This window comes from Nuphar pumila, chromosome 15 (genome assembly GCF_984573655.1).
Source record: "Nuphar pumila chromosome 15, dmNupPumi1.hap1.1, whole genome shotgun sequence".
NCBI classification, from domain to species: domain Eukaryota; kingdom Viridiplantae; phylum Streptophyta; class Magnoliopsida; order Nymphaeales; family Nymphaeaceae; genus Nuphar; species Nuphar pumila.
In genome coordinates this window covers 78,826,292-78,898,380 of record NC_143263.1, presented here as the reverse complement: position 1 = coordinate 78,898,380, position 72,089 = coordinate 78,826,292, and the positions used below count along the sequence as shown (strand labels likewise).

The 72,089-nt window shown below is 37.9% G+C and overlaps 2 protein-coding genes and 1 long non-coding RNA gene across 3 annotated transcripts in view; 2 read left to right on the top strand and 1 right to left on the bottom strand.

Annotated features, from left to right (window-relative positions):
* Positions 1-1,612, top strand: part of LOC149815702 (allene oxide cyclase, chloroplastic-like) — a 2,285-nt gene extending 673 nt beyond the window's left edge. The window contains exons 2-4 of the mRNA XM_089989045.1: positions 19-143; positions 229-372; positions 1,086-1,612. Coding sequence (XP_089845171.1) covers positions 19-143; positions 229-372; positions 1,086-1,343 — 527 coding nt within the window. The 3' untranslated portion in view covers positions 1,344-1,612. The remainder of the gene's footprint in view (positions 1-18; positions 144-228; positions 373-1,085) is intronic.
* A 10,592-nt stretch (positions 1,613-12,204) lies between these two features.
* LOC149815701 (zinc finger protein WIP6-like) lies at positions 12,205-13,673 on the bottom strand. The gene is made up of 2 exons (XM_089990615.1): positions 13,419-13,673; positions 12,205-12,684 (listed from the first exon to the last, which is right to left on the bottom strand). The coding sequence occupies exons 1-2, from the start codon at positions 13,671-13,673 to the stop codon at positions 12,205-12,207; spliced, it is 735 nt and encodes a 244-aa protein (XP_089846741.1).
* Positions 13,674-39,072: 25,399 nt separating this feature from the next.
* LOC149815700 (uncharacterized) lies at positions 39,073-62,870 on the top strand. Its single transcript, XR_016428108.1, has 3 exons — positions 39,073-39,501; positions 39,629-39,767; positions 62,793-62,870. It is a non-coding gene; the product is annotated as an uncharacterized LOC149815700 (long non-coding RNA).
* Positions 62,871-72,089: the final 9,219 nt, after the last annotated feature.

The following is a 72,089-nucleotide window of genomic DNA, read 5'->3' as shown; positions in this document are numbered from 1 at the left end:
GTGTTGGTGGTGTTTCAGCAACTGGTGTTCAAGAGCTGCATGTGTACGAGATAAACGAGAGAGACAAGAGCAGCCCTGCCTACCTTCGCCTTAGTCAAAAAGATGTCAACTCTCTTGGTGATTTGGTGCCCTTCACCAACAAGGCATGCCTCTCTCTCTCTCTCTCTCGAATAGTATTCTGTCCCTCTTGAGTTGGGTAATTGAAGTTTGATGAATTACTGTGTGCAGCTTTACCATGGCAACCTAGAGAAGAGACTCGGAATCACAGCAGGCATCTGCATTCTCATACAGCACGTACCGGAAAGGAAGGGTGACCGATACGAGGCTATCTTCAGCTTCTATTTCGGAGACTATGGCCACATCTCAGTACAAGTAAGCTCCTGAATTTAAATGCATTCTATCTGACTCTGGAATGGGATGCCTTTCAACCCGGGACAGTTCCCTGCTCGACTGAAATTTCAGGTCTTTCTGAATCGAACGGATTCTTAGCGAGTGCAAGGACTCAGATGATTCTTGTTGACATGTTCGTGGTAAATTGGTCACAATAGTGACGGATTAAAATTTGTCGCCAAACCAAATCTCCGTAGATTAACGATGACCTTGCGACGAATCATAGCATTCGTTAATTCATCGCAAATTAGCAATGGAACTAGCGACAGATAGTTTCCGTCGCTAATTAGCGACTAGAAATTTGCGATGAAAGTTAGCCATCGTTAATCCGTCGCTAAACTCTATAGCGACGGATTGAGGTCATCGCTAATCCACAGATTTCTTGTAGTGTGAGAATCTCTGAGTTTGATAATTCACGTCATTTGATCTAGTGGAGCAGGGACAATTCAACTTGCATGAGCCTACTTCATGGCCATTCTATTCCACGTTTCTTTTTTAGAATTTTGTAATTTATTTTTTATGACAATAAGTAAAACATGACTAAGTTCATGAAGTACAGTGTTTCTAATCCTAGTGGAAAGTAGATATTTTGGAGTTCATGAAATAAAGTTTCGGGTGATGAGAGAAACACCCCAGTTTAAGAATTTGGTTGGACTTCTGAAATAGGCATTAATATATCATGTGATTTGATGCAGGGTCCCTATCTCACTTATCAGGACACATACCTAGCAGTAACAGGAGGTTCAGGAATATTTAATGGAGCTCATGGACAAGTGAAGCTTCATCAGCTACTTTTCCCATTCAAGATCTTCTACACATTCTATCTTGAAGGGATTCCACCGCTTCCTGCAGAGCTCTTGGGGGAACCAGTGCCTCCATCACCTTCAGTGGAACCTACACCTGCAGCCAAGGCCGCAGAGCCCCATGCCACCATCCACAACCATACCAACTGATTGGCCTTACACCATCTACCATGGTTTTTGGCTGATGTCTTAGTCTTGTTGAAGGAAGGATTTGGTATTTAGTCATTTGGAAGAGTCGATTATTGGGTTATAGTTGATGTCGGAGTTGTATTATGGAAGGTGGTAATAATAATTCGGCTGATCATTCACTATGTACTTGTTTGTGGCTATGAGGAAAAACTTTCAATCATTGTGGGTCCCAGTCCGGAATACTGTACACCATGTATCTCCACCACGAGAAAAGGTTACCTTTTACTAAAGCCAACTTGTACATTCGATCAGTATGCATGAGAGAGAGAGAGAGAGAGACTTGAAAACCAATAAGTTATAAAGAATATGAAATCATATGAAGAAATCGAATGTGAACACCATAGTTCCCAGATAATGACATTATGAGATAAAAAATATCATTGTTCGTGATAGTATACTAAGATCATGTAGACCAACTATTGTTTGAGAACCCCTAATCGGTTGGTTTTGTGGGAATTCCCGAATTCCCCAACACCTACCACTGTTTGGGAGCATAGATATGGTGACTCCCCAGACATGAGATCAGAATTAGCAGCCAAAAATCTGCCTTAACTCTAACTTTGAACACCTTCATTATCTCTCTTCTCAACTCCCTTTTGGTTCTATCGACTGGGAGCTTGAAGTTGGTAATGAAATACCAAACTCAGCGTACTGCCAAGTACCAACTCTCAAATAGCTATAGGATTTGTCAGATCCTGAGATTTTTCTCAGTCCAACTGTAGTTGATCATCATGGTAGACAAGCTACTGGTCATTTCTTTGATAAGTTATTGCCTCACCAACTAGCTAATCATGGTTGGGGGGACAAGGGTCTGGTCTGAAAATGGACTCTTCCCTAAGATCCCTTATCGTTGCTAATGAACTTAACCAGTTTGGTGAGAAGTGGAAGTATGTTTGGAAGTGTTGGATCATCATATCTTGGAGGTGTGTTTGGCTTGAAAGAAATAGTAGAATCTTCAGAGAATCCTATTCTTGCTTTGGAGTTCTGATGCAAAAAAATCAAGATGAAACTACAGGAACCATTGGAGATGAAATGGCCATGCCTAGATATCAACTGGATTGGGGTCAGTATATTGGGCATCGTTAGCAACCATATAGTTGGATCCATTCTGCTCATCTTTCCCATGCATCGGTGGTCTGTTTCTCACTTTTTTCTGTCTACACCTCTAAATGATACCTCATTTCAGAAAAAAAAAACTGCTAGCTATAAGTGTCATTACGTGGCTTGAATGGGTTCCATCATGGGAGATCTTTGACGGCCGCCATCCTTGCACAGGGGTTGTTCCGAACTCATATTGGTGACTTTTCTATTTCAACAAGTATGAGAGAGAGGGCGAGACCTCACGTTTTGTGTGATGGTGGTATTGCAAGAGCTGATGATTGTGAGAAAAGAAAAGAAAAACAAGAGAGGTGAGAGGGTGTGCATGTGAAAGCTGTCCTCCATTGAAGACTAAAGGTGTTTTTGGGTTGATCATCATTGTTAGAGAGAGAAAACGATTTGACTGCACGCATCCAACCTATCGGTGGGTTGAATGATAGGTGATTGTGTTTTCTTTATGGTTTTGCATATTTTTCTTGTACAGCAATTGATTCTCATTAATAAGATCATCTTGAACTCTCACATTGAGGTAGACAAGTCACTGAACCACCTAAAATTCTCGTGTCATATGGTTGTTTGCTTTTTTACTTGGGTTTGTGTTTCCTCTTTAAGACTGGATCGGATCCTAACCTCATACCAATCTTGTTTTTGGGCCCGATAATAACCACACCAATAAGCACCACAATTTAGCAGTAAGGAATAATATCTCATTACCCGTATTGTCAAGTAAATCTGACTGTCTTCTTGTTTTTCGGAGGAAAGATGAAAAGTTAATTCATACATGAAAATTAGGTGTTGGTAACAATGGACAGAGTAATAAGAGAACACTCTAAACAAACGATGAAATAAGACAGCAGAAAGAAGGAAAAAAATACAACCAAAAACAAAGACGAGAAAAACCAAAAAGCAGAGCCAGCGGGTCCCCTGCTTCCTGCTGAATCACATGCATGAACAATCTCAACATTAGAAGAGTTATATTTCATTAACCATTAGTTATTGAAATTCGAACATGGCTTAAACCAAGATAAAATGTAACTAACAAAAAGGTTGTTTGATGACCAATTTGTTAGATTAAAACCATATTTTTTACTAAATGAATCATGCTAAACACATCGGTATGGTTCGATCTACTTTCAAAATGCATGTGTAGGTGAGAGTGAATTCATTGTTACAATAAGCATATCTACACTCGAGTGAATTGGTTCAAAGTATAAAGTAAATAATACATGATGAACCCAAATCTAATGCGAAGTGTGTGGAGAGAGAGAGAGATTCAACAATTTTAAAATTCTTTTTTTTTGGCAAAAAAACATGGGAATGGCGATCACACCTATAGGGTAAGATTTGCAAGAAAATACTTGAAGAAATGATACTTGAAGGCTTTTAGATGGCTTAGACTTCCTTTGCTGAGACAGTGCCACTTTTAAAAATGAGTATATATAGATAGAATAGAGCATATGTGCTTAATGATATTAGGTTTTTTTGTTTTATTTTTAAATTCTGACAGTACAAATGCAATCTATGTATTTGATTTTATAGGGATCAGCTCTTGACATGTTCAATTCTGACACGTGGGGGGGTTTCTATAATGTTCAAAAAAATTAATGGACAATCTTAATTTTCAACTTTTTTTATAAAGTTAAATATGAAGTCTTATAAATAATTGCTCACATGTCATAATATGATGATCAAAAAGCCTATTTTTACAAAACTAAGCATATATATATATATATATATATATATATATATATATATCACATCAATAAGGCAATAGATTCTAAAAAAAGAGTAAAAAAAGTTGAAAATTAAGATTGTCCATTATTTTTTTTGAACATTATAAAAACCCACCTACCTGTCAGAATCAAACATGTCAAGAGCTAATCCCTATAAAATCAAATACATCCTCGGTCTCTCCTTCTCTTTCAGCTACGACAGAACTAAGCAGTCCCATCTCTTCCTATATGGGTCTGTCTATGGGCGAAGCTGCTCAATGTCTAGACTTATCGCTTCCTCAACCACAGCTACTAAGCGTCGAATCCGTTATGCGTGAAACCTTCGCTGCTATCGCAAATGTCTTACCGTCCTTGGTCGCGACTGAGTGACGTAGCCCTGACGTCAGCCAAGCTCCTATTTTGATCAAGGGGCACTCTCCTTCTAGGCAGGGTGGTCTTCCAATCAGGAGACGTCGTCAGCCTCTACATTCTCCATCCAGCGAGTTGGGGGTTTTTCTGAGGCAGTCTGGGAGGATCCGCACTTCGGGGAGATTTTCGAATTATCAATTATGAAGCTCTTGTGTTGGAATATTCGAGGCCTGAATTGCCCCTCTAAGCGTCTTTTTCTGGCAAGTTGGATCCGTCAAGAAAAGCCCAATCTCATTGCCCTTTGTGAAACAAAGATGGAGGTTATCTCACACTCTATCGTCTTCGAAATCTGACATGGTGCCATTTTTTTCTTCAAGCCTGCGATTAACTATGCGGGAGGTCTACTCATCCTTGGGAAGCACTCTAGACTTACACCAGGTTGACATAGGAACCTTTTCCATATCCATCACTCTTCCCCTTACGCCAAAGCCGGCGCCAGCTATGGTCATAATGGTTTACGGTTTTCACCGTAATTCTCGACAGGAGGAGTTTTGGTCGGACCTGAATAGGTAATTGCTTCTTTCAGGGACTAACATATTGTCATGGGTGATTACAATTGCCTTCTGTCGCCAATCAACTTAAAATTTCCGGTTTCCTTCTCGGCTTCTATGAGGGGCTTTCAAAATTTTATTCAGATGAACCGGCTGTACCTAGTCTCCCATGTAGGTGAAACGTTCTCTTGGACCAATCGACGATCTCGATCGTGCTTTCGTCTGCTAGATCGGGTGCTCGTATCGTCAGATCTTTTGAACTCTATTAATGACATTTCTTGGTGCCTACTTCCACCTTCTGTCTCGGACCATAGTCGGATTGTTATCCGATGGGGTAAAGGCTTCTCCGGCAACAAAACCTTAAGATTTAAGCAATGGTGGCTTAAGGAGGCATGTTTCGAGTCGTTAGTCCAACAATCTTGAAGTAGACCTTGCTATGCAGACCAGGCGGCTTCACGGTGCATGGTTAAACTGTTTCAGTTATCTTACGACATCAAATCTTAGTTGGTCTCCAATAACATAATCAAATTTCAAAATATAAGGGAGTGAGAGCGCGAGCTGTCTAACATCAATCATTCGCTCCTGGTTATGCCCTGAATGTCTGCATCCGATATTGAAAGACTCAATGTTAAATCGGTCGAGTTGTCTCCGCTATTGCAATCTTGGCATCTAAAAGATGAGATTCGCTGGAAGCAATGATCAAGGGTGATTTGGCTTAAAGCAGGTGATGGGAACACAAGGTTCTTTCATTTTTTCACCTTCCATAGGCATAAAAGACATGCAATTAGTTCTATGTCTATCGACGGTGTCTCCTACTCGGGCGATCAGGTACTCACTATTGTCACCAACTATTTCACTAACCTGTATTCTTGCAGCCGAGCGGTAGGTGACGCTATTGGTACTGCATTATTCTTGACCATGGATCGAGCTCTCTCCAAATCGATTCAGGTGTCGTTCACCGAAGATGAAATTTTTTTGGCTGTGCAGGATTCGTCTGGGTAAAAAGCTCCGGGCTTTGATGGGTATCTAGTAGATTTCTTTCATATTTTCTGGCAATGCGTTAAAAGTGACATCCTTAGTGTCTTCGCTGAGTTTCATCGTAACGGCCGACTGCTTATTCATTCCCACCTATCCATTGTGTCTCTTATTTCTAAGGAAGTTGCAGCATCTGACATCTTGCAGTTTCGGCCTATTTCTTTGTTAGAAAGTTTATAACGCATTATCGCAAAAGTTTTGGCAAATAGGATGCGGTTAGTTGCTCTGAGGATTTTATCGGAGGCTCAGTTCGCCTTTATCTCTAATAGAAGGCTTCAACATTCTTTCATTTTGTCCATAGAAGTGTTGCATTCTCTCAAGATCAACGGGGGGGGGGGGGGGGGCTTTCTTCACTCTTAAGCTTGACTTTCATAAAGCCTACGACTCAGTTCATTGGTTGTTCATTTTCAACATGTTGGCAAATTTGGGCTTCGGCAGACACTTCTCTAGTTGGGTTCATGAGATGGTTACCAATGCCCAGTCACAAATTCATATCAATGGGGTAAGGAGCAAGCAATTCAAACATGGTCATGGTCTTCGACAAGGTTGTCCCCTGTCTCCTTTACTCTTCAACATCGTCTCTGAGGGCCTTGTGGTTTTGGTCAAGAGGGTAGTAAAGTGTGGTCTAATTGAGCCACTCGGTATACAGGAGTTCCCGTGTCATATCCTGACCTACGCCGATGATATGATTATCTTTGAAAGGGCTTCAATCCAACAAATGTTAAGATTCAAGCTTGTCCTACTTTTTTCCTGTCGATGTTAGGTTTATCTATGAACTACGATAAGTGTTGTCTGTCTTTGGTTAATGCACTGCCGTCGATGTTGGCCATGGGCCAACGAATATTTGGATACACGATAACGAAAAACTCCTTTTCTTATCTGGGTCTTCTGCTTCAGATCAGCAGGGTCACAACAACAGCTTGGAGCTCGACTCTGCAAAAGGTTCAAAATAAAATTTTAGCATGGCAAGCTTCCTACCTTTTCATCGCGGGTCGACTGACTCTCATCAAGTACATCCTAAATGCTATGCCAGAATTTGTTATGTCAATGTTCCTGATGCCTGTGGGGGTTAGTAAGAAGCTATTTCGGGTTTTGGCAAACTTTCTGTGGTCTGGACGTAGTTCCAACAACAAGCGCCACTTGATAGGGTGGGATACCCTAAGTCTTCTTCTTTATAGAGGGGGTTTGGGAATCAAGAACCTCAGATTGAGGAGTATGATTCTCGTCATGAAGCAGAGCTGGCTTGCACACCAACATGGGTCCTCGTGTGCCAGCATTCTTCTTGCTAAATACGGGGGTGTGGAATCATTGGTTAAGGCCACTCCCGTGGGTCAGCAAGCAATGTCAAAGCTTTATCGATCATGGATCCAAGCTTGGTCTACGGTTTTTTCTATTAATGGTCTTGTTGACTCGCAGTCCCAGTTCTTTGGACGCGCCTTTGTTTCGAACGACTCTTTTTATGCTAAAGGATGCTAACCTCTCTCTCCTTTCTTCGAGGGTGGACCGATTCCCGACAAGCCTTATCTGGGGCAAGGGACTGACTCCTCGATCTCGTTTCCTGGCATGGCTTATTCTACACGATCGTAGGTTTATTCAACATTCTTTCATTTTGTCCATAGAAGTGTTGCATTCTCTCAAGATCAACGGGGGGGGAGGGGGGGGGCTTTCTTCACTCTTAAGCTTGACTTTCATAAAGCCTACGACTCGGTTCATTGGTTGTTCATTTTCAACATGTTGGCAAATTTGGGCTTCGGCAGACACTTCTCTAGTTGGGTTCATGAGATGGTTACCAATGCACAGTCACAAATTCATATCAATGGGGTAAGGAGCAAGCAATTCAAACATGGTCATGGTCTTCGACAAGGTTGTCCCCTGTCTGCTTTACTCTTCAACATCATCTCTGAGGGCCTTATGGTTTTGGTCAAGAGGGCAGTAAAGTGTGGTCTAATTGAGCCACTCGGTATACAGGAGTTCCCGTGTCATATCCTGACCTACGCCGATGATATGATTATCTTTGAAAGGGCTTCAATCCAACAAATGTTAAGATTCAAGCTTGTCCTACTTTTTTCCTGTCGATGTTAGGTTTATCTATGAACTACGATAAGTGTTGTCTGTCTTTGGTTAATGCACTGCCGTCGATGCTGGCCATGGGCCAACGAATATTTGGATACACGATAACGAAAAACTCCTTTTCTTATCTGGGTCTTCTGCTTCAGATCAGCAGGGTCACAACAACAGCTTGGAGCTCGACTCTGCAAAAGGTTCAAAATAACATTTTAGCATGGCAAGCTTCCTACCTTTTCATCGCGGGTCGACTGACTCTCATCAAGCACATCCTAAATGCTATGCCAGAATTTGTTATGTCAATGTTCCTGATGCCTGTGGGGGTTAGTAAGAAGCTATTTCGGGTTTTGGCAAACTTTCTGTGGTCTGGACGTAGTTCCAACAACAAGCACCACTTGATAGGGTGGGATACCCTAAGTCTTCCTCTTTATAGAGGGGGTTTGGGAATCAAGAACCTCAGATTGAGGAGTATGATTCTCATCATAAAGCAGAGCTGGCTTGCACACCAACATGGGTCCTCGTGTGCCAGCATTCTTCTTGCTAAATACGGGGGTGTGGAATCATTGGTTGGGGTACTCCCGTGGGTCAGCAAGCAATGTCAAAGCTTTATCGATCATGGATCCAAGCTTGGTCTACGATTTTTTCTATTAATGGTCTTGTTGACTCGTAGTCCCAGTTCTTTGGACGTGCCTTTGCTTCGAACGACTCTTTTCATGCTAAAGGTTGGTAACCTCTCTCTCCTTTCTTCGAGGGTGGACCGATTCCTGACAAGCCTTATCTGGGGCAAGGGACTGACTCCTCGATCTCGTTTCCTGGCATGGCTTATTCTACACGATCGGGTGTAGACTGACAACTTCCTCAAATCCATGGATTCCATCTTTCGAGTAAATGTGTATTGTGTGAGATGGTCGAAGAATCTGCATTTCACCTATTTTGGGAGTGCACTGTATTTCAAAGCATCTTTAAGGTCACCTGAAATAAGCCTGCGGTCAGCGCACACCAGGAATCGTTTGCAAATTACTTGCTGTGGGGTCCTCAACCTGTATGTTAGTGTAACAAATGATGGGTTATTTGGCAAACTTGGCTTCTCTCGTCCTGGTGGGCCATTTGGATGACCCGCAACAATGTCATCTTTCAGCATATTTCGATGGTTTTTAATAAAATAGTGAACCTTATCTTGGCAGACGTGTATGCCATTCTACGCATCAACCTTCATGAGCTTCAGCGCAATCAACCTCCATCGCCACCTCCTGAACCTGGGTGACGATTGTCGATAAACTGTATTTGTATCTTGCTTTCTTTTCTGGGCTTCTTGGCTTGTATTTTCCGGCAGGTTCAATGTTGGTTGAACCTGTTTTTCGCAATGTTGATGGCTATAGTTCGTCTCTCTCTCTCTCTCTCTCTCTCTCTCTCTCTCTCTCTCTCTATATATATATATATATATATATATATATATATATATATATATATATATATTTGGTGCTACCGAAGGCATTGAACTATTGAGTATAAATCACTTTCTTTTTATATTTATATATTTTTTAAAATTTGATCATGGATGTGATCTACATGGTTTATTTCGTAAAAATGGGCTATTGTGTCATATAACCATGTTGTTTAAGGACTTCAAAAATCAATGATCCACAATGCGCTAAAATTTCATGACTGAAAAAATCATTATTAGATCCAAATAATGCAATCTAACATTTGAAATTTGAAGCTTAGCTAACAAACTATACTGAATGCATATATGGTGTCAGATTGAATCAGTAAAGCTTGAGCCTATGATTTCCACCATAATAGGTTCATGCCTTCAATAACACATAACAATATATATATATATATATATATATATATATATATAGGGAAATTGAAATATATAGCAAAATATGTAAACAGACATGAACTAAGATTTTCATAGGGGTTTTTGCAAATCTAACCTTGCATACACATTCAACATAGATCATTTGCTTGGAATTGCTTATTGAATCATCGCAAGCTGATCAAGAAATGTGATTTTTTATGCTTGCATAATTATATGAAAATTTCGAGCCATTGATTTTCAAGCCTTAAAAGATTCTTTTGTACATAATAAACGGATGACCCAAGAATATGTTTCCATAAAACCATGCATGTAGATAACATCCATATAGTGAAATTTTAGAAAGAAAATAAAAAAAATTATGAAAATCTCGGTTCACACCAGTTTACATATTTTAGTTATCCATATATATATATATGTGTGTGTGTGTGTGTGTGAGAGAGAGAGAGAGAGAGAGAGAGAGAGAGAGAGAGAGAGAGAGAGAGAGAGAGAGAGAGAGAGCATTTGCTACCCTCATGGGTAAAAAAAACTTTTAATTAGAACTCATAGGGGAAGTCGTGTTTACCGAATCTAACTTAATGAATGTGTTGAGCATGGTCAAAATAGTAGGAATTGACCCTTTGATTATAGTTTTTTGACATAAAAATATGTTTTTTTAATGTTTGAATATTTGATACATTGTAGGCCGTTGATTTTATAATCCTGATAAATCTATGTCAAAAAAACATGATCCAATAAATCACATCAGGGGAGTCATATGTGCAAAAAAAGAAAAAACAGTAAAAAATAAAAATATTACATTTTTTTTAATGGGGGGGTCCTTTACGTATGAGGGTAGCAAATATTACTTATGATTATATTAAAATGTTTTATCGTGTTTAATACATTGAAAATCAACAACTTACAATTCATAAAAATGATGGTTTAAAATAATATAAAAAAACATATTTGAGTCAACTTTAATACATGAAAACAATAAACAAAATATGATAAACATATATTCAATGGTTAGATTCTGCTTTTGAAGCTAGATCAAAGTAAATCAAGTGTGTATCACCCTAAGCTGTGATGGTACACCACCATAGAAGCAGTGTATATATATATATATATATATATATATAGAGAGAGAGAGAGAGAGAGAGAGAGAGAGAGAGAGTAAAGCGTAGGTGCTTGCAATGGGGACTTGATGGTTTTTTTGCTCTTTCGGTGTTTTTATCATAGTTCTGACCCCATAAATGTGTTGGGTATGGTTGATTTAAGAGGAATCCACACCTGGATCGTGCATTTTTTTTATAAAAAATGATATTTGGAGCCTAAAAAATTTACAAAATTTTTGGACCATTGTTTTTTCAAACCTTATAAAAACCCAACCATGTGTTGCAATCGAGCTTCAAGAGCTGATCCCTATAAAATCAAGTACATAAATCACAAACTAAAAAACTTGAAAAATCCATCTAGCACATGAGACAAGCACCTAAGCTCTCTCTCTCTCTCTCTCTATATATATATATATATATATATATATATATGTATATATATATATATAACAGAGAGACCTTAGCCAAAAGCCAACAGGCTTTATCCCGTACACCGTGCTGAAGTTCTTACCATGCAATCATCAATGTTTGCCAGTTTGTGTCCAAACGGAAGCAAGTTGCCTGCCTGCCCTTTAATTTGTCACAGTCCCAATTTTTGTGTTTATCAACGGCCAACCTGCTTCAGCTTATCACCTTGTCAGGTTGCATTTGCCTATGGGCCGGCAAGGCAACAGCGGTCCCATTAACACTTGCATCACAAAGCTGCAACTCAGCGCCAGGTCCTGTGCTGAAAGTTTCAGAGAGAGAGAGAGAGAGAGAGAGAGAGAGAGAGAGAGAGAGAGAGAGAGAGTTTTCTTGATGAAGGGACCCACATCATCCAATTGTTTACATGTAAAGAAGATTTAACTGGGGCTCTTGATGCATGGTATCAAGGGCTTTCTCAAGGAAGGGACCCACACCATCCACTTGTTTACATAAACAAAGGGATCCAAGGTAGGAGAATGACGAGTATTTTTGAGAAAGGAACCTTGCCATGCCCAACTTGTCTAAGCATGCTTAACTTGGTAGTCCTTGGGAGATCATGTTAATTTACCAATACCAATCAAACTCAATTGCAATACTAAATGTTTACAACTATGAAGTGCATGAGTAGTAATAAGAAGAGTCAGTCCCACCCCCACAACCAGCATCAGCATCATCGTCATCTTCATCATGATCATCATTGGCATTGCTATCGGTTCCGGTTCCTTGGGGTCCATGACCCGCTCCAAAGGCCCGAACATGGTCCTTGAGAGATCTCTTGTGCTTGAAGTCTGATCCACATATGCAGTACCAGAGCTTCCCACAGTTCTTCTCATGTGTCCTCCAATCCCCACGAACTGCAAGCTCCTTCCCACACTTGCAGCATGCGTAGGACTTGACCCCATGCTTGCGTTTGTAGTGGGTCTGCAGGGTCCTAAAGTCTTTTAGGGGCTTGGACCTTGGGTGGTCAATGTTGTTCTTGCAGCCCTGTGCACAACAATAGCAAGGCAGCTTGAGGGCCTCCATTGGCTTTATCGAACGCAGTGACTCTGGCCCAGTACGATATTGAGATCCATGGCCCCACATGTGCATCTGAAAACCAATAAAAGAAATGATTTTGGTGATACTTAGTTATCCCCATTGGTTGAATTGGTTTTGGACTATCTACACATTGTATATCTATAGTCCAGCAGCAGGAATGAAAAATGAAATGCAGAAGCAAATGAGAGCCACCTTCTAGGAGGTCCACTCTAGTACAACTCTCACATGGTAACACTCAACACTGGACCTGTTGAGGGTCCAAATTTAGCGGTTGATGTTCTTGTCTAATCAAAATTACTAGTTCATTGATTCATGACAATTTTTGGGTTGCAGGGTAGGTGTAGATCTACCAAGTTATCATGAACTACGATGTTTTGATCACCAACGATTCTGTATACAAAATTTCACGTGCATAGAAAAATGGAGTGGAATTGAAAACCTATTCCACTAAATTCTTCATTCTGGCTGAAAATAGCCAAAAGAATTAGCAAAATTGGATTGCTTGTCTCGTTTCTTGGCCCCTACCACTCAACCCCCAAATAAAAGAATTTTTTTTTTTCAATCAAAATGAATGGTTCAGGCCATTGTTTGGTGGAAAGCTCTTGAGTTGTCAGCATGAAAATGCAGGTTCGAATTCTGAGGGCGGTCATTTATTGCATAGAAGAAATCTGTATGACCGACCCTAGTATACCCCCTCCAGCATCTCGGAGTACAGGAGAAAAAGGAGAAGACTAGGTATATGGCCTTTTTCTTTTTAGGCTTTTTTAGTGGTTGTGCCGTTTCACCTGCATGTTGTTGTAGCGAGTGAATGTCTTGCCGCAGACGGTACAAGAGAACTGAGTTTGGCCAATGAGAATTTCAGCTGGGGAAGGGATCCAATACTGCCCATTGGCAAGCTTGTTGCTGCTCTTGCTCCCGCTGGTGCTGCTGCTGATGGCCTCACTCGTCGGACCAACATGAAGAGCAATGGTCACTCCACTATCACCAGAGTAGTCTTGTAGGCTGGTGAGATGATGATGATGATGGTGGTTAAATGGCATGAGCTGATGGTGAGGTGGGGAAGGTTGGCCAGGGGGGCTGAGTGTGAGAAGTACCCCTATGTCTTCATCTTCGAGTGAGAGATTGGATTTGGAGTGAGCCCAGGTTGAGTTAGGCATTTGGAGAGATGAACCGAGTGCTGCAATATCCAAACTTTGATTTATGCGTAGTATATTCTTTTGAGAGAGAGAGAGAGAGAGAGAGAGAGAGAGAGAGAGAGAGAGAGAGAGAGAGATTGGGGATGCAGGGAGATCGGTTGAAGTGGGGTTTTCTCAGGTGGTTCAATTGGGGGAATGCCCTCGGGAAGGGTTTAAGGGAGGTTTTAGATTGAAGGCAATGTTATTTGTTATCCAAGAGTATATATTTAGTTGGTACAATGAGAGAGAGAAACTGCACGTGCTGTGGATGGGGGTAGATTTTGGTGGGGTTTTGGGCCTTGGCGTGTTTGGGCTGTGAGCCGACAACGCACCGGCAATGCAGGGAAAGGCTCGTGCATGGGAATGTATACCATAACAATGTCATTCTCTTTACTCCCTAAGTCCCTCTTGTTCTCTCTCTCTCTCCATGAGTGATGAGTGCATCTCCCCAACAATCATAATGAAGACCGGTAGAAATGCTCATCTAATTCAATAATAAGTTAATCACCAAAGGAGCAATGTTGTCAGTATCGGCTGAATCGTTTGGCCAACGATTACCGATACTCAAGTGAAATCGTTGTGTTTGCCAAAAAATAATAAAAAAACATTAAGCTTCAATCACAATGTGATATGTGTTAAAACTATTAAAATAATATTTTGAAAATATAAAAAAATAATATTGTTTTACATTTATTAAAAATAGCCAATTCAAGGGTGATGCATATCGCTTTTCTACCAATACATTAGGTATAGGCCTACATGTCAATATGCACCACAGACAACATTGCAAAGGACAAAACAAAACTAAGTTTAGTGTAGTAAATGATTTGTTGTTGCATTCTTCCTCAAACCATGTAAGACCCGGTCGGCCGAGCAAGGTGGGCTCGAACCCCAGCCAAGCTCGATTAGTTGGGTCGATCTGGCACCACAAGAAAATCATGGATTAGCGACAGACTATATTCATCGCTAATCTGTCGCTAAGCCATCGCTAAACTGTTTAGCGATGAATTAGCGATGGATAGCATCTATCACAAAATTTTGCTCGCTAATTAGTGAAAAAACTTATCTATCGTTACTTTCGTCGCTAATTTGTGATAGATTAGCGACGAACATTATCTGTCGCTAAATTTTAAAAACAAAATAAAAAAAGTGATTCCTGTCGGGTGGTATTCCGACAACAATAAGTCGGACTTGTACTGCACTCGACAGGCATTGCACAAAACAACAACTCTGCTTCATCGTCGAACTTGTACCGTCCTTCATGAACCGATGCTCTCTGGCATCGCCTTCCTCCGTGAACCAACGTGCTCTCCGACGTCGGCATCCTCCAACGATCGTTATGCCTCATCATCGTCCTCTGTGAACCGGCGTCGCCGTCCTCCGTGAACCGACGTCGTCGTCCTCCGTGAACCGGCATCGCCGTCCTCCGTGAACCGACATGCTCTCCGGCGTCGCCGTCCTTCGTGAACTGGCATGCATGCTCTCCGGCTCGCCGTCCTCCGTGAACCGGCATGCTCTCTGGCGTCGCCGTCCTCCGTAAACCCACATGCATGCTCTCTAGCGTCGCCATCCTCCATGAACCAGCGCACTCTCCGACGTCGCCATACTCCGAAGAAGTCGGTTTAAATCGAGCGAGGTCGGTTTAAATTTCGAACGGAGAGAGGGAAAATTTCATGCTCGGTTTAAATCGAAAATTAGTGACAAATTTAGTGAGAGAATTTTTTCGTCGCTAATCTATCGCTAATTAGCGACAAAAAATTTCTCTCGCTAAATCCGTCACTAAAATGTTTTCTTTTATTGAGAATTAGCGACAAAAAAGTGGTGTCGTTAATCCGTCACTACTTAGCGACAGATTCATGAAGAAAGTTTTCTCTAGCTAATCTGTCGCAAATTTGCGACGGAAAAAATCTCTCACAAATTTCCATCGCTAATTAACATTTTTCTTGTATTGTGGGTGACTCAGTTTGAAACAATTCGAAGAAAAAAAATATTAGAGGCCATCTGAGTCGTAGTTTGACCGACTTGGACTGGGTTGAATCAGATTGAGTCAGCCTGATCGACCCGATCTAAACCCAGATTGGGTCAGGACCTCCTAAGGTCCAACTCGGTTTGGATCAGCCTGACCAAGTTTGGTCAGATTATATATATGTGACAAGAATCGAGCGAGGCCTTGTAATGGGCCTGAATTGAACTGGATTTGGGTTTAGTTTGATTCAGTTGGTCTGAATTGGTTTAGGTTGGACCAAACCTAGTTCAAACCCAAATTAAACATGGTCTGGATTTATTTTGTAACTAAGCAGATTAGTTCTAGATTCAGATCAAAACTGAACGGGATCCAGTCAAGTCTATCTTTGATTAGAACTAAATTGAATCCAGTTTAGTTTGTCCTTGACTAGAACTAAATTGGATCCAGTTCAGTCTGTCCCTGACTGAAACTAAATTGGATCCAATTCAATTTATTCCTGACTGAAACTAAACTAAACCAAACCAATTCAGTCTGTCATTAACAAAGACAGAACTGAACCAACACAATTTGTTCACAATTATAATAGATTGGGATTAGTCCAGTTACACCAAACTGAATATGAATCCACATTATTGAGTGAGTGGATCTGATATGAGAGTTCTGTAGGGTCTAAACCCAAACCCAATTGGGTCTAGACTAGGTTCAGTAAACCTAGTGTACTAAACTCAAACTGAGCCCAATCTGACCTGAGTTGAGTCAAATCATATTGTAGTAAGTTGAAATGATCAAATTACCTTTATATGTGTGTCCTGATATCAAATTAGTGAAATGGTTGTAACTTCACACCCGAACTCAGAATTAAGTGTGATTTGGTGTGTTAGATTCTTGTCGTAGAGAGGAATCAACATGTCCTATGGTTCTAACTAAACAATAGGCACATAAATTGATGTCTATCAGACCACCTCGGGAGAGGTATTTTGGTTATTTTGATAAATATAAAGAATGTATGTTTATTAACATGGATATAATTATGTGATGATCATATCCTACTATTATAACTATAAGATACTAGTTTGCAAACTAGAGTACAATGTTTTTATTCGAGATAAGAAAAATTATAAGCATTTTAGTTAATAATACACTGTATGGTGACTTATATATGAATTAGACCACATTAAATCATGTTTATTTGATATCATAACAATATTCTAATGAGTTTGCAATTATGTATTAGGCATTCATCTTTTTTTATGATTATAGAATGAATGCATGTAAATTAGCCTTAATGTCATAAATGATTTCATGTATTTGTGATTCTTCAGCATGAGTTGCATATATTGATTTATTGTATTTTAGATAAATTATATACTTGAGATTGTAAAGGACATAAAAATACACGCATAAGAATAAAGTCTCTGGGACAAGATATTGAGTCACATACTAGTTACAATCATGTTATTGTGACTTTGAAATACCTTAACATGCTAAAACTACACAAATTACTGAATGGTGATGAGTGAAAATTGTTACATGATGGCCATCAGCGTGAGAGCCGTTACTGTCGAAGCCCTTAGAATTTATTAACGTAGAGAGACTACAAATTCGCATGCTTAAAAAAATGGTGAATAACATAACCCTGAGATTGTCCCTTGAGAATGCTTAATTGAGAACATCTCTTGAGTCGAAAGACAGTGAATATAAACTGGAGAAAAAGTTCATGTGAAAATGCACGATATATATATATATATATATATATATATATATTATGTTTTCACCTAGAGATTTAAGACTTTAAAGTAAAATTAAGATGTAGCATGAATCACAAACCTTAGAGTAGGTATAGCTCTACTTACTGACTAGATGAATTGCTATCAGAGGTTCTACACTGCAGTAGACTGAGATAGAGAGTGTGGTTTTAGTCTTGCCAACACTGTAGAACTGAGTTATTCTACACGGGTTGCTACACCTCATAATAGGCTATTATCAGTATAGCCAATGTAGATAATGTTTAGTATTGATAAAATGCTAACTCGTGACAAGTAAGTAGGAAACTGGATGATTTAAAAGACACACAGATGTGTATGTTGTGTGATCGAAAACTAAAATAAGACGAGGAGCTTAGAGCCCACTATAATTGTAAATCTGAGTTTATTTTGCTTATAATTTATTTTTTACTGAGTTTTAGACTCACTCTTTTTAATTATTACAATTGTAGGTTCTAGGTGACTTCGTGAGAGATGATTTGGTGTTAGGACATTGCTAGCTTTCTTTCGAACATAGGTGGTTTCGTCCTCTAGCATAGCAATTATCTTTTTTTTTATTGAACTTGAGAAGTGATGATTCATTTGGATGATGTAGCTTTTGTGACTTGATTATGTGGGATTTAATTACTTGATAGTACGTTATTTAAAACGTAGACGTTATATTAGTATTTATAAAAAAATGGTATTATATTAGTATTTTTCTCTAAAAAATAATACTTAAAACTCAGACTCCAAAGGCCCCAAATTGAGGTGTTAGAAGTCTTCTATAACATATCTTTATGATCACCTAACTTTTCCCAATGTACATTGAAAGTGGGAACCCTACAGGTAGCTCAATGAAACTTCTTGTGGACAATAGAGGTTTCAAAATGAAAGTTGCCTTGGTGGTGTTTGAGTTTGACCATTGATCCAAAAGTGGGATAAGCTGGAACACGTTTAATTGTACTGGTAAAATAATACCCCCTTTTATCTCATTTCTGTGTATTGGTGAATGCATCCAAAGCTGATTATCTGTCCACCTTGGAATATGCGATCAATTGTAGACCTGTTGCAAATTGAAGACACATTCAAAAGTATGCTCATCATTAGGCATTGCCTAGTAGTCAATGTAAAACATAACTTGAAGTTAATGGCTTAGGCTGTGAGAGAGAGAGAGAGAGAGAGAGAGAGAGAGAGAGAGAGAGAGAGAGAGAGAGAGAGAGAGAGTGAGTTGTATTAACAGGGATCAGGCCACGCACCAGTCTAATACAAGTACATAACGCTGCCTGTAGCCCATGAAGTAACCTTCCACCTTATATAAGAGAGGAACAAATATGATCTAAATTATGTCACAAGATATAAAATATGTAGTGTTAAATATGCCACCTATTACAGGGGGCACAATTTTCTATCATATCCTCTTTCTTTTCTGTCTTCAAAAATATTGATGTCAATCAATCAAAAGAAAGAATGCGTTGGTTTTTATATTAATAAGGTAAACTCCAATGAGTAAAAGTGAATTAAGTTTTAATACAGGTTAGTTGAAAGGCACAGTAAGATGACACTGTGATATAACTATACATGGCTTGTTTCTACTCCGTTAATGATATAAAAAGGCTCAAAAGCTTAAAATCTCTTTAATTTTCTAAAATAAGTAATTTATATCAAAATTTCCCTCAAATCGTTGCTCTGTTTGCCACTTCACCTATGTCTTAGTTATATATATATATATATATATTTGTATGGCAAGGAACTCTCGCCAAGGAGGTGAGGTCCAGGTCACTTAATGGGCCTGCCTCCTTGTGAGGTAAACCCTGGTAGGGTCATTGAAAACTAAACCCCAGTGGTATCTCTCAGCTAAAGTCGTCTTCTTAGGAGCAGACTCAACTAGTTATTCATGTTATTGAAAATACATAGAATAACAGACGCCCGAACTAGTCTCAATTGTTTCCATATTTTGTTTGCGCGTACCCGTAGACCAATAATATCGAAACATAAAGTCTGTTCACACTGGTTGATGGGTCATATGACTTTCGTGTGTTTTGAGTACATATTTTTGTCAAGTAAAAGCTTATCGATGAAATTACGTAAGACTTTGGTGCCTCCGAGATTCTAATGATTAGTTTAGACTATTTAGGTGAATAATGCATCACGCCTACATAGTTTTATTGCAGAGAATTGCGTTATGATTTCCTAAGTGAATATAACATACCTGTATAACATGATTGATAAGTATATTGAATTTGATTGAAATGTCTTGAAGATATGTGTGTGAGTTATACGCTAGAAAGGTCGAATGCGGTGCACTTTTTGATAAGAATTATGAATACATATGATGATACAATGATCTGAATATTTGCACATATAACTTGAATCATGTAAATTTATTGAACTACGTAGGAGTCACATATGTTGATATTTAGTCGATTCATATTATGTACTCTACGTGTTCTCATGTGCATAGAACCCATGATTTGTTTATGCATGCTTTGAGGTCTTATTTGAAGAATGCAATGTTCTTGGTGGCATACTACAAGAAAAATGTTAATTAGCGAAAAAAAATTGCGACAAATTTTTTTTATCGCAAATTTGTGACAGATTAGCTAGAGAAAACTTTCTTCATGAATCCGTCGCTAAGTAGCGACGGATTAACGATGAAAAACTTTCATCGCTAAACCATCGCTACTTAGCGACGGATTAGCGACACTATTTTTTTTGTCGCTAATTCTCATTACAAGAATGCATTTTAGCGACAGATTTAGCAAGAGAATTTTTTCATCGCTAATCCGTCGCTAATTAGCGATGGAAAAATTCTCTTGCTAAATCCATCGCTAATTTTTTATTTAAATCGAGCACAAAATTTTCCCTCTCCCCGTTCAAAATTTTAACCGACCTCGCTCGATTTAAACTGACTTCTTCGGAGGATGGCGACGTCGAAGAGCACGCTGGTTCACGGAGGACGGCGATGCCAGAGAGCATGCATGTGGGTTCACGGAGGACGGCGACATCGAAGAGCATGCTGGTTCACGGAGGACGGCGACGCCTGAGAGCATGCATGCCAGTTCATGGAGGATAGCGACGCCGGAAAGCATATATGCTGGTTCACGGAGGACGGCGATGCCGGAGAGCATGCCGGTTCACGGAGGACGGCGATGCCGGTTCACAAAGGACGACGATGAGGCATAGCGATCATTGGAGGACACCGACGCTGGAGAGCACGCTGATTCACGAAGGACGGCGATGCCGGAGAGCACCGGTTCACAGAGGACGGTACAAGTCCGACGATGAGGAAGAGTTGTTGTTCTGTGCAATGCCTGTCGGGTGTGGTACAAGTCTGGCTTATTGCTGCCGGAATACCGCCCGACAGGGATCACTTTTTTTTATTTTGTTTTTAAAATTTAGCGACGGATAATGTCCGTCGCTAATCTATCACAAATTAGCGACGGAAGTAATGACAAATAAGTTGTTTCGCTAATTAGCGAGCAAAAATTTATGATGAACGCTATCCATCGCTAATTCGTTGCTAAATAGTTTAGCGATGGCTTAGCGACGAATTAACAATGGATATAGTCCATCGCTAATCCACGATTTTCTTGTGGTGGCAGTGATACGATGCGTAGTATTTTATGCTTCTGTATGATGTTATTAAGATGCCACATGATAAGAAATGTTGAAAGCATGCGATAAATGTTCATAGTTCATGGAACTTTGTTGGAAGAACATGTGATCTTGTATTTTGTTTTACCATGTGAAGTGATACGATGCATATTGCTACTATTCATGCTTGTGCCCATATTGGTGGCTACTGACCCCAAGAGCGGTCAATTGTTCAAAGCAGTCGATTGTATTGATGCATGTATCACTGAGTATGGTATCTATTGGGATGTCACGGCCTCGCGGAATGCCACGATGAATAATACAGACGCACCACATCCTTAATTCTTAGTATTTTTTTCTAGCTCTGTTACAATTAGAACAGGAATGCAGGAAACACTATTTTAAAAAATGTAAGGAGAGGGGTCCCCCGACTCATTCATTCTACTCTCTCTCTCAGTCCGGCAACGCCGGGGTCACTGGTACTGGTGATAAGGCTGGTGGTGAGTCTTCTTCCCCTTTTTCATTCTTACCCCTTTTATTATTTCCTCTCTTCTTCGTTAGTTCCTCTCTCTCTATCTCTCGATTTCTCTCTCCTTCCTTCAATTTTCGTTATTGGTTTTTTGTTCTTCTTCTTAGGGCATTTTTAAGTATTTTTTTCATTAATAGGGTTTTTCTTTGGTTTTCATTGATAATGGATTTGAATCAAATTTTTTATTGATTAAGGTTTTTGTATTTGATTGCTTTGATTAAAGCTTTAAATTAAAATTTTAAAATTAGGACTTTTTATGGTTAATTTGGTTATGGTTTTCTTTCATTTAATTAGGGTTTTTTCTATGATTAGGACTTTGAATCAATTTTTTTTTAATTAAGGCCTTTTATAATTAATTTGATTAGTATCTTTCTTGTATTTGATTAGGGTTGCTTTTTTTATTAGTGTTTGAATTAGTTTTTTTTTATTTTATCTTATGGTTTATTTTTCTTATAGTTTGTATTTTTTTGTTTATTTATGATTTATTTTCTTGTATTCGAAGGTTTTATGATTTAGTAGGGTTTGATAATTTGATTGTTATAGTTAATTTGATTTTATGATTTGATATTTTTATGATAAACTTTTCATAATTAGATGTAATATGACATTGACAATTCTTATTTTTTTCAAATTACTCAAATTTTATTTTTTTTTAAATTTTTATCCAATTCAATATCCATATCGTGAGCTAAAATCCATAACATGCATTTTAAAATACTCATATGCTTGGGCGGATCGAATCATACAATCCAAAATAAAGTTATCTCACTCATTATCCGTGTGTTCATGTTGTCCACACACAATGTACAAGGAGCACAACTTGTTATAGAGTCAAAACAAACTTTGACCTTATTACAATTGTTACTTTTTTTTGTAGACAAAACATGAGTTCTGTTGGTTACGATTTTTTTGTTCTGTCCGATCTTGAACGAGGCATCAAACAAAACCCTTAACGACCTCAACCTTAAAGGCACCATTTAACTGCTGTTATGTTAATATCGAATAAAGAATTCTTTTAAGAATAATTAACATCGATGGTCACAAGTCATTCATAGTTTCTTTGTTGTGGTAAATAATACCAAATGTTTGGACAAGTATCTATAGCCTCACTTTTTAGGTTATGAGGTCACCCATTAATAGCCGACTTGTAAAAAGTCACAATTCATAAAGTTCGGGGGATGTTCCGACCAATTTTTTTATTGTTTAAGTGAAAATAATAGCATAAGTACAAAACATTTCTATGTATGCAAGGCATGAGGTGACACTATGGAGGAAAGAATCATCCTTAGATCAAGGGGATGGTGCCAGGTGAAGAAAGGGCATCTCTCTCTCTCTGGGTTTGGTTGGTTAGATCACCAACCGAGTCAAGTAAATTTGAGGAGGGCCACACTCAACAAGAACCTAATATCTTTGCCAAAATTCCAATGCAGCACATTAGGATGGCCAGACAAAAGGATCTCATGGTCATGACTTGGGCAAGATCCAAATGCATTAGGTTTGATAGTAAGAGACAAAGTTCAATGGGAAAGCCTATGCAGGGTTGCTCAGTTGGTTAGGGTGAGTGTCAATGTGTTCTCAAGTCTCCAAGGTCACAAGTTTGAATCTACCTGGGATCAAACCCGTGACAGGTATGGAGCAGCACCAAAGAGCCAGCCTTCTTTCTCAGGGTTTACCACTATATAGTAGGGCTCGATCTTGTGAGTTTCTTAGCATTAAGAAAAAAAGTTTAATCCCCTCTTTAACACAAATCTTACCAACTAACCAGTACATTGCATCTCTCTCTCTCTCTCTCTCAGAGACACATTTTTCATCTTTTTTGGGTTGTGGACAGAATAGCCATGACCCTTTCCCCTCCTTGTGGGTCCCACCTTCTTCATCAGAATGCATGCAGTCCATGCTGAAGCGTGTTACATAAACCAGGCCGTTGTTTGTCCTGACCTTGTAAAGCCTCCTGGCTTTTACTTGGAAAGGCAGATGCTCTCCTTGCGCATGAAAATTTTCTTGTCCTCCTTTTGTCTTGTCCTGCTTTTCTTTTTATCTTTTCTATCCTGCCTGAACTTTTTGACCCCCAAGGAGCTACTCGGTTTTAAAAATTTGAGGAGCCCAACATGTTCCTTGGATCTCACTGTGTAGGAAAAGCAGTGTGCTAGGTGACAAAAGGTGGTACTACAGTCCACTTTCTCATTCAACACAAACACAACTTTTGTTACCATTTTGATGACATGAAGGAACACCCTTGGGTCATGTTGTTTTCCTCTCGTATGATACAAAAAACATGTATGGAAAATTAGTGCAATTTTATCACACAAACTAGTAAAGAACATAGATTACGTGACGAACAGATCTTGTGATGCACTTATATGTAGCTTCTCCTTCATGGAAGAAAAAAAAAAGAGAGAAAAAGGATGATGAAAAGGTGGTTCCTTGTGAAGTTGGAATCACTTGGTAAAGAAAAAAATAGTTTTAATGACAAAAAAGGAATCCATCCTATGGTTTGATCTTTTGAGAGAATGAACTTAATGAAGCTTTGAACTCATAGCTATTTAAGGTTAACTTTTTGTCAAACCATCTCTAACCAGTCTATTACTGTGGGTTTCCTCCATTTTTTTTCCCTCCTTTGATAGACAAGCTGGGGGATAAACCCCTGTGGCATTTGAGCCGAGTCCTTTTGGTTATAATAGTGTGATCCAACCATCAACTATCTTATTGGACCCTCTAAAGTGAACATTGTCCAACCGGGAGGGCAAAATGGATCCTTAACTTTTGGATTTCTCCAAAATTATGCTAAAACTTCTCTTCGTCATTTAGAGGACAAAGTTAGGTTAACGAATGACCTGGGACAAATTTAGTATGGGATAGTGGACAACATCATGATCTGCTGATAACCCACATAATGAACTACCTGATTGAGCCATATTTTATTCTCAAATTGTACTGCTGTGTACAACACTCTCCCATGGATAAATTCGGATTCAATGGTGAATCTTATCATTAGGATCTAGATTTTCATCCCAGTTTTTTTTTATTTATAACCCAAAGAAACCGCACCGGGCATGAAGACTTGATCGTCTTGGTTCAGCCTGTCATACCTATGGTCGTCGTGCCAGCATAGTAAAACTCCAAGGCTAGGACCCCTGCCGAGGGCCTACCTTGGGTGTTGGCTTGCGCATAGGGGTGATGCCCATAAAAATCGAACATTCACTACCCGTCTATAAGCCAAGACCCCAATTGAGGATGCACGCGAGCTGGGTTTGAGCCGAGCTTGGGCTGCTTGGATCGGCTTGACTAGAAAATCTGGCTGTTCAAGCTCAGCTTGAGGCGATCTTGAATAACCATTCCTTGGGATCTGCTCGAGCTGAAGACCTTTATTTTAAAAAGGCTTTAAAAGTTTTTGAAATTTATGTCAAAAGCTTTTTAAAAGGAAGATGGTGGGATTTGAACTCAGGCTACTTCCAAGGTAAGACTTCTCTTTATAAAAATGTTATGAACAAAATACATATATAAAATCTATTTTTTTTTATATAACTATGTGAGTCAAGCTTAATTCGGCTTATCGAGCTTATCCAAGCTGAATTAGCCGTTCAAACTTGAGTCATTTACCTATACTGAGTTTGAACCCTTGTTCAAGCTCAACTCATTTACTTTTTGAACGAGTTTGAGCCAAGCTTAAACAGGTCTAAATTGAGCTAGCTCTGCTTATTTATTTTTTGAAAGAGTTCGAGCCGAGCTTAAACGGGTTGAGCCTGATCTAGCTCAGCTCATTGTGCATCCCTAGCCCCGCCCCACTATGCCAACCCCCCATTGGGGCTGATTTTCATCCCAGCTTAATTACCAAGAAAACAAGAGAAGGATCCAAAGGGACAAAGGTACTCAAATAGTTGAAATGAAGAGGGAACTTTCATGACCATGATATGGGATAAGCATCTATAGGTTAGGCTTAGCTTTGTCAATCTTAAAATAATTTGCACAATAAATTCTTTTCTAAGTGCATTCACGCACGTTTGGCCAATTGCCATCAAGCTGTAAAGGTTGAAATATTCAGCTTAACTCTGCACATATGTAGGACGCGCTAGGACACCTACTAACACGTACATGCATTTTTTTATTATTTTTAGTAATATATCAAAATATCAAAAAATATTTTTGATTGATTAAAAATTTAAAAATCTGTGCCCGCTTTTCCTATTTTAACTTTACATCTTTATTGATGGAACACCTGGTCGTTCAAGAGAGTCCCAACCCAAGTTGCAGTTCAATAAAAAGTCCAAATTGCAGTTGTTGGACTCTAAGGTGAAAAGGCTCAAAAGACGTTCTTGAATTAAAGAGTCCTATTAAGACTAAGAAGAGGTCAAGTTTTTTTTTTTTTTAAAGGCAAGCTGAGGTTAGGCAGAACCCCACCAATTATTATTCAACCTACCACTGGGTTTTGAACCTGCAACGTCCGAGAGAGGTCAAGCTGAACAAGAGGAACACCTTCTCATACAAAACATTATATATATATATATATATATATATATATATATATATATATATATATATATATATATATATATATATAAGAGAGAGAGAGAGAATAATGGGTTGGTGCTAAACTGCATGCTAAATAGGTTTTCAGCTTCTCCTGTGCTTTTTATGCGGTTCTGGCCCTATAAATGTGTTGGGCATGGTATATTTACTAAGAATCCATACATGGATCATGTCTTTTCGATGAAAAAAATTGATGTTTGGAGCCTTAAAAATTTACAAAGAATTAGGACCGTTGATTTTTTTGAACTTTATAAAAACCCATCCATGTATTGGAATCAAACACTTCAAAAGCTTATCTCTATAAAATTAAGTATATAGATCACATTTGTGCGGTCAGAATTTAAAAATAAAATAAAAAAAGCTCAAAAAATCTATTTAACATGCAGTTTAGCACCAAATGGGTTTAACACCTACCCATTACCATATATATATATAAGTCACTAGAGTATGAGAATTGAAAATATGAGAACTAATGTGTGAACTGTAATTTTTATGATTTTTTTATTCTTTTCTCTTGAATCTAAGCTACCAATGTGATCTACATGCATGGTTTCATAAAAACACACCCTTAGAATCATCAGATTTTGATGCATAAATGAGTTTTTTTAAGGCTTTAAAATCAATGGCTCATATTCTTCATAAATATTCAAGCATTCAAAAATTATATTTTTTCATCAAAGATACACGATCCAATGATTGATTCCTAGCAAATTCATCATGCCAAGCATATTCACATGGTTGGATTTGCAAAAAATGTTTTGGAAATGCCCATATTTTCAGTTCTCATATTTTAGTTGCTTTTACATCTCCTGACATTTGAGTGGGTTGTCCAATATGATCTTATTTTCATATAAAATATATTAAATTAAATATCTAAAAAATACGTGTAACGAGGACACTGTTCAGAGTTCATACAAGTCACTTATCTATGGTTGTCTTGTATGCATGCACAGGTTCTTGTTCATGTAACATAGGCACTGTACGGTAGATGCTTAGGTGGAACCCCAAAATAAGGGAGTTTCAACCAAATCAAAGAGAACCATGCTTAATCAAAGAAATGGACGGGCTGGATCGTCTGGAGGGTTCAGTGGGACCCACTTATAGCCTTTTAGGTCACCTGACCTAACCGGCTAGGTTCAAGCCCGAAGCCAACACCGAACCAAAGCGGGGGGAGCCTCGTTTTGTCAGGAGCTGGGTAAAGATTTCAGTCAGATGGGCCCCACGTACACACAGAGGAAACAAGAGGGCCCCGACTGCTGGCTGAAGAGGGGACATAATAAGGTGAAAACGTGGGGCCCACTGTAAATCGGGGCCACCCAATGGTCAGGTTTTTGTCCTTAGCCAAAAAAAACCCACATAGTCAGTCAGGTTTGCTCAAGGTCAGTACCACTCCGGTCCAGTCAAACTTCCGGTCAAGACTGAAGTATGTCCATTAAAGAAAATGACCGCACATAACACAGCAGTTCATTAGACCAAGAAATGGGTAAGAGTTTTGAACCGGATCCACTATCAGATTAGCATTCAAATCGGAATCTCAGTCCGCACCAAATCTGAACCCATTGGTTTATCCGACCAGATTAGATATAAAATATACCCGATTAGCTAATCGGACTCAGATTCAGTTTACCTTTTTTCATTCTAAGTCCAAATCTGAATACGAATAGGCTTAGATCCCATAAGGTCTAAATGCAATACAATCATATCCCTTGATTTTTTTTTTTTATGATTAAAAACCCTTGTTGAGAATCAAGTCACTTAACGGGCCCGCTTCCTTGCAAAGTAAACCCCGGGTTGGGGAAGCAGATCAGGTCATGCTGAACATGAGCGTTTTTTCTCATGCCGACATCGTGGCCGTCTGTTTGCATTTTGGATGAATGCCACCTGGTTTTGTTGACTTTTGAGCTTTTTAAAATGCAAATCAGTTGGCCACGATGTCAGCACGAGAAAAAACGCTCATGTTCAGCATGACCTGATCTGCTTCCCGGGGTTGGGTGGGGTCACGTACACCCAAGCCCTTACTAAACTCAGGCACCCACACACACACCTTGGTGTTATTGGGCTCAGAGCAAATATGCTTGTCAGGAGAGGATAAGAATCAGACAAACACACGTACATACAAATCTGTGAAAGAACTGAGACACATGATTTACCCTTTTCAAAATAAGGCTCCGTTTCCTGGTGTCAAGGGGTAAGCCTAGGGATGGCAGTGGACCGGGGGAAAGCGGGGCCCCGCCCCGCCTCGCCCCGTTTGGACCGGGGATGAAGGGTATGAAACGGGGATGGAGGCGGGGGTGGAGGATAAATTCCATCCCCGCCGCGGAGGCGGGGCGGGGGTGGACGTGCACTTTTCCCCGCCCCGCCCCGTCCCCGCCACGATCCCCGCCTAATCCCCGCCTTATCCCCGCCCCAACCCCGCCCCGACCACTTTTCCCCGCAATATCCCCGCCCCGCCCCGCCTCCGCCCCGTTTGGACCGGGGATGAAGGGTATGAAACGGGGATGGAGGCGGGGGTGGAGGATAAAATCCATCCCCGCCGCGGAGGCGGGGCGGGGGTGGAGGATAAAATTTTGAGGCGGGGCGGGGGTGGAAACCTTGTCCCCCGCCCCGCCCCGCCCCACTGCCATCCCTAGGTAAGCCCTCGGAGTTTTACGCCGACATGGGCAGCGACCATAAGTACAGTAGGCTGAGCCAGCTTGACTAGGTCTCTGCGCTTAAGGTGGTTTCTTCAATTAAAAATAAAAAAAAAACATAAAAAATAAAGCTTTGATTGGAGCCTTTCATTGGGATGGAAACACAATTCCCATGAGTTGCCAAAATGTGGTTTGTTGGGGATGGAATTGCCATAAACATCCTCTTGCGAATACTGTTCAAACGTAGCGGTGAGGTTGCCAACTTAGCCTCCAGTAGGGGGTGTTAAGGGGACCACAACACACTGCTTCCAAACAGCAGAGAGTATTGAGGAAACTGCAATGCACCTCCGATTCGAAGCTCCTAAAACAAAGCCCCAAAACCAACAGGGCTCCGCTTGTCTGGTAGGAACAGCTAGTGCACCTTCCCTTGTGTTGGGACGTTGCAGGCTCAAAACCCAATGGTATAGTTGTGTAACTGGTAGGGGTCTGCCTAAAGCTTGCTTTTAAAAAAAAAGAACAGAGCCTAAAACCCAACAGTTTTCACCCATTTTCGGCGGATCCAGTACCCCAAAAACTTACGATCTGCCATGGCATTATAATCCAAGTCAGATGCAGATCCAAAACCAGACTCATTTTGCAAGAGCGGGATGCAGTATTGATTCAAGGATCACTCTCGCCTAGCTGCATCTTTAGGTGCCGACCACCATCAAATCTTACAAAAGAAGAAGAGGCGATTTGAACCTACGACTTCGCGAAACAAATTGGACCCGGCCAGGAGTGGACATTGGACAAGGAACCGAGAGTCAAATGTGTTTGTTGCATTTGAGCTGCTTGTGGAACCAAGACTCAAGAAGGCACAAACTCTTCACAGACCATAGTCGAATAATTTTTCAAGGGTGATTAGTGATGGGTTGCGGAGCTTGATTCAATGTTTTTTGCCCTTGTAGGAAGGGGGGTCCGGAGGCTCCCCCCGGCGCGGGTTCATTTTTTTTTGAGCTTATGTTTGAGACCCGGTTTCTTATGGATCAGACCCGATTTGTTTAGCTTTAGGGTTGTCACCTTTGCCTTGTATAAATACTTTGTTTTCTTTCTATCTTGTAACAGTCGTAAAAGAGCAATAAAGGTTTTTTCTCTGGACGCCCGTGGTTTTTTACACTCTCTCGGATTTGAGGAGAGGTTTATTCAAGTAAATCTTTGTGTCTTTGCTGTGTTTAGATTGATCGTTTTTGTTTATTGTTTCCTTCGATTGTTTCTTGCTTGCACTTTTCCTAACAATTAGTCTAATCCAAGATGGTTATCTTTTATATCTTGGCACAGCTGCAGAGGTCCTGCACTTGGCCCCAATAAGACCTGCTCCCAGACCAAACTTGGAAAGGCTCTCGATCGGTTAGATCATAGATGGGTTAGGTATCCTCGGGCCTCAGGCTATAACGAGCACAACCTTACCCAGTATCCGCACCCATTTGAGTCGGATATGTATAGGTAAAGTATATAAACTGAGCCTAAACAGGTAGTGAAGCCATTAATTGGTGCAATGGTAAGTGTTCAATCAGTCAACGATGGAGATGTAAGTTTGGGTGTTAAGTACGAGACAGCACTGGCTATGGCCCTTATTAAGTGAACCATAACTGCAATTTTCAAAATTGACCCATTAGTGTTGTGCCTTGGGTCAAAAAATAAGATGAGTTGCTCATGGTTTGGCTCATAAAGAGCTTGTTCGAACTTGTAAATAAGCTCAAGTTGAACACAAACAACAGGCATTTTATTTGGCTTGGCTCATATGGGCTCGTTAAGTCTGGCATGCAAACATTAGGTTTGAAGTTCAAATCCAATTACTTTCAGCACTGAAATAATGTATTCTTCTGTATCCCCCCTCTCTCTGTCTTTTAATTACGAGGAACTCTCGCCAAGAACCGGGTCACTTGATGAGCATGACCCCTTGCGAGGTAAACCCTGGGTGGGTCTACAACAACCCTGCCTTATATGCTCCAACCATGTAAAAGCTGCGGACATGCCTTCAAGCTAGCGGGGTTCGATCCAACATCTTCATCTTAAAGCTCTCATGCAACCCCCACTGACCATGCGGGCAACCCGCACAGTGGTAGAGCTCAAATCCTATTACTTCCAGTTTTGAGATAATGCATCTTTCTGTAAACGAGCCAGCTCGAATTGTCATGAGCTAAATCTCTGCTTGACTCACCAAGAAAACAAGCCAAACTTGAGCACCTCATGTCTGCTGGTTCAGATCATTTACCAGCCCTACTTGAAACATCCTGATTAAATCTACTGTGGTTGAACTCAAATTCTCACGAGAATATAACAGCTGTTATTTTGTGGTTTTAAATTGTGTCGCTATGTGAAGGATATGCAAATAGGTCAAAGATCTGACATAGGTCCAAACCAAAATGATCACCTCAAATTATGGGATTTGGATAGTACATTCTCGAAGCTAGGCTTGTTCTCTCCAATTTTCTATGGTTGCATGCTCTGCTTCTTATCCTCTTCATATTGGGCAAGAATACATCATAAATTGTAGTTAAAACATCTTTTTGTGTTTGAATGAAAGACCAAAATTAGAACAAATTTTTTTGCAATGAATTTTATTTTTAATAAATATTTTTCACATAAAAAATATGTTTATGCATATTTTTTAATACTTGAAATTTTTTTGAAGTAAGCTTGAACCCCATCAAATTTGAGTCAAATCTAAATGAGATTCGAGATCAAGAAGCTCGATCAAAGTGAGATAAGGATTTGAATCCTTTGTTTGTTCTGGATACTGATTCAAAGCCATAGTAACTGAATCCTTCAAATAGATATGGATAATATCCAAATAGATATTTTTAACAGATGTGAATATTAGTTTAGATCCAAAATTTAGGGATATATGTTGAAAAATATTTAAATTATTCAAGGATAAAACAATAATTTCATAAGTCAATGGTATAATCTAGAAAATAATAAAATTGCCTAAGGGTAAAATGATAATTTACGACTTAAAAGTATTTTCAAGAAAATAGTTAAATTATACACATGTAAAATGATAATTACCTCCTCATAAGCATATTCAGGTAAATGCCCAAACCATAAAAAAGTAAAAAGATAATTTTCATAACTTAAGTGGCAATTTGGTTATCTAGAATCAGACCAATGTCATTTTCTTAAAAATAAATGAAATTATAGCAATTATAAAATAAATAAATAAAATAATCAAAATTCCTGCCTTTTTTGTCAACCTATCGAAGGCCAATGGTTTTCGCAAGTGCTTTTGCAAAACCATGTTCCAGAAACCATGGGCCCAGAACATAGTTTTACAAAATCATGTTTTTGAAACCATGAGCCCAGAACATGGCTTTGAGGAAGGCCAATTAGAATAGAACACCTAGTAGAGGGCTCTCTCTACTTGTGCTATAAATACGCCCTGGGGCTTTCTCTCTCTCTCCTCAATAAAAAAATTGTTACCCCTTCTCTCTCTAGCTCTCTCTTCCAATTTCCCTCTTTCTCTCTCTAAAACCTATGTTGTTTCTAGAAAACTCTACACAAACCCTACTATTTTTTCGATCTATTTGGATAAAAATACTCGTAACCCCAACCTCTATATTCATACAATTTCAATTTGTTTGGGTGAACTCTGCCCAAACAAATCCAACTTTTATAGCGTCGCTAGCAAGAGTGTTGTTCGATTCAAAACATGGTAAGCAAATCTAAGCTCTCTTGCAACTTGCCAGTGGACACACACGTCCCTTGCATACGTTAATCCTTAAGGCATATTTGAGATGCTTCACACGATGCAACCATGACACTGGAGGCCTTAAATGGCCACCCACTATGACGTGAAGAGCCCACTACCTTGCACCCCTTAGAGTGCACATCTATGCGTACACACCTTTGTTAATGCGTATTTACACGGACACCCGCAACACTGGATGCCTTAACAGACCACCCTCTTTTGTTTATGGAATCCCTCACCATTGTGCACCTTTCTTAACACCCCCGCATTTGTTAAGGCACTTTTCACGGTCTGTCCAAGGCACCAGAGGCCTTTTCGACCACCCTCCTTTGCCGAAAAACCTACTAATTCATAGGCGTTGCCTAGGCACCTATCACAATTTACTTACAACACTGGTGTCCTTCTCGACTTTCCTCCTTTGCTAGTGAACCTCTCTACACGCCCACACTACTGCATCTGTGCACAAATCCGCATGCAGTAGACCAAAACAACCCGCACCTAGTTGTGTGTCTATTCATTTAAATGGAGCAATATGCTTATGTTACGTCGTTAGGCTGCCAAAATCTTCGCTCATCATCAGAAAAATTGATAATGTGTAGCGGAAACACTACCTAGATTTCTAGAGGCTTTGAAAGCACGTTGTAGAAGCGTTGCCCAAACTCACACAAATAAGGTATGTGCCCATAGGACTCATTTGGTCCCTTGTATGGATTTATAGGACTTCCTAAAGCTTCCTCCTAAACCATTAGGATTTCATTTATGAGTTAAAATGCAGTCATTATGTCAAAATCTCAGTCCATTTATTCTCATATATTGATGAGGTTTTTAAATAAATTTTAGAATTTTTTATACTAAATTAGGACAGGTTCTGCTAAAATTTTCAAAATAATTTTTAGATTTTTTGTACTAAAATAATGCATATATTGTCCAAAATTTTTATACCATAAATAATGTCGAATGAGCAATGTTGTTTAATTTGAACTTGAAATACTCAAAAGGGAATTATTGCTATTTAAAAATAAATAAATTATTATCATAAGGCCCTAAGGTGGCATTATTTTTTCTAAATTAATCGAAAATACTCAACACTTTTATTTGCAGGAATTATGAGTTCAAAACCCTAATTAATCTAATTGAATTATTTACGAGACTTGTACGTGATGCGTATGCTAAGAAATATATACAATATTGTGGTTGAGCCATGAGTGTTAACCATGAATTCTGGAATTGTCTAGAGATCCATTTATGATTGAATACATGTTTCATGATGATGAATTATGTTATTTGTGTTTGATTACAATTATGATAAATTTTGTAACTAGATGATGCGTTTTGACTGCATAAAATATTTTATGAGTATTGACTCAAAAGTGCAACTAATGAGAATTTTGAGTATGTTGCATTTACTTTTAATGACATGTATTGAAAAGTTGATCTCAAAAAGATAAAAGAAATTGTACTATTATTTGTGAAGCTAGTTTGATGGTGAAAACTTGATAACTAGCGAGTTGGTCAAGTAGTATTGACTCTTTGCACTCATCCCTATGGAATATCTATGAAAGGCTATGAGGGTGAAAACTCAAGAGCAGATAATTTATCCCTAGGAATGGTTGTGAGGGTAAAAACCTAACATTAAGAAATCTAAAGGATGAGTGATCCTGTCCATGAACCACGGCTGATGTAAAGAAGGATGAACTCAATTGAAAGATGCCGATAGTCCAACTATGTACATGTGTAGCAGTTGACTGTGATCAAAGTCAGACGCGAGAAGCCTTTTCAAAGGTTTCTTTACTCTAATGTCAGCCTTTTTATTGCTAGGGGTAAAATATGAAATAATTTTTTTTGAATGAACACCTCTTGAAAGTATTTATGCTCGTAGTAGATCGAGCAAGTGGTGCCTCGAGATATTGTATCAGGATAGTTGCTTAAATTTTGTAAATTGTTTGCTAGCATGACATTTAATACAAAAGCAATTTAATTTGAAAGATAATAATATGGTTCATGCATATATGATAGATATGTAAATATGTAACTATTTATTTTATTATTTTTATAAATAATTTTTATATTTATATACAAAATATGAGATACAAAGTGTTCTTTATGATTATTTAGATTAAATTACTTTGATTATTATAAAGGATTGTGAGATGCAAACAATTCTTTATGATTATTTAATTGCAAATTGATTTGACTCAGTTAAAGAAATTGCCTTATGAATATGTATTATGATTATGAAAAAATACTTAAAACAAATGTCCTTTAGATATATTTTAAAATATCACATATGAGTACTGTGATATATTATATATATATATAATTTCATACACATTAGTGACCCAAGAGAAGCCTACTAGTACACGCAAAATCAATCTATTGACTTAAACAAGACTCTCGCTAGTTGTATAAAAAGTTCAATTTGGTGATTTTGAACTTCGGATTTACTAAAAACATTGTTGATTAGTGCATATACCTTAAGGCTAATGGGAGTAAGTTCATAATTTTGGTTTTATATGTTGATGATATTCTTCTTACTACTAATCATTTGAGTATGCTACATGAAACAAAAAAAATCATCTTATTTTGATATGAAGGACATAGGTGATGCTGCTTATATCCTTGGAATTGAGATCCGTCGTGATAGAACTAAGGGTGTCCTTAGCCTCTCTAAAAAATCATATATCATTAAGGCTCTTAAAAGATATGAGATATAAAATTATTCGCCTAGATCGGTACTCATAGTAAAAAGAAATAAATTTGGCTTAAAAGCCTATCATCAGGATGATATCAAAATGGTACAGATGATAAATATCTTGTATACTTCAATGATTGAGAGTTTTCAATATGGGCAGACCACAACAAAGCAAAATATTGTATTTGCTATTGGGATGCTGGGTAGATATCAGTCTAATCCAGGCATTGCGTATTGAAAGGCGACGAAGAAGGTCATATTCTATTTGTAATGAACAAATGACTATATATTGACCTACAAAAAGGTTAATCACCTAGAAGTTGTTGGATACTTTGATACGAACTTATGAGGATGTCTCAACAATAGAAAGTCTACTATTGGATACGTCTTTCCATTAACAGGTGGTGTTGTCTCATGAAAAAGTGAAAAACAGTCTACAATTGTAAATCACATCATGGTAATAAAATTTTTTGCTCTATACGAGACTTGGTCTCAAACCATATAGATTAAAAACTTTATTATGGATCTTGGTATAGTAGACTCTATTAAGAGGCTAGTAAAGATCTTGTGTGATAATGAAGTTATCGTGTCCTTCTCGAATAACAACATGAACTCTATCTCATGTCAAGGAGTTAAAGTACTTTATTGTTAAAGAAAAGATTGAGAATCATTTAGTGTATATTGATACAATCAATACGAAGAAAATGACTACAAATCCTCTTACAAAAGAGCTAGCACTAAGATTATATTCTCAACATGTAATGATGATAGGTTTATTTGATTCCTTCTAATGTATGATAATACATCATGGTTATATGTGATCACATTTATGAAACTAAATTGATCCTATATGGTTTTGTGCATTATTAATTTTGTATAAAGTGTCTCTCATTTTGAAAAAAGAATAGCAAAATAACAATATTAAAAGAATTAATAAAATGAGTTAGAGACCAACCTATTTATAAAAGTATTCTTAACATGCTAAATACTTAAAGTGAATAATACTGTAGTACATGAAAATATGACATCTCATATAGAGATGCTCATCTCTATGACTCGTTCATTCTTGTGATTTAGTATAGCATGCGAACCCACATAAAACTTAAATCAAGATAACAGTAAAGAACCTCAATATTAGGTTTTTTTTTGTGTCAATTGTCAAATGAGAGAATGTTGGACTTATAGAGCGGGTTCAACTAGAAGTGACCTGTATTGACACAGATCCATCAAGGAAAGATGTAAGGTCTTCTCTAGAGGCCTGAGTTACAAGACATTTATGAAAAATGAATTATTCTCATAATTGTTCATGAATACCTCTTAATAACCCATGGAATGAAAAAACCCCTCCCGCTATAAATAGATCACCACATAGTGTGATATGAATTATGTGATAAGGTGATCTCTCTCTCTCTGGGTTCAAGGGTCCTACTTATTATTCGACTTGACGGCTTGGGTTCATCGAGGGTGTCGATTGGTTGAGGAGAACGCCGACCACCCACATCTATCAAAGCTTTAATTAGATCGACCATAATAAGTAGCATTCTACCATAGTTTACGCCGACACAACATTCAATGGACAAGGCTTTCCTTCATTCTTCTAAAGAGGAAGAATCAAAATCCTTATTCATTTGAGGCACCTAGATCCCTACTAAGGACTCTATATTTGAATCCTATATAGTATCCAAGATTCCTCTTCATCTGAATCATTAGATGTGTTTAGCATGCTCAATTTAGTGGGAATTGTCTCTGGAATCATATTTTTTTTTTACGAAGCCTAAAAAATTGATGTCTTCGTAGCCATTGATTTTGAATGACCAGAAAAAACCTATGTAAAGTGTCATCCAAAAGCCAGTTCTCACTAAACAAAACATATAGATCACATTTATGGTGTTAGATTTGAGAAAAAATATAAAAAATTATGGTTTTTAAAGGTGCCTAACGGGGGTAGAATGAGAAAAATGGGCAGAACGAGTGCATTACTTTGACTCTCTCTCTCTTGATGATGATGAATCAGGGGAATTTGGGGGCACCCTTCACCACCTCTCCATTTGCAGAGACTCCACATTGAACCTGTTGCTCTAGAAAAGGCCATATGTCACACCCCCAACAAACCCATCTCTCTCTCTCTCTCTCTCTCTCTCTCTCTCTCTCTCTCTCTATATATATATATATATATATATATATATATATATATATATATATATATATATATTGTATATTCCGGTTTTCTTTGTTTCGTCATCCCCTGGTCTTCCTTACCCAGTTGGGTTGATTCTTGAGAGTGCCTAGTTTGCTTTTTAAATGATCTTGTTATTGTTTAATAACTTGGTCATGAAATGCTTTCTTTCCTGTGAGCAAGTGGCAATCAATCATTACCAACGGGGCTTAGCTTGTTTAGCAGGAGCAGTTAGTGCACGTCACCTTGAGTTGGGACGTTGCAAGTTCCAATCCCAATGGCATATGGTTGTATAACTGGTAGGGTTAGCCTAATTCGTCATTGGTGATTAATCAATGTCTTGGATTCTACCGTGTTATGGACCCGACGTTATCCCAGTATCAACAGTTGGTCCAGGATCTGCTTCTGTATTTCCACCAAGTGGGGCTTAACCATGTCTTGCACAGCGAATCTGTATTCTTCTCCTTTTAGTTGAGTTTGTGGCGGATCTTAAGTGAGTTGGAATGGAAAGTGGAGGAGCGGATCATCCGAGATGGTGGGTCATTGCTCGTACTGGGGATCAACGTATCCATCGATGCGGAAGGGAATCCTCATTCGGAGCCCCGAACATGCTGTGGGTCTAAGGCCAGATTCTTAATTGTGCCTCCTTATTTATTACCAACCTGGATCCTATCAGATCTGGTACAGTCTGAATCGGGTCACATCAGACCTGTTAACAACCAAATCACGATATAGGCTTTGGTTCCAGGTTCATCTCCACTTCATCGATTCTTATTCTTACCCAGGTTCTGCTGGGATACACCAGTGTATCATTTAGAGTTTGGACACTGATAGGGTTCCACAGTACGATCAAGCTCGTTTGCACCTAGGGGTTGGATCTGGTTCAGATCCAGGTGAGTGAGTCGGAACCTGGATTTGACTTTCAGGAGAGGGTACATGTTCGGATTCGGGTCTGATCAGGTTTGTCATAAGAAAAACCATACATGGATCCTATAAGGACTACATGAACCGGACCTGATAAAATAACATTTTTGTCACTTTTTATATTGAAAAATCAACGGTCTTAATCAGAACTTGGGTTGGACCTGGGTCTGGTATGAATTCACAAACCATTCCTTATACTAATTGTACCCTTTGGATCTGACCTAACCTGGTTTCTAGTCGAACCTCCTTCTTTATTACCAAACCCTAACCATATAGGGTTTGGTATGGATCAGTCTAGCTCAAACCCGACTCATGGATCCAATTAGTATATGAATCCGAGCATGGTTTGTGAAATTTCATACCTGACCCAGGTTTCTATTAAGATCCTGATTTTGCAATGTAAAAAAGATAAAAAATATTATTTTATTGGGTATGGATAGGTCTGTTTCATGTAATTATAAGTATTGTTTTTCTTATGATGGACCAGATCGGACCCGGGTCCGGACCTAGTACCAGCACCTCAAGTTAGACCTGGGTTTGGTCCCACCAGGGTCCAAATTAGATCCAACCCTTTGACACCTGCACTGACATACCACGTATAGAAGAAGAAAGCGAGAGGGGGGAAGGAAAGATCAAAATGACCCAACGATCCGAAGAACTCGGTCTCTACGTTCCCTTCACGCTCTCCACCTCCACCGACCCAACGGTTCTCCCTTCCGTTAAAATTAGGCAGAGAATGAGAGAAGGTTGGAAAGCAAGAAAACCCTAGAAAACTAGGGTTTCCTGAAAATGGCGGTTGCATACGACATGGGCGGTGGCAGAACACCCTTCGTAGCCGGTGATGCCGGAGGGGGATCGGCGGCAGCTCTGCCATGTTTTTCTGCATCCGAAGGGACGCGGTTGGCGAAGATTTTTGCCTCCGTATGCTCTGTTGCTGGCGACCTGGGCTCTGGTGGTTCCCTCTCTTCCGGATGGTTCTTATCAAGGGAATCTATAGCATCGACCTCATTGATTCCGGAAGGGGAAGTCCATTCTGTTTCCAGAGGGTCGTGATCCTTCTAGTATCTTGATAAGTGAGAACTAATCTTTGGCTAAAAATCCACCCAGATGCTACGTGTTTCCGGCTAGTCGATGCCGATTGTCTTGATCAATAAGAAGTCCACACAAATTCCTCTTTTAGGTTTTGATTTTTGTGTTTCCTATAAGTTTTCTATTTCTTTTGCTATCAATGAGAAGAGATGGACGAAGGGAAGAATATTGTCTGTTAATTTTATGGGATTTGATCGATGGAATTGTTTACTTTGCAGTTTAGGGCGAGTGTCGCAACATGGTGTACTTGTTCTATATCCTATTGCAGTGGGTTATGGTGCTCAAGGTTAGCCACCATCAGACTAGAGACTGTGAGTTTCAAGCATATTAATGATGATTCTCATGATCAATAAGAAGGTAACACCGAAACCTTCCGTCTCTAGCGTTTTAATTTTGTGCCTTTTGCTGTCAACGAGATAAGACAAAAGGAAAGGTTAACGGGATTTGATTATTGAAATTGTTTACTATGATGTTCAAGGAGAACGTTGCTTCACGGGCTCACTTAGAACACAGGAAGGGTGTGTCCTGAGAGTTTTTATAGAGAGGTCTTTTGCTAAAGGAACAGGTTTTGATCTGAGACTGTTATCATGGAAGTTTTAGTTGTTTTTTCCCTGTTTGATTTATACTGTTTCACATGTCTTTACGATAGTGGTTTCATAGAAATTAAATTCTTTGAATATTAGTTGGAAAAATTCATATTTAAAAGAGAAAAAACTTTGACAATGTAGGAGGAAAATCCTCTTTTCCTTTTGTTTTGTCTAGCCAATGATTTATTTGTTTGTAGATTGCATTTCAGGATTATTGTGTAGGCTTTCTGTGCTCAAAAAGACACTCGGACAAAACTGTTTGCTTGGATAGAAAAATTTTCATCAAGATTTGGTGAACTGGTCACTTTGTAAATACATAGCTCAAAACTTAATATTCAGATTATATATGTTTGAGTATCGATAGTAGGTAGATTGCTTGAATAAGTGATTTTCCTTGATGCTTTTTCTCTTTTTTGGATTTACCTATAATGAATAAGAAACTTTAAGCCTTTGCTGTGTGAGTGATCAAGATAATTTCTTGATAATGTTAAGCAGGGCTGGACTTTGACCCTTATTGAGATAATGAATGAGGGGGGAGTAATATCAAGAAATAAAGCAATTTAAAAAAAAAAATCAAATTCAACTCACTATTGGCCTTGGCGTTTGTGGGTTTTTTCTAGTGTTTTAGCATGTGTTCAGGTCTTGCGTTGATCAAGTGTTCTTTAAAAACCTATTTCACTGATTTATATTTTTAGAAAAAATAAGTTAAGAACTTAAGAAGGATTTGTTTGGCAGAATTTGGGATGTCTCCTTTAGTCAAATACTTCTAAAACAAAAATGAGTTTTTTTCTAGTGTTTTAGCATGTGTACAGGTCTTGCGTTGATCAAGTGTTCTTTGAAAACCTGTTTCACTGATTTGTGTTTTTAGAAAAAATAAGTTAAGAAGGATTTGGTTGGCAGAATTTGGAATGTCCCCTTTGGTCAAATACTTCTAAAATATACCTCTTATGCATGAAATTTTAAGGAGATTTAAAACCTTGATATGCTAGATTAAGATTCAATGTGTGAATGATCATGTTGGCATCTAAATCTCCAATGACAAAGATAGCTGTGGAAAAGATTCAGAGTCATCAAGAAACTCTTATAGTTGATTGCCATTAACCTAGACAATATTGATTGATGGAAAATGATGTACATACTGGTTCATGTTAGCTGGTGGATTCTGGATACAAAATCTATGCTGGATCTTTCATCAATAAGGGTAGAATTGACCCATAAGTTGAGATGATTGACAATGAATGTAATCAAGGATTTCTCAGGTCATAGATCCCTAACGGTTATATGCTTGAGCCATTCAGCCTTCTCTCATAAAACACATGTTTAAGGTCAGTATAACAAATTCAATGAGCTAAGCTCCAGCCTATTTTAGTAAACCAACTAATATCTATTGTGAATTAGTGTTTGATTGATAATAAGCAGTTAAATGTATTTTTTTTTCATTTTAATTTGCTCTTGTAAGGAAGAGCATTAAGCATTGCAAAAATGACAAATTGCTTGCTTTTCAGGTAACTGACTTGTTTACGAGCTTCTTATGTCTATTTATGTTGCTTCTTTGAGCTAGACAAAATGCATCCATAGCTTGTCATTTTTTTCTTAGTGATGTAAGACGTAGCTTGTCAGAACTGTGCAATCCTGGAGAGTTCATCAAATTGTTGTTTTAACTAAAATACATTACTTTAAAAAACTGACATCAAAATCTAATTGTTGTCACTTGCATAGTTATGCATTTTTAATGTATTCAAGTGTACATTTTAGGTTGCTGGATTTTGCATGTGCTGGTAGGTTTGCTGTCCATTTCTACCTGCTATATTAATGTAAGTATTTGTTTCATAGTTCTGTCCAAAGGCTGCATTAGATCAAACAAAGTGATGATTTAAGAAGCTTGATTGTGGTGGATAGAAGAACAATATGAGAGATTTTTTTTTTGATGAAGGTACTAAATCATTGTGGAATCTTGTTACGCAGTTGCAGGAAAGGTGAAGGCATAACATAATTTATTTTAGTTGAATAGGGTGTAGCCTAGGATGACACTCTGGGGTGGACTGCATTTTGAGCTTGGGTGCATGCACACAAACCCGCTCAAAGATCCATATGGACTATTCTTTTTGGATAAGAAAATTTTCTCCTACTTATTCATAAAAAAAATTCCCTTATTCATTATGGGCGAACAAATAAATCTAAGATTGTCAATTTTATGGCAGGCGATAATATAAGATTGTCACTGAAATTCTATTTTGTCATCGGTTTTGGGCGACAAATTCAATTTTTCACCCAGGTCATTATGGTGGTTCATGTTTTAAGATATCAAGATGAAGACCATGAAATCAATTTTCGTGATTTTTTTTGGTAAGCATTCAGCTTTTCTCCATGCATCATATGTCATCTTATGTTTTCTATTGCCACAACCTAACCGTGTAGGTTTAGAAATTACCTTCTTAAGATCCCAATCTTATCACCAATTGACTGATTGGATCCCATCATAGGCAAAAAATTATCAAGTCCGACCAGTTATATTCCATCACAAGAATTCCCAACATTCTGGTTTTTACACAAGTCCTTGCTTTAGAGTTTGTCCTATTTAGACAGATGAGGCAATTCTAGATCCAAGGTGCTTCCAAGCATAGAATCAATGCTTTGCAAATGATCAAAGAATAATTTTTTTATTCTCTTCATAATTTTTTTCCTTATTCATTAAAGCATTTTTTTTCTGCTTATTCATAAAAAAACCTCACCGAGGACATGGATGGAGATGATAGGAAAGGATATGAATGCTTTGAACCTCACCGAGGACATGGCATTGGATAGAAATGATTGGAGGAGAAGGATTCATGTGGAAGACCCAGAATGATTTTCTTTGTTGGTTCATATCGCCGACCCCAATTGTTTTGGGATGAAGGCGTAGTAGTTGTTGTTGTTGTATTAATAAAAAAACCCTTTGCTTATTCATGAAAAAGTTTTTTTTTTCAACTGCTTGTTTCCCAAGGAAAAATTTTCCCCTAGTTATTCGACTAAACAAAAGTTTTCTCTTGCTTATTTATTGTTTTTTTTTTCATGGCTTATTCATCATACAATTTTTTGCCCACTTATTGATTAAACACATTTTTTTCCACTACATATTTATAAAAAAACATCTCCTTATTCATCGAAAAGATTTTCTTGCTTATTCATCAAAATCATTTTTTCTATTGCTTTTTCATTAAAAAACATTTAAAACATGACTATTCATTGAAAAAAAAATTGTTGTTCCTAAAAAACATTTCCATGGCTTATTCATAAATTTTCTTTAAAGAAACATTTGTTTTGCTTATTCATTAAAAAATTGTCATTTGCTTACTTATTGAAAAAAAAAATTCACCTCTCTTCATTATTTATTTATTTTCACCTGCTTATTCATCGGTTTTTAACCTTGTTTATTCACTGAAAAATATTTGTAATTTTTTCTTTATCAAAAAATATTTTCCCTTGCTTATTTATCAAAAAATTGTTCCCTATTTCATTGAAAAATACCTTGCTTTCTCATTGGAAAAAAATTTCTACTACTTAATTCATCAAAGGAATTATTCCCCTGCTTATTCAAAATAAATTCCATTGCTTTTCATAAAAAATTTCTCCTCATCCTCGAAATAAAGTTTTTCCACTACATATTAGTAAAAAAGATTTTTTCCTATGCTTATACGCTGATTATTTTCTGCTTATTCATCAATACTTTTTTCTTCTGCTTATTTTTTGGAAAAGTTTTTAACCCTCCTTATTCATCGAAAAAAAATTCAATTGCTTATTCATAAAAAAAGTTTTCCCCCTGCTTATTGGAAAAAAAAATTAATCCCATGCTTATTGATGTTTTTTCAATAATTATTCATCGAAAAAAATATTTTGTCCTGCTTATGCATTTTCTTTTCCAGGTTTATTCATCATTTTTTTCAGCTACATACTGATTCACGAAAGACTTCCTTTGCTTGTTCATCAGAGAAGATTTTCTCTTGGTTATTTATCGAAAAAGTTGTTCCTCTACTTTTGCATCAAAATAAAATTTTCCCTGCTTATTTATAAAACAATTTTCCCCTACTTATTCATAAGAAAATTTCCTTATTTATTATGTGCGACGAATAAATCTAAGATTGTCAAGTTTATGGCTGGTGATAAACTAAGATTGTCAATAAGATTCTTATTTGTCACCGTGGTTTTGGGCGACAAATTCAATTTCTCATTTGTGCCATTATAGTGGTTCCTGCTATAGGATATCAAGATGAAGCCCATGGAATCAGTTTTAGAGATTTGTTTGGTAACCATTCAACTTTTCCCCATACATCATATGTCATCTTATGCTCGCTATTGTCGCAACCTTACCTTGTAGGATTAGAAATTATCTTTTTAGGATTCCAATCTTATCACCAATTGGCTGAATGGATCCCATCATAGGCAAAAATTATCAAGCCTGACCTGTTGTATTCCATCACTAGAATTCCCAACATTCTGTTTTGACACGAGTCCTTGCTTTACAAATTTTCTTATTTAGACAGATGCGGCAATTCTGGACCCAAAGTGAGTGTATATGTTTCTTTCAAATGTAGAATCAATTCTTTGCTAGAGATCAAAGAATATCTTTTTCATTGTCTCTTCATAAAAAAAATGTTTTCTTATTCATTGAAGCAAATTTTTTTCCTGCTTATTCATAAAAAATCCTTTGCTTATTCATGAAAAAGTTTTTTTTTCTACTTGTTCCCCAAGGAAAAATATTCCCTTAGTTATTCATCTAAACAAAAGTGTTCTCTTGCTTATTTATGAAAAAGTTTTCTTTTCAACTGCTTGTTCCCCAAGGAAAAATTTTCCCAGTGTTCTTTGCTCATTCATTGATTTTTTGTATGGCTTATTCATGGTACAATTTTTTGCCCGCTTATTGATTAAACACATTTTTTCCACAACATATTGATAAAAAAACAACTCTTATTCATCGAAAAGATTTTTCTTGCTTATTGATCAAAATTATTTTTTCTCTTGTTTTTTCATCAGAAAACATTTAAACCACGCCTATTCATTGAAAAACAAATTTGTTGTTTCTGAAAAACATTTCCACAACTTATTCATAAATTTTATTTGAAAAAACATTTGTTTTGCTTATTCATTGAAAAAATTGTCTTCTGCTTATTTATTGAAAAAAAATTTCACCTCTCTTCTTTATTTATTTTTTTCACCTACTTATTCATCAAATTTTTAACCTTGTTTATTTTTTAACATTGAAGAAGATTTGTAATTTCTTCTTTATCAAAAAATATTTTCCCCTGCTTATTTATCAAAAACTTGTTCCCCTACTTCATTGAAAAATCCCTTGATTGAAAAAAAATTTCTACTACTTACTTCATCAAAGAAAATTTCCCCTGCTTATTCAAAAAAAATTTCTCCTCATCCTCAAAAGAAAGTTTTTCCACTGCTTATTAATTAAAATGTTTTTTTTACTGTGCTTATACAATGATTTTTTTCTACTTATTCATAGAATTTTTTCTTCTTCTGCTTATTCATTGGAAAAGGTTTTAACCCTCCTTATTCATCAAAACAATTTTCAATTGCTTATTCATAAAAAAGTTCCCCCCTGCTTATTTGAAAAGAATTTATTCCCATGCTTATTGAATTTTTTTCACTAATTATTCATCATAAACAAATTATTTCACTGCTTATTCATCAAAAAAATATTTTGTCCTGCTTATGCATCAAAAAAATTCTTTTCCATAGTTTATTCATCATTTTTTTCAGCTACATACTGATGCACGAAAGACTTTCTTTGCTTGTTCATCAAAAAAGATTTTCTCTTGCTTATTTATCAAAAAAGTTGTTCCTTTGAGTTGGATATCTGATTCAGGTTCATTGTCATCGTCAACATCAATTCAGTTATTCAACAATTCATCACCATATTTAGGAACTAATTCCATAAAAGAATAATCATTTTCTTTCGTAGACACATTTGAATCATAAAAGCTTTCTTGCTCTATAAAGGTAACATTCCTTGAAATATAGAGTTTATCTTTTTCAAAATCGTAGCACCTAAATCCTTTTTGGGTTTCATCGTAATCAAAGAAAACACAAGGAATGACTCTTGGGTGAAAGTTTGTCATTTTTGTTTGTGAGGACAACACATTTGCATCTAAAAGTCTTTTATCTAAAATAATCAAGGAAAGTTTTATAAAGTTTTTCATATGGAGAAATATTTTTTATTTTGCAGTTTGGGTGAGGGAAGTCTATTTATGAGGTAAATAACAATAAGCGTACCTTCGGCCCAAAAATGTTTTGGGACATGTTTTGAAATAAGCAAGGTTCTGGTGATTTCTACTATATGTCTATGTTTGCTTTCTACCAAACCATTTGGTTGAGGTGTATTTCCACAGGATCTTCTGTGAAATACTGTGGTTTTCTAAATAGTTTTTAAAATCATTTGATATAAACTCCCTCTTAAATCAGAACGGAAGATAGAAATATCGGTTTAAGAAGAATTTTAACAAGATTATAAAAGGTTTTGAAAGTTCCAAAAACTTCATACTTGTGCCTAAGAAAGTAAATCCAAGTAAAACGAGAATAATCATCCCAAAAAATCATATAATAAGTATATTCACCTTTCAAAACAACTTGAGTAGGTCCCTAAACATCCGAATTAATTCAAGTGGTTTGTAAGCAAATAAGGTTCTCTCTTGATAAGGAATTGCTTTCATTTTTCTCAAGAATACAATCACTATATTAAATCTTTCCTTACAAAATTTTCTAAAATGAGATACATTTGATAACTTAGAGATGCTAGGATGATCTAGGCTTTGATGCCAAAAAAAATCCAATTTTTGTAAATTGAGACAAAAAGTATCTTTGGTAATGATCTATGTAATAAAGACTTCATTCTCTATGCCCTTCCCCAATCTGCTTCCCGAACTGAAGATCCTATACCAAACATTGATCAGATGAAAAGCAGATACTACAACCATGATCGATTATTTGAGAAATCGAAAGAAGATTTAAATTAAGTTTTGCAATAATTCAAATTTTTGAAATAGATAAGTTAGAGAAATTTTTAAAATTTCTAATTCCTTTTATATCAAGAGAGGAACTATCTTGAGTTAACACCACAATCAGAGAGAATAAAACTATTATGAGTCGTATAAAAGGAGGCACCATAATCTAAGAGCCAAGAGATCTTATTGGGAGGTGAGGAAGAAAAGACCACGACAACAATTATGGAGGATGAGCCTTTGAGGAGCGGTTGTAGAGCTTCTGCTAATTGGGATAATAACATGTTTCCAATATATTTTTGTTCTCTATTGGTTGCAGTGTCTTCTTGAGAAGCTTCTAGAGTAGCTACTCTTTTCTCGTCCTTATTGAATTTTGGGCAATTTGGTTTTATATGCCCCGGTTCTTCACAGTTATGACAAATAAATTTTTTTCTTCCATCCCCGCTTTGTTGCCTCCCAAAGTTATTTTCAGAAAAGTGAAGCCTGTAAGAAGTGTTGGTGCCTGGTCTAAAGACGACCAAGGACTCTTTTGATTCAACCATAAATTTTAACCTAGTCCCTTCCGTGCATACTTCGTGTAAAGGTGGAAGCTCTTTTTTCTTACGATGGATGATTCAGACTCACACTTGTTCAAATTGGGGTCTAAGACCTCTCATGAATTAAAAAAATTGTTCTCCAAGAATTTGATTTTTCCCAAGGCAAATATCGTTAGGGTTATCCCAAATAGGATCCATTTTAGCCATTTGGTCCCATAATCTCTTGAGTCCCATAATATTTTGTAACACTTTTTTTTATCTTTGTCTGCAATTATGAATCTTGTCTTGTAGCTATAATGAAATACAAAAAAAGAAAACAATTGAGTGCCTTTCATGGACTTTATAAACACACAAAAGTGTTTATACACAAGGACCACTTATTGGTTAAATACAAGCACACATGCAAAAAAACCACAAATGGGCAAGAGACAGTGTAAAATATATATTTCTTATTGGGAATAATTGCTTGAGACAAGCATAAGAAACAAGAGAGGGGTTACACCCTTTATATACACAACCTTGGGACCCTCCCCAACGACTAGAAATAGAGTTGTTGGGGAGGTCCCAACGACTCTATGGAGGACATAAATGTCGTTTAGCTTTAGCTAAAGGACATTATATAAAATAAATAAAAATAAAATTACCATTGTGCCCCTAATGGGCACATCTTTTTACAATAAATGAAATGACAAAAATACCCTTAATGGGTATTACCTATTACATCAATATAATTATATATATACTTCAACTCGTGGGGGGTAACAAATACTTTTATAACTTTCATTGATCATTTTTTAAAATATGTTTATGCCTATCTTATGAAGACAAAAGATGAATCATTTGAAAAAATTAAGAATTTCAAAGCAGAGATTGAAAACTTTTATAATTGCAAAATAAAGTCTTTCACATCCGATAGAAGTGGTAATACCTTCAAACGAGTTCATTGAGTTTTGTGAAATTCATGGAATACATAGAAAAAATACTGGTCCATATACTCCTGATCCTAATGGTGTAGTAGAATGTAAGAATAGGACTCTGATAGATATAGTTAATTCAATGCTTATAAGTTTTAGAATAGAATATAACTTGTGGGGTGATGTTGTGCTTAGTTTATGTCATATTTAAAATATAGTTCCATATTCTAAGTCAAACAATACGCCTTATGACATTGAAAAGGTAGAAAACGTAAGTTTGGGGTTGCATTGCTTATGTAAAGCTTACTGAACCAAAATTAACCAAGCATGTGTTTTCATTGGATATTTTCAATGTAACAAAAGATATAGATTTATGAATATTAAAACCAAAGTAATTTTAAAATATATACAAGCCATATTTATAGAATATTTAACTTTAAAATCACTTGAAGCTCCAAAAGGCATTGAAAATAATTCAAGGAAAATAATTTGTGAGCATGAAAATCCTGAAATTAGAAAGAGTAAAAGAGTGAGAAAACCAAAAGATTTTGGCCCTGATTTTCATTTCTACATGATAGATAGAGACATTGTTTCCAGTACCTATGACCTCTGCAGATGCCCCTTCTTGAAAGAGTCTATAAAGAGTGAATTAGATTCCATTATCGAGAATAAAACAAGGATTTTAGTTGATTTACGTGCTGGTTTTAAACCCTTGGGATGCAAATAGATTTTCAATAGAAAACTTTGAACCAATAGCTTTATTGAAAAATTTAAAGCTGGACTTGTAGCTAAAGGTTTTAAACAAAATTTTGGACTTGATTATTTTGACACCTATGCTCCTGTTAGTATGATTGCATCTATTAGAATTATGGTTGCCTTGGCATTGATTTTCAATCTTGAAATTCATCGAATGGATGTTAAAAGTGTATTTTTAAATGGTCTTGAAAGAAAAAATTATATGAAACAATTGAACCCGGTTAAGAAAAGAAAGTTTGTAAACTGTTAAGATCTTTGTATGGTTTGAAACAATCACTTAAACAATGACATGAAAAATTTGATTATATAATAATTTCATACGGTTTTAAAATTCGTGACTTCTTTCATGAGTAATAATGTAGAATGCATAAATAATATCAAATGCTTTCTTTCATCTAAATTTGAAATGAATGACATGGACTTGGCTAATGTTATACTTGGTATTAAATTGATTAGACATTAGTATGATTGTGTATTAACTCAGTCCGACTATATTGAGAAAATTTTAAGAAAATATAGCCATTATGATTGTAAGCATGTTGCTACTCTGTTTAATCCTAGTGTTAAACTGTGATAACTGATAACCCATTCTACAATGAAAACAAAGTTGATATTGGGAATCCAAGAACCAAGCTGTGATAACCCATTCTACAATGGAAACATAGTTGATATTGGGAATCCAAGAAGCAAACTATGATAACCCATTCTACAATAAAAACAGAGTTGATAGCACTGGCTTCAGCTAGTATGGATGTAATATTCATAAATTTTAAATAATATTTAAAGGAAATATAGTGGACTCTACATATTTTTGGTCTATAGTGCTATTTATATTTATTTATTTAGTAATTAATTGATAAACTAAGGTTAATTAGCACTTAAACTATCCTTTTAATTTAATTAAATAATAAATTTAATTAAGTATCCATGAGTACCAAAAATTTAAATGACTTTGGGTTTGTACCTTAGTGGGGACCCAAAATGGTCAACCCACATGAATTGGGTTCCAGACCCAGATTCACATTGGAGAGACAAAGAGTTCCACTTGGATCTCTCTTTGAATTATGGATCAACCTGTTGGGTAATGGATTGGGTTTTGACTCACAAACTAAATCACAGGGACTCGGCAAAACAGGTGCCGCACCCCCGTCGACGCGACGCGACGCGGGTGCGGCACCGGGTGTGGTCAACATGACCCTGGGTGCGGTCAACACACTCAGGGTCATTTTCGTCCACTTTTCGATGTTAAAAAAAATTCCCCGATGAAAAGGAGGATTAGGGCAAAAAAAAATTTTTGCCCTAATCTCTCCTCTCCCGCTCAGCTCGAGCTCTCTCCTATCGACGCCCTAGCGCAACCTCCTAGGCTCCTCTCCTTTCGCAGGTACGTACCCTCTCTCGCTCTCTTCTTGTGTCGGTAGGGGAGGGGCCGAGCCCCCCTGCGCCCTCTCGCTCTCTTGTTGGGTCGGCAGGGGAGGGGCTGAGCCCCCCTTGCTCTCTCTGATTTTGGCAAGGGATGGGCCGAGTCCCCCCTCTCGCTCCTTCAGTTTTTGGCAGGTGAGCCCCCCTTGATGCAATGCTACGGTGGACTCGGTACACACCGATCCACGATCCAAGATCCAAATGCACGCGGGAGCTGAAATGATATAGAGTCCGAACAGAACTCTGGAAAACTGATTTTCGGGATCTGTGCGCTCTGTTTCGACAGAGGAGATCCAAATGAAAGTTGTGCGTGATTCGCACAACTTTCTAACAAATCCAAAAATACTAGATTCGAAGCAAGAACGACCGCTCCACGGACTCGACACCGGGACTGCTAAACAAGTCCAACACAGATTATCGAAATTCAGGGGGTAGACTGTTTGAAGGGAATTTTGACCCTTCAAACTTTAGAGTTTGGACAAACTCACAACTGACGAAATGAAGGTCAGATTCAGACCTTTCCAGAATACTAAAGATCACAATTTTTGAAATTTTCTATAACCTTATACAAATTTTTGAATTTTAAAATGGTATGAGTTATTGTTTCAGAAAATAAAATTCAAAGATTCGACAGTAGCAGCAAAGATCAATATTTTTGAAGCAACTAAGCAACGATTCAATCAAAAGCAAAAACATGAAAGTTGTAGGTCTAAATTATAACTTTCCACAGAATAAAAAAAATCGAATTTTCATTCAGGGAATCTCCAGATAATCAGAAAATACCAAACACTATTAAGTTGGTTCTGAACCAAACTGGTGACAGTGGATGACTATCAGTCCGAGACTTTGACAGACAGATTTAGGGGTTCAAATGAACGAATCTAAAAAACCTTTCAACTACAAAGTTGTAGGAAGTTGTTTAGCTTTCCAGGAAGCTAAAGAACACGAAAATCCGCTCAGTATTGAGTCAGATACGGATGTTTTATCAGGAACTTCTCTGTTATCTCGTAATAGCGTTTTGGTCCTTTTGAAAGAACCCGAGTTCATTCACACACATCAACAATCCGAAATAACTTAAGATCAAATGAGACAAGTTTTAACATAAAAAAAATACTTCTAACATGCCTTCACAACTCTTTAATGGTCTAATACAATTTAGCAACATCAAATCATGAACAATCGCAACAAATGCGAATAAAAGTAGCTAAAGAAATAGAACGAAGAACTGATAGAGATATCCGGGCTGAAATCGATAATGGCCGTCGTTGGAAAGCAACTGACGCCACAAGAGAGGCACGAACAATAGGGATGGATGAGCAATCACCACGAACAAACTTAGAATAACCACCACGAATAGAACCTCTTCACAAGAGCACCTTCCACACAAAAACGAAGTTTGGTTTTTCTTTCACACCAAGATAGCTTTCTTTTTAGCACCAACCACACCAAAAACTTGATTTTTCTCACTCTAGAACCAGCCACACTACCAATTCGAAATTGAACAAGACCCTCACCCCTTGGTCTACCTCCTTAGTTAAGGGCTTAGGTTGCTTGGGAAGAGCCACAATAAAGAGACCTTGGCCTTCCCAAGCTTTGCACCAAAAACGAGTGTGCAAGCCTAGATTTTGTCAAATGCTAATAACTCCACCAACAGTCTATTTTTGACTTTGGGCTGGTCAACATGAATTCAAATGAGGTCCAAGATGGACCACACTAAAGTGGTGCCACCTAGGATCCCCCTCATGAAGATGGATCAAGCTCTGGATCCAATTGGATCCTGCCCCAACACCAAGAGAGAAACGGATTTGCGAAAAAATAAAAACTACCCTTGGACCCCATACACCCTCTAGTACCATAAAAAAGATCCTACAGGGTATCAGAGCTATCCGGATCCGTAGAATTCGGCTCCTAAAAAAAAATAAAAAAAATTACATGAAATAACTATTGATGAAGCAAAATCCAAAAATATGATTCCGTAATGGAATCAAAGCAATAAAAGGATCACGATGAGCATCAACTAACTGGGAGATCCACTAGGACCACGGATGTCCTGCAAGCGTGTGGATCACCTTGGGTAGCGATGTCCGGAACGGGTCTGGATATTTGGATTGGGATCCAAATCTGCTTCTGTCTCTAGATGCTCTGCATCACCCCCCCTCTCACTCTCTTGTTGGGTCGGCAGGGGAGGGGCCGAGCCCCCCCTTTTCTTTTTTTCAACTGGATTCTCTCTCACCCGTTTCTGACCCTCACTTCTTCTTTGCTGCCTTTCTTTTCTTTTCGCGCACGCCTGTAGTGTTGGGGCCAGCTTACATTGCCTCTGAACCTTCCTTGTCATGGGAGTAGGTATGCGCTCAAGCCCTCCTCTTCTTCTTCACTGTTTTTCTTTTTTTCTTTCCTGTTGATATGAGGTTCTGGTGGGAGAAGCCTATAATGGCCGAGCTCAGCATGCATCAGGCCCACCAGCTCATATGGGTCCGGGCTAAGAAGCTCGCCTACGACTACTGTACTGACTCAGCCAGAATGAGTGCGAGAGGACATGGTGGGTGGTGGCGTGCTCTCTAGCACATGTCAGGGTGGTGGTGGTGGGATTTTTTGTACATGAAAAAAATGAAAGAAAGCACAACAAAGAAAAAAGAGTTAAGACAATAGTCAACGAACTGTAGAAAAACAGAGTTACACAACCAAGATTCACTAACCTGTGATTTAATCAATTTCTATATGCATAGCAAGCAACCACTGGTAATAACTTTTCATAATGTTACATGAGACATTATAACAAAAAAGCAAAAAAAAAAAGAAGGAAAAAATTCCTCTTTTATTTTTCCCATCTTTTATTTTTCAAATGTAAAAAAATCTCACCACTACCGCACGTGTTTGACTACCACCACCATCCTAACATGTGAGAGAGCTCGCCATCACCCACCATGTCCTAAGTCCTCTCACACTCGGGCAGCTTGGTCATAAACTTGACTAAATCGGTACAGTAGTCGTATGCTAGCTTCTTGGTCGCCCGGACCCACATGAGCTGGTGGGTCACGCTGAGCTCGTCCTTCAGAGGCTCCTCCCACCAAAACCATGCATCAAATAAGAAGAGCATGAGGGAAGTGCCGAATCCCCGCACTTCAAAATTATATATATATATATTACATTTTTGCCCCTATTGCACCCCCGCACCCGGGTTTTTTGGAAGTGCTGAATCCCGGCACCCACACCCGCACCCGCACCCGCACCCGCACCCATGTGACATTGTTAAAATATGATGTATATTTATATATATATATATATCTATATACATAGATTACGACACATACACATATATATGATATATATATGTCTATGTGTCTATCTATATATATAAATATATATATATTTATTTTGTAAAACCCGATAAGGGTATTTCTGTCATTTCACCCTGTGCACGCATATCATTGATATGCTTTTCTCTTTTTCTTTTTTCCTTTATTCTTTTTTCCTTTTTTGCTTTTTCCTTTTTTGTTTTTTATTCACTTGAGAGGGGTCCACATAGAGTCGTTGGACCCCTCCAACGGTCATAAATATGACCGTTGGAGGGGCTCCAACGACACTATGGGAGCCCCTCCTTGGGTCCCTTGCTGTGTATAAATAAGGGGCACAGCCCCATGTATTTGCTAAGCTTCTCTTGAAGCATTCTATGAAGTGAGATATATTTTTTTATCTTCTTTTTGTGCTTGACCACTTTTGTGGTTTATTTTGCCCTTTAGTGGCATCTTGTGTATGTGCGTGCTTCCGTGCTTTCGCTTGGAGACGTTGCTCCTTTCATTTGGCACTTCATTACATGGTATCAGAGCCTTGGCTAAGAAGGCTTCATTGGATCCTCCATTGACAAGTAATACCTCTCCTCTCTCTTGTCTTATAAATTTTTCTTCTAATGGCCAACAAAGATGCAAAAATCGATCTCTCATTCAAATTGGATGGGACCAATTATCGCATGTGGGCGGCCGCTATGGAGAATAATCTCAAAGGTAAAAGGCTTTGGGGTTATGTTTGTGGAACTATTCCGGAACCACAACTAAAGTTAACTAAATTTGAGGGAGGTGAAGAAAAAGCCTTGAATGAAGAAGAAAAAGAAAAGGCTATTCTTGATTACTCTTCTAAAATGGAAGATTGGGAAAGTGAACATGCTAAAATCTTAGCATGGTTCATGAATAACGTCGAATTGAAGATTTGTGCAAATCTTGCAAAATTCAAGAAGGCTAATGAAGCATGGTTTTTCATGAAAGGTATGTACACTCAAAGGGACCTTGCTAGGCATTTTTTTCTTCAAGAAAAGGTAAGAGCTACCAAGCAAGGTGACATGAGCATTAGGGACTACTATAGTGCCCTATCCTCTTTATGGGATGAACTTGTCCTTCTCGAACCACAATGGGAAGGAAGTGCTATTGCTATGAGACAAGAGCAAATGGAAAAAGAGAGGTTCTTTCAATTTATTCATGGGCTTCGTCCCGAATTTGAACAACTTAGAGGATCTCTACTTCATAGAGCTTCTACTCCTCTAAGCGATATTTTGGCCGATTTATGTCAAGAAGAAACCCGTTTGGCCTTGAAAAGGGATGTTGATGAAGTACATGCCGTGTCTAGACCCGGCAACAATGTAAGATCATATAAACCACCACATTTTTGGAAGAATAATGGTGGAGGAAGGAAAATCATTTGTCATAATTGTAATGAACCGGGCCATATTCGTCCCGATTGCCCTAAATTCAAGAAGAAGGTAGCTTCCGTGGGAGAAACTCCTCCAATCATCAATGAAGATTCAAAGAAGGATGGTGACATAAAGGATTCCATCGCTCATCTAACCGAAACTCTCCAACAATTTATGAAGATGAACGCCTCTGCATCATCATCCTCACCTTCCACTTCCGGTGCCGCCATTTCTTCATTCCCAGGTATGTCTTCTTGGATTCTTGATTCGGGTGCCTCTTTCCATATGACTCCAAATGCATCACTTTTGTCAAAACCAAGTCTCAATAAATTTAAATCATATGTATCCACCGCCGATGGAACTTCTTTAAATGTTGAGGGTATTGGAAACCTTGAGAAAATTTATGACCAAAACAAAGAATTTTTTGTTCCCAAAATCCGAATCATCCCAAAACTTAATCTAAATCTTTTTTCCGTCTCTCAAATTACCGATTTTGAATGTAATGTCTCTTTTTCACCAACCCATTGCTATGTGCAGGATCTCCGGTCCGGGAAGCGGATTGGGCAAGGCCATAGAAGAGGGGACCTTTACTATATGGATTTTTTGTCTTTGCCATCCAAATCATTTTGTAATCATGTTCAATCCAAAGATATTGAGACTTGGCATAGGAGACTTGGGCACCCTAGTATTTCCAAATTGTACCTCTTTCCATTTTTGGAAAAATTTTGTAATACAAATACATTTACATGCAATGATTGTATTCTTGGGAAAATTCACTCTCTTCCATATTCTCATAGCAATTTTGTGTCAAAAAGGCCTTTTGAACTTGTGCATTCCGATGTATGGGGACCGGCACCCGTTATGTCCAAAGGAGGCTTTTCTTACTATGTTTCTTTTATTGATGATTTTACTAGATACACATGGGTTTATATTATCAAGAATAAATCCGATGTCTTCACTAATTTTAAAGAATTTCACGCTCTTGTTCAAAACCAATTCCAACACAATATAGCCATTTTTAGATCCGACTCCGGAGGAGAATACATGTCTAAAGACTTCCAAAATTATTTTAAAACAAATGGAATTTTGCACCAACGATCTTGTCCTAAAACTCCGCAACAAAATGGTCTTGCGGAAAGGAAACATAGGCATTTAATTGAAACCACAAGAACTCTTCTTGTGTCTAAATGTGTTCCTAAAAACTTTTGGGCCGAAGCCCTTCTTACCGCAACATATCTTGTGAATCGTATGCCCTCTTCCTCTTTGAAAAATGTTTCGCCCTTTGAAAAATTATTTAAAATTACTCCCGATTTTAATAGACTAAGAATCTTTGGATGCAAATGTTTTGTACTTAGTCTAGGACAAGATAAGTTGTCACCTAAAGCTATTGAATGTGTGTTCATTGGCTATGGTGAGAATCAAAAAGGCTATAGATGTTATGATATTCGAAACAATAAATTATATGTGTCGAGAAATGTAAACTTTATTGAAGAACAAAATGGTTTCGATATCCACACATCTAAGGAAGACATCGATTATTCTTTTTTATTTGACTTAGCTCCTAGAATTGAGTCTCCTGAAGCTATTTCTTGTGATACTAGTTGTGATGGAATTTCACATTATAATGATATACAACAACATGATAATACCTCCCAAAATGAAAACCTTAATGATATAAATGTCTATACTCGGCGGATAGGAAATGAACATCAACCTGCTATTGACAGATACTCTCAAGACTTCTCTTTAGAAGAATCTACTGACAACAATCTACCTAGGAGATCTTCTCGTACCAGTAGGCCACCACAAAAGTTTGTATCCTATGAATCTTTTTCTCCGAATTATAGGGCCTGTCTTATGTTAATACATTCGTATCACGAACCTACCTCTTTCAAGGAAGCTAAAGATCACCCACATTGGATTGAAGCCATGAAAATCGAATTAGAGGCTCTTAACAAGGCCCAAACCTGGAGCATTATTCCTCAACCTTTAGGGAAGAAGGCAATTGGGTGTAGATGGGTATATAAAGTCAAAACTAAATGTGATGGGTCTCTTGAAAGATACAAAGCTCGTTTGGTAGCAAAAGGCTATGCCCAAGAATATGGGATTGACTATGAAGAAACCTTTGCTCCCGTGGCCAGAATGACTAGTGTACGAACCTTAATTGCTTTAGCATCCATCAAACAATGGCCTATATATCAACTTGATGTTAAAAATGCTTTCTTAAATGGAAATTTATGTGAAGAAGTTCTTATGGATCCTCCGCCGGGTCTTGAAATTGGGAAAGGCAATATTCTAAAATTGAACAAAGCTCTTTATGGGTTAAAACAAGCGCCAAAAGCTTGGTATGATCTTTTTAGCAAAGTAGTTCTTGATAATGGTTTCTCCTCATGTTACACTGATACTGCTTTGTTTGTTAAATCCTCTAATGAATACATAACCATTTTGTTATTATATGTTGATGATATGATTATCACAGGTAATGATAAGAAAGGTATTGATCTTATTAAAAAAATTCTTAAGAAAAATTTTGATATGTCTGATCTGGGTTTTTTGAGGTATTTCTTAGGAATTGAAGTTGCATACTCCCCTAAGGGGTATGTCCTATCTCAGATGAAGCTTGCCTCTGATATTATTGCTAGGTCTGGGCTAACAGATGACAAAAGGGTGGAGACTCCAGAAGTGATCAATGCCAAGATGAGAGCCAATGATGGCACTCCTTTATCTGATCCCACGCCTTATCGTCAATTGATTGGATCCTTAACATATTTATCTATTACCAGGCCTGACATTTCCCATGCAGTTCATAGTGCAAGCCAATTTCAGACTGCTCCTACCACCACTCACATGGCAGCAGTAATGAGGATTATCAGATATCTAAAAGATTCCATAACTAAGGGAGTATTCTTATCCTCTTCTTCACCTCTTACTTTACTTGCGTATACTGACTCTGATTGGGGGGGTAACCCCGATGATCGTATCTCTACCACAGGTTATTGTGTGTTTCTTGGGGAGTCACTTATCTCCTGGAGGTGTAAAAAGCAGCGTAAAGTTTCTCTCTCATCTACTGAAGCCGAATATCGTGCGATGGCCACTACCACAACTGAGATTATATGGTTAAGAAGCTTACTTAAAGACATGGGTGTCTCATTCTCAACTCCCTCAAAGCTATGCTGTGACAACAAGAGCTCCATCTATATCGCTAGCAATCACACTTTTCACGAACGAACGAAGCATATTGAGATGGACTGTCATTATGTTCGAGATGAGTTTTTACGAGGCACCATTCAACTTCCATATGTTCCTACCGAATATCAGTTGGCGGACTTCTTCACCAAAGCCTTGCCTTCGCCTCGCTTCTACTTCCTCCTTAGCAAACTCTCGGTGATCTCACCATGTGTTTGAGGGGGGGTGTTAAAATATGATGTATATTTATATATATATATATATCTATATACATAGATTACGACACATACACATATATATGATATATATATGTCTATGTGTCTATCTATATATATAAATATATATATATTTATTTTGTAAAACCCGATAAGGGTATTTCTGTCATTTCACCCTGTACACGCATATCATTGATATGCTTTTCTCTTTTTCTTTTTTCCTTTATTCTTTTTTCCTTTTTTGCTTTTTCCTTTTTTGTTTTTTATTCACTTGAGAGGGGTCCACATAGAGTCGTTGGACCCCTCCAACGGTCATAAATATGACCGTTGGAGGGGCTCCAACGACACTATGGGAGCCCCTCCTTGGGTCCCTTGCTGTGTATAAATAAGGGGCACAGCCCCATGTATTTGCTAAGCTTCTCTTGAAGCATTCTATGAAGTGAGATATATTTTTTTATCTTCTTTTTGTGCTTGACCACTTTTGTGGTTTATTTTGCCCTTTAGTGGCATCTTGTGTATGTGCGTGCTTCCGTGCTTTCGCTTGGAGACGTTGCTCCTTTCATTTGGCACTTCATTACAGACATACCTCACAAATGAAAAAGACATCTAAGGTTTCACCCATGACTCCTTTTTGGAGTCATGTTGGATGTGGGGCCCACTTCACCCCACCTCTTTTCTCTTCTTCCCACTACCCTTTCACGCATGAAGATTCTTCTCCATGCCTCTACAACCTTCCAAAACCCTAGGGGAGGGGTACATGCCTACAAATAGGCAACCCCTAGCAATGCTTTTCCCATCCTTTTAACTTTTTCCATTTTCGTGAAAGAGGGTATATTGAGACACCCTCTCTCTCTCTCTCTCTCTCTCTCTTGATTTTTGTGTGGGGAGGGTGTCGACCACCCCTTCTCCTCTCATTTTGGTGCAGGTGGTGGCAAAAACCACCACCATCACCAACTCCTTTTTTTGGCCGGCACCATTACCAAAGATACACTTGGCCCAGTTGAGTGTGCCATGGTGACGGTGGGGGCCTGCACACGACTGCCAACATCTTCTTCTTCTTCCTGTCGCACGCAGATCGTTGCCAAAACCACACTCGACCTAGGTGAGTGCATCTCACAACAACTTCGGTGAGGCTGACCCACGATCACCACTACCACTGTCATCTCCTTCTCTTTGTGCTCGGGAACTACCACCAATGACCTTTTGATTTCCTTGCACATGACCCACTCGCGATGACCATCACTGTTTTCCTACCCGAAGTGGTACAGGACCACTCCAGCAACGCCGATGACATCCTGCACCATCCCTAGCTTGCACACAACCCTGGTGAACCCTGCACAATTCCACCATCACCATCGTCTTCCTCTCTTCATTTTCTGTTCTACCGGAAGTGTGAGGGCTGCCACCCTCAGCACCTCGCTCATTTTCCAACTGAAACAATGGGCTGCCGGAAGGCAGCCACCATTGCCACCAGTCAGCTGGGTGCTGCCACCCTCAGTTGTGCCCCTGATTCTCGGTTGCACAGTGCCACCCATGCCACTCCCTATGGTTGTGTGGTGCTATAGTCTGCCACCTATTACGAGATGTCGCTGCAGCCACTCTTCCTGCCACCTGAGTGCGATACAAACCACAATTGAGCCGCGGTACCTCGTTCTACTGTCGACCCGCATTGTGGTGTGAAACCATGTGTGAGTGATCCTAACCGATTTCCCATTTTGAGCACAAATCACGAGGCACAAGTGAACTCTTACCACGTTCAGTTGTAAACACTATTTGCCTTGCCAAAAACTCTTATATTCTTTTGGAGGAAAATCACTCTCAATATTTTGGGGATTTTTTGCTTCTTTCATAATTATGTGGATTTCGAGGTAGGAAAAACAACTAATCGTACGTGTTTATATATGCTAATCCATGCGTTAGGTATGTGAAAAGCTATATTTAAATATAATATGCATATGTAGTGCTAATTTTCTGAATATGGACATGCTCGTGTAAATCTTTCCGAATATGGATATGCATGTGTGCAAATTTTTACGAACATGTACATGTATTTTATATTTGCACGAATAGCTATATGCATGTGTACAAATTTTTACAAACATGCACATGCACATGTGTTTCAAATTTTTACGAATGCATATATACATGTATGCAGATTTTTACGAACATGTACATGCATATGTATTTCAGATTTTTATGAATGCATATATACATGTGTGCAAATTTTTGCGAACATGTACATGAACATATATTTCAGATTTACATGAATAGCTATATGCATGTGTGCAAATTTTTATGAACATATATATGCACACGTATAGCTATATTCATATGTACAAATTTTTATGAACATGTATATGCACATGTATTTCAGATTTTTACATGAATAGCTATATGCACGTGTGCATATTTTTGCGAACATGTACGGGCACATGTATTTCAGATTCTTACAAATGGCTATGTGCATGGGTTCAGATTCTTTTTCGAACATGTACATGCATGTGTGTATGCATATAGATATGCTTTATGAATGCTGAGATATGCATGAAAATCTAAATATGATACATTTGTGAATGTGATTGTGCTATGTGCAAATCATGGTAAGATTAGGTACATGACTATGCCGATGTTATGATGAACACATAAAATCTGTATATAAAGATGTTAGTGCTATGATAAGAGCACTAAGAATGAGACTGAATGTATTAATGTGTTATGTGAATGCCAATTATTGCAGTCTATGTGAATGCATCTGATGCTCTATATATGGGCACATGAACTCGGTTATGCAATGATATCATGTGCGTCATGTATGTATGAATGACTCTGATTAAATATCATGTTTGTAAATGATTGAATATTATACATGATGATCTTTGTTATCATGATATGTTAAAATGCGGCATGATATTACATAAATATAGTGCTATAAGACATGTGATACATGCATGCACTTTATGAATGAGTATGTGGTTAAGGAACCTTGATGGTGCCACTGGGCATATTTGTATGTGTAGTGTGTGTTTTAATGTCGTTTATTGCCTTCACAAGCAAGATACTCGATCAGTATAGACACCCAAGCATAATGGTTTTTATTTTGTACGGAAAGGCATGTACATGTAACTGCTCTTTAGGAGCACAAGGTTGATGAGAATCCATTGGGTGGTGCGTAAGGCACACTAATTTATGAATCAAAACATGCACACATAATTAATGATGTTTATCGCCTTCATAGGCAAGATGCTTGATCGGTTTAGACATCCGAGCATAATGAGTGAGTTATAAAAGGTCAAACAACTAAAACATATAACTATTCTAGAGAGGTAGTAAGATGCTCATGCGTGAAATGACAATATTGATAGCAGTTGTTGAGCCCTGGGATGCCTAAGTATAGAAGGCATCCGTAATGTAATGTACAAGACCTTAAATTAATAAACCCAATAACTCATTCAGACTTACCTCGGAGAGGGTAGGTGTTATAAAACTCTGTTGGACCGTTATGTTATTTGAGAGTGAGGCGTTTCACTTGGTCCCCAGTCCTCAGAGTTATGAGGCTAGACTACTAATGTATCCTAGGTGGTAGGTCCAATACTTCTGCAATAAGTAGCTTTCTGGAATGCATTCCAATTTATTGTAGGCCTTAGCGAGGTGTATCTCCCGATCACGGAGCACCCTCTTTGGGATCCACTTCAGTCAGCCACTCGGGTAAAATACAATCTAGAGAATAATATACCCTTGAGGTGGTCTCGGCTGTTTGCGATGAATTGTTTCACGAGAAACAAAGACCTTATACTTGAACAATTTATTTTTGAAAATATGCCCCAATGATGCAAACACTTAAGTAATATATTGCATGTTATCAAATGCATTATGATAACCATGTAGAATTTATGGACTGGTTAGTTTAAAATGTTGTAGCATGCTTGTGTGTTGCATTTTAACATTTGAAGCATGAAATGTCTTATTATATAGCATGATGAGTTCTGTAAAGGGATGTGTTATGTCGTGTTATGTTATGAATGGTTGTATGTTTTTACATGTATTAGTCAATGCAAGCATGTAGGGTCGGTGACTCTGACCCCTTGAATATTAACAAATTTAGGTGAGGAGTAGCTCTTTGAAGGCGATGGCGGGATAGGACGACAGTGCCAGAACCAGTTCTTTTGTCTTTTCGAGTTCCTAGTATTAGTTTAAGAAAGTATATGCTACTTTGAAACTATTACGAGTTTGTAATGACATTCGTATTGTTTCTGATCTTATGAATGGTTTAAATATGGTTATGAATGCCTTTACCTGTTAATGGTTTGGAATTAAATTTGTAATTGAGTTTGCTCATGGGTATGGATCTGGACCTAAGTCCCAGATGGGATTAGGATTCGATACTTGTACGATTTGTATATGACCTGCCCAAAGTTTTGTAACCCAAACTAAAGAAAGTTTCTGTTGTTTATTAAAAACTTTACTTTATGTAATTACATATCATTACTTATTGGAAGCGATATTTAAAAAAAAAACAGTTTAAATAACCTCAACAAACTTCTATGAGTGTTTTGCAGGTTTTCTCAATGGTTTTTACTTCTTTCCTTGAATATTTTGTTACTCAAATGACATTTTGCAAAATCTTCTCAAAGATTTTCTAAAAGGAATTTTTTTCGTTTTTTATCATTCATTGTATGCATTTACGTCATACATAGTGATCAAACACCTATCTTCACGCTTGTTTATTTCTCATTTTTCAAAATCATCCTTAACTTCCTTTGCTTGTTTCTTCTAATATCATAGAGATTTACTTCTAGAAAATTATTTTGAGCTCATTTCAAACATTTTCCCTCACTTTTTTTAAGAAAATTCAGTTTGTCCTACTGTACACGGTCATGCACTGTGATCAAATGCCCCACATTGCATTTATGGGAAAGCCACTATTTTTCGGCAAACCGGGAAACAAATATGCCCCTTTTTTGGGATATCGGAAGAAGAAGCCCATTTTTTGTAGAAGGCGTGTTTGTTTCCCATTCTGCATCACAGATTTCAATCATTAGATACAAGCATCTTGGAATATGATTTTAATCTATTCATGTCTTTGGCTTTTAGGTTTTGCTCTTATATTCATCTTGACAAACAGGTTAAGCTGCATTTGCTTACTGCTTGAAAAGGCCACTTGAGACACAAAAGGCTTTAGGAGTTGAATTTGTTGCTGGTTTAGCTGTTTCTCACCAGGTGAGGCTTTAGATGTGGTTCATGGATTAAAATGCTAGTGAAGCCCATCCTGCAGGAAAACAAGAAGCCTATGTGGTGCCATGGGCTTCACATTTTCTTGCCGATCTTAGCTATTTCATATGAAGACTTCCTTTGAAGGGGGCGTAGCTCTGAGATATTAGACTAAAAATGTACTCCCTCATGCCAGTGGATCAATTTATTTAGCTGTGGTGCCTGTTTGTTTGTTTAATTTGGTTATGAATGTAGTCCTCATCGTTTCTCAAGTCCTCTTAGGAGATTGTGGATATTACAAGCCATGGACCATCTTGAAGGCCCAACCCATGGATTGGGCAAGGCTATAAATATGCCAACCCCCAAGGCTGAGATCAAGTGATATTGAAAATCACCACCAATGGTGATTTTTTCAATATCCACCACATAATGGTGGTACTAAGTATGACTATGATGGGGAGTCCTTTTTGGCTCCCGTAAGGGCATTTCTATACCACCAGAGCATTTTGGTGGTACCAACATGCTCTTCGTACAGGATGTGGTGGATATTGGTGATTTTCAATATCACCTTTTCCCGTTCCCCCGTGTGCCTAATATGACTGGTTGAGACTTTATTTAGAAAAGCTGGGTTCACTAATTCTAAAGCTGATAATTCTTTGTTTATTCAATGCATTAATAAACATTACTGTCACAAAGAATTCTCATGATGAAGTGAAAAATATTATTCATGGCTTTGGCTGTGACTTTTTCTATTAAAGATCTTGACTCATTAAGTTATTTCTTGGGTATAGAAGTTTTTTCTATAGAGAAAGCTGGGGTTAGTCTGACCCTTATAGGATTCTTAGGTATAGAAGTGGTTTCTACTATTAATGGAATTTTCTTGTCCCAAACAAAATACTGGATCTTTTTAACAGAATAGGTATGCCAGATTCCAAACCAGTCTTCAAATGTCGTATTATCTAAATTTGAAGGAAATAAGCTTGATAATGCCACTCTCTATAGAAGCATTGTGGGTGCATTACAATATGTCATGTTTATGAGGCTAGATGTTGCATATTCTGGGAATAATGTCTGTCAATTTATGCATTGTCTGACTTCATCTCATTCAGCCCATGTTAAGAGAATCCTGTAATATCTCAAAGTCACAATTAATTTTGGCCTAAACATTCAAAGGTCAAGTATGATTGGTCTCTTTTTTTTACGCAAATTGGGGTGGGTGTCTTGATGACAAAAGATTGACGAAACAACATACAGTTGCTCAATCAAGTACAAAATGAGAATATAAAGCTCTTGCAAGAGCCGAGCTTACCTGGATTTCTCAATTATTAAGAGTTAGGGATTGTTCAATCATTTAAACCGGTTCTATTATGTGATAACCTAGGAGCCACTTATCTTGCTGCCAACCTTGTGCTCGAACTAAATATGCAGATATAGATTATCACTTTGTGAGCAAAAAAAGTAGTTAAAGGAGAGATTGAAGTCAAGTTCATTTAATCAGAAGGTTAGATTATTGATATCTTTACCAAGTTCTAGCTTGGGCCTAGATATTCTTTGTTGAGAGAGAAGCTTTGTCTTACAGAACTGGATATTGGCTTGAGGGGCCATGTTAAGGAATTAGTTCCTGGACCCATTGAAGATCCATACCCAAATACCCAAAGGGCATCCAAGATCAATGAAGCTAAAGATAAGAATCAATAGCAATCTAGAAGACATGAAAATAGAAGTCTGGTAGGAGTCAAATCTTGTAAAAATGAAAATGCAACTAGATATGGACTCGTGAAATCCAATGGGAAGGAAAGTCCATCTTTTGAGAGCCGGGTTTCCATGTTAGGACTAAATTACCATCCTAATGAGATTGTATAAGCCATGTAAATATTCTTCAATTTCTATTTAATGGAACCACACACTCAATCAGAATCATTGAGACTGTGAGAGGGTCTCTATCGTGGACGTAGGTCAATACAGATCGAACCACGCATGTAAACAACTTGTGTCGTGTGGTGTGCTTGTTTGCATTCTTTTTTTACAAAAAATTGATACCAGGTGTGGTCACACCATAACTAGGATATTACAAAATATGTATACATTAAGAAACAAAAGGCAAAAAATACAGAAAAAATTAAACCCTACAGGCAACAAAATGCAAAATTCACCATGATAACACTGATATGAAGGGTAACTCTTGGGACAAGCATCATATTTGGTGACAGACTTCCTCCCTTGTGCAACCGCATGCTTCCCAAACTCCCCATGGAGCACCAACCTGACTGCTGCTTGAATCTCCCGTGATGGTGCACTTGCCTGTATGCTTAGACAGGTTCGAAGCCTCCTTGACCAACCTCTAGAAACATATCGGCCATGAAACCATTCAAAACAGACGTGGTCTTTGAAGATTTGCCCAGCTCATTGTGCACCTGCTTCAACACCTTGTGCACATAGGTTTTGTAGAGGGGCCCCAACGCATTTGTCTTCACCTCTCCTTTTGCTCCTTTTTCTAGATTTCTCTTGTTTGCCACTGTAATAATTAATCACAAAAGAAAACTCATACCTGGGAAGCGTATTGCATAAAGACTCATTTTTTGTTGACAGATGTCAAGGAACATGCCTATTCGAGGAAGAAGTTCAATAGCTTGTATCAGGATGAAAATAAAGAATACTGTCAGCCGCTAAGAATCTAGACATCCTTTCAGTTTCTTTCCTTATCCGTTGGTCCCTCCTATTGATTCTTATAAATGTTAAGAAAATAGAAAGATCAATTAGACATATTTTTTATCAAGAAATATTTGATTTTTGTGAAAATAAACTTCCTAGCGAAATCACATAATTAAAAAAAAAAGCACCGCTCATGAACAGAAAGAAGGAAAAAAAGATTATAGTTCTGTTCATACTATCTTCCAAACGTGATCTAATATCATACTATTATTTGTATAAAAGAACATTCATTTGGAAATTTATCACCTGCAGCTAGAAGACAATCAATAGGGTCCATTTGTTTCCACTATGACGACATAATGGTAGAAGCACAAAATAATGAGAGAAGTAAAGGGTAAAAGCCAAAAGGTGCAACACATGAAATAACACAAAACACAACAGCTGAAAAGTAAAACTTCAAATGTATTGCTATTCACGAATTCACTTTTTCTCTCTCTTTCAACTATTTTAACATGAAGAAGTACCACTATTTAAAGAAGGCAAAGCCTTTACATAAAAATAGGAAACTTGAGCTAAAAGTTAGGAAAGAAACCACACGTACACAACTTTTGAGACTCTACTAACAAAAAGTAAATCCCTATAAACTAGGAAACTGAAAATACGTGGGCTTTGAGTGCTCTTCAAGTCAAACGTGGGCATTGGATGCCCTACCCACTTCCTTCTACCTTGAGCACCAAGTCATACGTGGGCTTTGGATTCTCTTGCCCACGACCTTGAGCATTAACCAACATTTTACCCATCTTTTTTTTTTTTTGGTGATATATCAATCAAACTCACACTTGCGCCTGATCCAGCAGTGAGATGGCACCGTAAAGACTCCATACCAACTTTGTCTGAGTGTATGCGAGAGGCAAGATATCTTGATGCTGGGAAATGGGTCGCATTCCTAAGTAAAATATGAGCCTCTGTTTTTCACTTCAATATTTGCGAGAGCAAAATCTTGAACAACAGCATAGAAGAGCTTGATGAATCAGGCGTTGATTTGCATGTCAGGAGACAGAAACCACGCATGGATCAGGTGCTTTCTTTGCCTTCATACTGAGGAATCAGCACCCCACTTATTCTGGTATTAATTGCAGCTAGTTTTCAGATGCTTTTCAAACAAACTTTGGAAGAGTTACTTGAGTACAGGTCAAAGAGGATTCCTGCATTAGAGATTTGCAGAACTTCTAAGCCCTCCTTCTCTTAGGCCTGATGCTATATGTCTGCTTGGAGATTAGGAGTAATCGGTTGTTGAAAGGGAAGTGTTGGTCTTTGCACGTTGCACACCATATATGAACCATGCATTGTTCGTAGGTGGCCTAACCTACCAGAATCTTTTAAACGGTGGTTGCTGTAATAGTTGGTGATGGGTTAACAAAGCTCTGCCAAGCCGGGCTAAGAAGCCTGTGTCTGGACTTTTCAACGATATATGACCCATTCTCGGAGTTGGTGTAGATGCATTTATGATCGTCATCGTCTGATTATTTTCACTCATGAAATGCCAATTTATTTCATCATTCCTTTTAAATTTCACATGGTGACACTTCCTATTATTTATACGGTGAGGAGAGGCAAAAAATGGTATATGCCAACGAGCTTCACGTGTGTTGTCAAAGACCACCTGGTTGTTTACTATAGCTTGGATACGAAGACCCACAGAATTGCGTGAATGGTCATCGTAGAAAACATACAAATCCTTGATGTGTAGTGATGCATTGGTAGGAAGAACAAAGTGTAATTGCTGATCTTTGAGAATTCCAGAAATGCTGAACTTCTCCAATGATTTGAACGCGGTCGCCTGCAACATAAAATGTTAGCATGTACCATTCATCAATGCATCCACAAAAGTGAAATGGTATTGTTAATTATTAATGTTTATTCAACGTAGTACCTCAAAATGCCTCTTCATCAAATTATAGTCAAGGCTTTCACAGCCAGCTACATGCAAGGTTGTTAAGGATGTCAACTTGTCCAGGCCGTAGATCGCCACAAGCTTCTTGCAAAATCTTAGATCCAAGACCTTTAAATCCCTCAAGTTTGAGATGTCAGGGATCGTTTCCAACGCACTGCAAAGACTGGCATGGAGTTTGAATAGAGATGAAGGAAGCTGAGAGATAGGCTGAAGCCTTACACAACCTTGTAGCTTCAGTTCCTTTAGTTGGGAAAGGCTAGCAACGGAATCTGGAAGTTTCTCCAGTGACTTGCAATCCCGTAGGGATAGCATGCTTAGTTTCTTTAGCTCTCCAACAGAATCAGGGATGCTTTTCAATCTATAAAAGGAATCGAAGTCGAGCTCCACGGGAGACATGAACCTTCCAAGGGAAGCAGGTAGCACTTCCATAGATGTGCATTTGCAGATTGAGAGTTTAGTAAGGTTCTTCATCTTATTTATTGAATCAGGAATCTTTCTCAATGACCCGCAGTGATCGAGGATGAGCTCTTCTAATGATTCCATGTCTCCAATTCGTTCTGGCAAAGCAAGCAACCTTGAGCAGCGTTCAAGTCTGAGGCTCTCAAGAGAACTCAACCGACAAAGACTATTAGGTAGTTCTAGTAGCGACTCACACCACTGCATGCTCAACAAAGTCAACTTGTTAAGGAGCCCAATGGTTTCATCAACCTTAACCAAACTCGAGCATTCATCAAGTATCAACTTCACCAGGCATGGCAAAGGAGCAAAACTTGGAGTCTTAATGAGCTTATTACATCGGCAGAGATTAAGGACCTTCAGATTGCTGAACAGCAATGGATCATTTCTTTCATAAATAGGATAACAACATGATGCCAACCCTTGCTTGCTCCACAATAGTTCACGCAGGGAGTCATCACATACCTCGAGGACAACAAGTTCCTCAAAATGACAGCCTTCAAATGTCATTTTGAGGAACTTGTTGTCCTCGAGGTATGTCATGGAAGGACCTTTCCATTTCAACCATTTTAGCTTCCTAGGGAGATGCGAAAGTGTTTTTTTGAACTTCGGATTACTGCTGCTTATGTGAAGCAATCTAAGGTTGGGCATTTCTGCAAATGCTTTGGTATTCAAATTTTGCTCTCTGTTGTCATCGCGATTATATTCCAGAATGATGGCTTGGATACTATTATTTATTGTCCCCTGAATACACAAAACAAAACAAGCTTAATCAGTATGATTATTAAGAAATAATGAAACTTGGCCTTAGGCTTTGGGATTGCTTCAAGATAATCAAGGACGTCTAGAGTCACTACTAGTACTCCATAGACTAAGTTAAAAAGAGAATTTGAAGACTTAGATGTCTACATACCTGTTGCTGAAATCTATATATATATATATATATATATATATATATATATATATATATATATATATATATATATATATATATATATATATATAGAGAGAGAGAGAGAGAGAGAGAGAGAGAGAGAGAGGATGGTCCTGATTTTTGTTTAAAAGAGAGTTTGCTAGAGTGTGTTGGCTCTCAAAAAAAAAATCAAGAAAATCCGCTATCAAAGTGAGGAGTTATGTTTAAAACATAACTTGTTTCACAAAAGAAATCCTGATTTTTCGGTAATTAAAGTCCACTTTAAGTGTATTTTTTATTAACAAAACAATGAAATTAGGTATATATTAAAAAACTGATAATAATGGATGTTGACTTCTCAACGCGCACCTCAATCTGATACCAAGATTGAAATAAGTCGATGCTATCGAAGAGCGCAGTAGGTCGACAGCACTACGCATAGTGATGCCAGCCACTTGGAGGTACTTGCTGAAATTTTCAAATGCCTCCTGGACTTAATTAAAAGTTTAGCAATATATCCTCTTTCTGAAATTTTTGAAAAGCCTTAATTGAATTTTTTAAAATTTTCCCAAGGCCTCTCAGGAGATTGGATATTACAAGCCATTGACCATCATGGAGGCCCAACCCGTGGATGGAGCAGGGCTATAAATATGCCACCCCGCCCACCTATAGTGACAAAAGTTAAAAACGGTAAAATATTGTTTTTCAAAAACTTGTGAAAATTTGATTTTTTTTCATAAATCTTGCATTTTTTGGCAAAATCTTGGCAATAAAAAATAAATTAAAAAATATAAAAAATAAATTTTATAAGAAAATATTAATAAAAATTATTTAAAAATAAAAAACACGGGGATGGATTTTAACCATGGGGGGCGGGGTGGGGAAAAGTGTAAGTCCATCCCCGCCTCCATCCCCAAACTGGGATGGATTTTAACCTTCGTCCCCGCCTCCATCCCTGTTTCATACCCTTCATCCCCAGTCCAAACGGGGCGAGGCGGGGCGGGCCCCGCTTTCCACCTGTCCACTGCCATCCCTATTTTCGGATGAGGTAGCTTATGTAAACAATAAATCCATTAGTTACAATATACGAAAGTCAATTGCTTTTCCCAATTCCCGAAAAAGTGCATATCTCAATTGATTCTTATCTCAAAGTTTGCCAAAGTCCATAAAATGAGCTCCGATTCTTCTAAAAAGCCTTGACAAGAAAGTTGCAAAAGATGGGACCAAGGATGATCCCTGTGATTTGGATTGCAATCCTTATCAATGTTGGGAAAATTATGAACTAAAACAAGAATTTACAAATCTGCGATCTGATGCTTAGAGGCATGCAAGCAATTAAGATGCATTTTTTGCAACTTCCATGAAATGGGTTGCACATGACCGTGCCCCCAACATAACCTAAGCCTCAAGAATTTTCTTTTTTTTTTTTTTGCAATTTCAGAAGATCTCTTTGCACACCACGGTTTGGCCACAAATTTGAAACGAACGGTAGGAAGGGAGAGGATGAAATGTGACCAAGTTTTATACAAGAATAGAACAAAAAGTTGAGAAGAATAAAGCATAGAAGAGAAATACACCAAGCTCTTCCGCTATGAAATGGGTTGGGAAATGGGTTTAGGCTAAAAAGTGAATTTATATAGAATAAAGACATGATTTATTTGTTTAAGAGAAAACTACCACCATTTGCCTAACATCTCACAAAATGAAATAAACGACTAGAGTGTTGAAACTTATCAATCTTCCAATCTTTTTAATTAATTGAATGTATACATAAGTAAAACATAAAAGCAACTAAATCAATGTGAGGTGCTTTAAACACAGCTATTGTGCAGCTTCCCTAAACCTTCTAAATATTTCTTAGTTTCTAGGAAAATAAATTAGATTCAATCTAAATCAATTAAGTTGAATTCATTCTCAAAAGACTTGTGGCATATCTTCATTCTGAGAATATTAAAAATAAAGCAAACATATAGGCCTTACTTTTTTATTGTGCAGTACTTGCAATGTGTCATTCCTGTCCCATAACCTGCTGCGCCATTTTGGGTCTGATGTCACTCCATGTGTGCCTTCCTGGCGTACTATCTCTCTTCCCATATCTCGAATTACATCATGCATTCGAAACATATGATTGCCACTATCCATCTTAATAAGAGACTTGTGAAGGAGAATTTCAATTGCTCTGCGTGGGTGAAAACCACAAGCCTCCCACATATAAA

Bases quoted from the DNA above. Each gene is read 5' to 3' on its own strand.
- LOC149815701 (XM_089990615.1), bottom strand. From the start codon at position 13,673: ATGCCATTTAACCACCATCATCATCATCATCTCACCAGCCTACAAGAC. The intron at 12,685-13,418 runs GTGAAACGGCAC...ATTGGTTTTCAG, and splicing joins CTCGCTACAACAACATGCAG to ATGCACATGTGGGGCCATGG.